The sequence below is a fragment of the Lathyrus oleraceus genome, chromosome 1, assembly GCF_024323335.1.
Source record: "Lathyrus oleraceus cultivar Zhongwan6 chromosome 1, CAAS_Psat_ZW6_1.0, whole genome shotgun sequence".
Classification (NCBI taxonomy): Eukaryota; Viridiplantae; Streptophyta; class Magnoliopsida; order Fabales; family Fabaceae; genus Lathyrus; species Lathyrus oleraceus.
In genome coordinates, this window is record NC_066579.1 from 166,712,095 (window position 1) to 166,784,183 (window position 72,089).

The following is a 72,089-nucleotide window of genomic DNA, read 5'->3' on the forward strand; positions in this document are numbered from 1 at the left end:
ATCATTTAATATTTAGAGAATCCAGTCGGAGGTACTGACAGGAAAACCAAGTACAACGCTTTAAGTTATGTGTGGTCAAGAAACAAATTGCTGAAGAAGACGCTAAAAGGGGTACTACTTAAATGCCTGGGAGATACCAAAGCACACTTAGCCATATATGAGGTGCACAATGGAGCCTTGACACCCACCAGGAAGGCCATACGATGAAGTGGTTATTATTTCGACAAGGGGTTTATTGGCTCAGTATGTTGAAAGATTGCATCGAGTTTGCCAAGGGATGCCAAGAATGTCAAAGACATGCAGGTATTCAACATATGTAGGCAAGTGAGTTGCATGTGATCATCAAACCATGACCCTTTAGGGGGTGGGAATTGGATGTCATTTGAGAGATTCGACCAACCTCATCGAAGCAACAGAAGTTTATCCTAGTAGGGATAAATTACTTCACCAAGTGGGTCGAAGTTGTCCCTCTGGTGAAGGTGGATCAAGACGCAGTGATTGAATTCATCCAAAAACATATTGTGTATAAGTTTGACATCCCAAAGACCATTACCACGGATCAAGGGTCAATGTTTGTGGGACAAAAGATGCAGGAGTTCACCGGCGAGACAAGCTTCAGGTTGGTTACCTCTACACCTTACTATGCATAAGCAAATGGCCAAGTAGAAGCGACCAACAAAGTAATAATAAGTTTGATTAGGAAACATGTTTCCACAAAAAACCAAAGAACTGGCACAAGACTTTGGACCAAATTCTATGGGCTTGTCGAACGTCCCCAAAAGAGGCGAAAAATTCGACGCCTTTTCGACTGACATTTGGTCACGATGCCATATTACCAGTAGAGATCTGCTTACAGTCCTTCAGAGTGCAATGTCAGAATGACTTTCAGTCGAAACAATACTGGAACATGATGTTCGACGAATTGGCTGATTTGGACGAAGAAAGATTGGTCGCGGCCAAAATTCTGATCCGACATAAGGAACACGTAGCCAAGGTGTACAATAGAAAGGTAAAGGAAAAAACCTTTGCTGATAATGATTACGTTTGGAAAGTAATCTTGTTTATGGATCGTCGAGATCGAACCTTATGCAAATGGTCGCCAAAGTGGGAAGGACCATTTCAAGTAACTCGAACATACACTAACGATGCACATGAGATCAAAGAACTTGGTGGGGATCAAAGGGTCTTGAGGGTAAATGGGAAATACTTAAAGAAATATAAACTTATGCTACAAGAGATTCAAATCCAAACATAAGATTCATTGATTCTTTAAAAATGTCCCAAAAGGGCATTACAGAATTTGGTCGACAAACCTACAAGAGAAATAAAAACAGAAAGAATTCAAATAGGAAATCTAGACTTAAAATCCTCAAACGAGGTTATCTTGTGACTAATCCTATTGTCTAGAGTGACCTTCTTCCCATGCAAGTATTTGATGTCAACCTCAATCTTAAGGGCTATTTCTCCATTAGATATTCCCCTTAAGACCTCATTGTCGATTGCCTCTTACGCCGGAATTCCTTCAACCGTCTCCAAAGAAGATTTATGCGCTTCTACCTCATTGATCTTTTTATTCATTTCAGCAATTTGGGCTTGGTAGTCGAAGATCTGTTGATCGAAGGCTTCTCGCTGACGAAGACGTTCTTTCTTATTTTGTTTGAATTCGTCGAGTTCCCGCTCACAAGCCTTTTTGGAGTCCCATTCGATCTTTACTCATTAAGTTTCATTTTTATTTGAAGGTCAGCATTTTATCGAAGGTTGAGGTCTTTGCCGAATTGAGTAAAGAAGGCCTCAAACTCGATGAAGTACTTAACCATTGAGGCAGGAAGATCGTGGAGAGCAAGAGAGTCTAGAAATTTAAAAATATCACGAGCAACCTCCCCTTCTCTCTCAAGGGCGCCTATAAATTCGCTATTGCAGAGTGACACTTTTAGTTGTTGAAGAATAAAAACAACCTCGACATGAAACTTTGAGGAAACATCCATGGAAGAGGATGGAGGTGGCGCGTCAGTCGAAAAGCGACGAATTTGTTGCAACTTTCTTAGGGCCTCAATAGGGTTCCTTTGCTTGATAATCCTTATGTCACTCGGGGTCAAAAAGCTGGTTGACGCGTTTTCGTCAGCCATATTCGACGGATCAAAAGTTGGTGGAGACGTAGGACTTGGAGGAACCACTAGGGAGTCACTTTGGAACTTAGTTTGTCACTGAGGGCTTAAGACAACATCATCTGGAGGATGTTCAGTCGTATCTCTAACCACGTCTTTAACCTCTATCGGGGAGCCCACTAGTCCCTGAAAGATAGAAGTGTTAAATCACATGGCGAGGAGAAACCCATAGATGATGGGGAAGAGTGTGGACACATACCTGAAGATCCACAGGAGGTGAAGCAGTGGGAGTCCTCTATGAATCTCGAAGAGTAGGAACCTCTTCGACATTTTCCTGGACTGTCGGGGAAACCCTGGGAGCCGCCTTCGTCGGAGTCTTTTGGGCTTGAGCCTTCTTACGCCGCATAGCGGTAAGAGAAGTTCTGGGAGGTGCTTTTGACGGAGAAAAAATGTGTGAGTGTACACTCTCATAAGAATCCTCATTATCCACCACAAACATTTCTTCGGGTACCTGAATGTTAAGACATGTGAAGAGGTGATAAAAATTCTTAGCAAAAAACTTATTCAAAAGATGAATAGGTAATACCTGCGGGGGTGGGGTCGAAGGCGCTCGTTGCTTCTTCGAAGGCTTCGCCTGAGTCAGTTCAGCAGAGGGGGCGACCCTCTTTCGACCCTAATAGCAAAAAACAAATTGCCAGTTTGGTATAACACCAAGACAAGAAGAAACTAAACCAGTTTACATGTACCTTTTTGGGGGCTTTGTCAACTTGAGGATTTTGGATTTTTGGGTCGGAATTATTAACGGATGGAGGCAGAGGAGGTATATTGCCGACGAGAGTGGAAAGTATGTCAACCATGTTCTGAAGAAACTGGTCACTTGCGAAAGCATGACTATAGTAGAAGTTCCACCACTCGTAAAAATCAATAGTTGTTAGGAAGTATTATTGAAACCTAAAGACTGGGAGTTCGTAACGGTTATTAGATATGCAAAAATGGAGGCAAGCCTTGTGATCGTCAATTGTTAACGATGGATCGGACCAGACAATGTCAGTGTCATGAGATACCAAAGATTTTAAGACCATTTGGCTTAGGCCGAATTGACGGGACACAAGGTTCGGTTGGTAGCTCATGAAACCAAACCCCTTCGACCCTTGTTCAATCATATATGGCAGCAAAGTGGAAGTCAAGAAGGCTCTCCATATCGTGTTCGAATGGGCTGCAGTTTATGGAGAGCCACCGGGAAAGGGATCTTTGAACCATTTGGGGCCGAAGTTTCTGTGAGCAAATGGCGCCATACCAGGAGAAAATTTGTCCGTTTCGATGAACATATTCAAATATTTCATGAAGATACTGGTGTTTGGAGTCTCTTGACAAGTCGTCAAAGCCAACCTGGCTCCTTCGATCGGTCGATCTTCGTTCAGGCGCATGAGACGCTCTAACATTGTGTGTCTCAGTTGATACTCAAAGTTAACATTTAACCAATGTTTCAAGAGCTACAAAAGACCCTACAGGTTCAGGTCCTTGGGAGTGTTGGCAAGAAGCTTCAGTTTCAGGGTTGCCATCCCCAGAGCCTGATACAAGAAGCCACTAGTAATTTGCCTAGAAATATCTGTCGACCCTCATGAATCTGGATCGTCAGAGCAATATAGCTCTTTGCTATCTGCAAAGAACCAGGATAGAAAATGTAGTATGAGAGCCACAAGGTAAGGAAGGCTATGTGCTATTTGTCAGACACTTCGACAAAGTCCTTGTTGTGGTGGTCTTCAATGTAGTTCAGGAGGCTGGCCCGACCAAATGTGAAAGTGTTCTCCGTCGAAAGGGTTGGATCGAAGGTTTCCCCCAGGGGCGAAAGGCCAGTGATCGCTGCCACGCCGAAAAGAGTGGGTGTCAACATCCCACAAGGCAGTTGTAACGTGTTATTCGAGCCTTCCCAGAAGTATAGGGACGCCAACAACATGCAAGGATTGACACAGTGGGCGTACCTTGATACTTGAATAAGGTCGAAGATCCTTGCACTTCGTCATTGGTCTTGACGCTTTCGTTGGACCTTGTTAAGCCACGCCATGTATTCCTCTTTTCCAGGAGTGGGCATGGATTGAAAAACCCTAGATTTCTCCTCCATAAATCTGACATCGAGTACGGCAGATCTGTCGAAAGCAAGATGAGTAGCAGGTTTGTACCCAGGGAAAAGGCTGAAACAGTCTTTGGAGAAGATTTTGGGTCAACAAGAGGTCCATGGAACGCCAATAACTTTTTGTCAACCGCGAAAGGTATCACCATCTGGCATTGCCAGTTCTTGATAACAACTTCATTAGATGATGTGGGTTGAGAAATATGATTCAGACCCTCTTAAGCAGTAAGTTTAAAGGCGATGGGATTATGGTCAGTACCATAGGAAACAACTTCTTTGCCATGAGAAGAGGAGGCCATTCTGAAATAAAGCAAATGTTTGGAGTTTTTTGAGATGCAGGGTGAGAAATTGCAATGCAGAAATGTGTCTGAAGTTTTGAGCAAGAAAATACATGAGTATGGAAGTAGAAGAGTGTGTGAATAGGGAGAATATACTATTTATAGGCCAGTGAAGCGAACAGTCGAGCACTAGGTGATTAACAAGTGGCTGGCTAGGAAGTAATAAGAAGTGTTAGTGGGTTTCGGTTGAGATCCCACGACCAAGGGATAACTGCTAATGATGATAGAGTGTCTTGGAAATCGTGCGGCCGAAAAAAGTCACCATCATATATGAAGTCATGAGTAATGATAAGATAGCTAGCCGAAGTATGTAATGTCAAAAGGCCAACTCCTCGATCGACGTGCTCATGTCAAAGCCAGTCGTTTTAGGGGACAATTTGTTAGCTGACCAATTTCGGCTATGAGAGAAAGCCAATGTCGACTAGGGGACCTGTCAGAGCACCCTCGATAGGATGGTAGACGCGTCCAAAGATTGACACCTGTAAGCCTCGGTCGAAGTCGAAGGGTTTGAGCGGTGAAGGAAATCATGGGCACTAAAAGAAATCGTGGATAGTTATTTGTCAATGTGGGGGAAGTGGACCGACGCGTGGCATCATGGGAGGGTTTTGTAACCTCCAGACTGTTATTTTCAACTAGTATTTAAGCCAATGTTATGTGAGATTTTAGAGGGGGCATTTTGAACATTTGCAGTAGGGGTAAAGCTTGAAGTATCAAAGCGTTTACGAGAAAATAGTCAATCTCCTCACAAAAATGTACTTTGCTTCCATTTTATATTTACAAGTAATTTAATATTACCAAATTTACCTTTTGTCTTTCTTACTTTATTGTTTATACGTTCCCTTTTCGCCTTACGTTTTTCACGTCCCTAACTCATCAAGAGTTACATTTACACCGTTTTAAACCTTTTCAAAAACATTGTTTACCAAAAGTCATACGCTCAAACACTAAGTCCAAGACTTTGTAGACGGTCCTGCAAGTAACCCTCTTATAGGAAGGCTAGAGATTGTTGAACGAACAACACTCGGACACTGCAGGGTCAGCAGAATCAGGTTGGCGATGAATTCCATTGATTGGGGAAGTTTCAAAGAAACAATATGCCAACCTTCAAAGGCATATATGATCCAGAGGATGCACATACATGGCTTAGAGAGATTGAAAAGATTTTTTGAGTGATAGATTGTGTTGAAGCTCGGAAGGTGCAATTCGATACTCATATGCTGTCAGAGAAAGTCGAAGACTGGTGGAATAATGCGTGTCAGAGACTGGAGAATGTGGGTGCTGAGATTACTTGGTCGTGCCTAGTGTTGAATTTTTAGATAAATATTTTCCAAAGGACATGCATAGTAAGAAAAATATTTAGTTCCTCGAGCTAAAACATGGAAATATGACAGTTGTTAAGTATGCTGCTAAGTTCGAAGAGTTGGTGAAGTTGTGTCCACACTATAGTAATGTGGTAGTTGAAGGGTCGAAGTGTATCAAGTTCAAAAATGGATTGCGTCCTGAGATCAAGCAAGACATTGGGTATCATGAGATTCGTCGGTTTCCTATGTTGGTGAATAAATACAGAATTTATGATGAGGATATCAGATTTTGGTCCACTCACTATAAGAGTCTCAGTGAGAAGAAAGGAAAGAATTAGAATCGTGGAAATCCGTATAATGCTTCAGCTAACAAATGGAAGTAGAAAGCTTTTAGAACATGCTAAGTGGGAAAGAGACTCCCTCTTCTATAAAGTGCATTAAGTATTAGGTCATTGGACATCATTCTAATGACTGCAAGACTTATGAGAAGAGGTGCTTCAAGTTTGAAAATACTCGACATCTTATCGTCGGTTGTAACACTAACTCACTGACTTGCTTCAAATCTGGGGAACCAGGTCACATTAGTACTCATTTCCAGAAACACAAGAAGGTTCGGTCTAGAGGAAAAGTTTTTGCTTTGACTGGGTCAGAGACTACTAGCAAATACATATTGATTCGAGGTATGTGTTTTATTAATGGTATTATGATGATTGCTATTATTGACACGTATGTAACTCATTCTTTTATTTCGCTTGAGTGTGCTAAGAGGTTGAACTTAGAATTGTCTTTTATGGTTATGAGTATGATTGTTGACTCTAGCTCTGGATCTAGTAACTACTTCGTGGGTGTGTTTGAATTTTTTGCTGACTATCTGTGGTAAGAAATTTAGGATGGATCTAGTTTGTCTACCGTCGGATAGACTCGATGTTATCCTTGGAATGAATTAGTCCGAGTTCAACCATATTCATATCAACTGTTTCGGTAAGTCAGTTTATTTTCAGACTTTGATGCAAGTTACAAGTTATTTGTGTTTGCTAAATAAGTGGGTGAATTCATCAAGAGTGATACTAATGTGTTTATGATATTGGCTTTTATGAAGGCTGAAGATAAATCTGCCATTGGTGAATTATCAGTGGTGTGCGATTTTCCATAAGTATTTCCAGATGATATCAGTGATTTGCCACTGGATCGCGAGGTTGAGTTCTCCATAAACTTACATCCTGATACTAGTCATGTGTCAATGGCATTGTATAGAATGTATGCTTAAGAGTTGAGTGAGCTGGAGAAATAGTTTGAAAGGTTGCTTGAGGAAAAGTTTGTTTGATTAAGTGTTTTGTCGTAGGGAGAATCGATGTTGTTAGTCAATAAAAAAGATGGTAACATGAGGTTGTGTGTTGACTATCGACAATTGAACAAAGTGACTATCAAGAATAAGTATCCTCTTCAGAGAATTGATGATTTGATGGATCAATTGGTTGGTGCTTGTGTATTCAGTAATATTGATTTGAGGTCGAGTTATCATCAGATACGAGTGAGACCAGAAGATATTCCAAAGACTGCGTTCATAATGAGATATGGTCATTTTGAGTATTCAATAATGTCGTTTGAAGTGTCTAATATGTCTGGTGTATTTATAGAAAATATGAATAGGAATTTATATCCTTATCCAGATCAGTTTGTGGTTGTGTTCATCGATGATATTTTGATATATTCTAAGTCAGATGATGAGCATGTGGAGCATCTAAGGGTGGTGTTGCAAACTTTACAAGAGTGGAAGATTTATGCCAAGTTGTTGAAGGTTGATCTTGTGTTACAGTGGGAGACCCTGAAATCTATCACTGAGATCAAAAGTTTTTTGGGTTTGGCTAGTTATATTATAGGAGGTTTATTGAAGGCTTTTCGAAGTAAGCATTGTCTTTGACTCAATTGACTCGAAATGGTCAAGCTTATGTATGGGATGTTCAATGTGAAAAAAAGATTTCAAGAACTAAAGAGGAAACTGATGGCAACACTAGTTTTGATTTTGCCGAATCTAAGTGAATACTTCGTTGTGTATTGTGATGCTTAGAAGATGGTTCTAGGTGGTGTGGTGTGTAACACCTTAATCCCTAACTCGAAATTTAATAAAATAATTCAAATGAAATTCCACAATTAGAGTGTCGTGCATGTTTCACCATAGCATAAAATATCAAACACAAAAATGTCATATGAAAATAAGCAGCGGAAATCATCAAGTTCGACATATAAGTCTCAACAAGAAACAAATTCCAACATAAGAAAATCATAACACAAGTAAAAAATGAACATCTCATCCCTAGTGCTACATATTCCTTAAATAATAATGCTAAAATTGAATTAGATCAAGATACCTTTCAAAAACTAAGAATTAGAAACTCAGGAGATAGAAAATAGACTATTTAACTGGTCAATGACAAAGATTAAACTTAAATAAATTTATAAAATTAGAACATTTGATTTTAATATTAAAAAAATTACTCATATTACCGAATGTGCCAAGTCTATATCTAATAAGTATGAAATGATAAATTTATTAGATAGAAAATTGCTAGAAACTCATTACAACGAAGGATATCGTTATATCCATCTAGGATTAATTCAAATCGGTGTTAATCCTAGATAAATATAGCGATATCCTTATTTGTAATGAGTTTCTAACAATTTTTTGTCTAATAAATTAATCGTTTTATGCTTATTAGAGATAGACTTAGCAAATTTGGTAGTATGACTATTTTTTTAATATTAAAATCAAACATGATAATTTTATAAATTTCTTTAAGTTTAATCTCACGCATTGACCAATTAACTAATCTATTTTTCATCTTCTGAATTTCTAATTCTTGGTTTTGAAAGGTATCTTGATCTAATTCAATTTTATCATTATTATTTAAGGGAGCAGGAACTAAAGTTGTGTTATTAATTTTACTATGTGAACTGCACCTTAACTCACTAAAAACCTTAATGATTTGAGACATGGTTACTAAACAATATCTTTACAATTAACTTTATTATATCGAACTAGTTATTTTTCACTTTTTTGGCTTACTCTCAATCTCTATCCCCCCCTTATTGTTTGGTTTCTTAACAACAACTACATTGTGTTAAATCAACAGTTTTATTGCCTAATCTCTCGGGACTTACGACTTGGACTACACACTACCAACAAATACCCTTAAAGAAATTCAAAATTTAAGATTATGATTGAAAATAAACAGTAAAATAAGAAAAACTTTTAAAATAACATTTTTTTATATAAAAAACCTCTTAAAATATAATATAGATAACTATCTCACCACCAACCTGACTCTGATACCAGAGCGGTATGAGGCGTGTGTATATATATATATATATATATATATAATTTATAGATAATTATAAATTTTTCTGGAAAGGGGACATGTTATATAATAAAAAGAGTATATAAGAGGTTCTTCTAGATTTTTTGCGGCGGTTAAATTTCTAAAGTTTACAAGAGATGAATTTAAAAGATGTCTTCTACTAGTATTTTGTAATCCGAATCTTGTAACCAATTTATGAATTTCTTGAAATCTATTGTTTTTATTTGTTAAAAGATAAATGTCACTACTTGTACAATATATTTTTTTTTGGATAAACTTGCCTCTCTTTGGTTCTTAATACACATCTCAATCTTAAATTATATAGTTGATAGAAAAAAGTTACATCAATATTGCGTTATATTAACTTTATTTGGGTCTACTTGAACTTGCGTACGTAACAATGCACTATCGAGCTTGAAGGTAGCTTTGTAATATTTTGGAGGTTATAAAATTTGACATCTTTATTAATTTTTCTAAGTTGTCACATATATTTTTATTATGATAGTTCGAGATTGTCTACTTCTTCTCAACGAACTCAAAATTTCATTCATCATATATAATTGATAACAACTAACAAATATGTATTTAAAGTCTCGTTTAATTCAAATGACATTTTAAATCTTTGCCCCAAATCATGTTTCCTTCGTAATTGTCTATGCCTTTGCAAATAAGTAGCAAATGCCTATCATCTTCTTCAAACATATCATAACAAAGGCAAGTGTGTGTGCATTCCATATGTTTTTTAAGAGGTTCTTCATAGTAGGGAGACAACCTCCTACAATTCTCCAAAGCAACACCTTGATTTTTGTATGGTATTTTTAATTCCCACAATTGCATCCAACTTCCTTCAACAAAGTCATTCGTGTTATCAATTAAGTTATCCATTGCGCTATAACATGCAAATCTCACAATTTTTTTCTTTATTATTGACAAAAACTAAAGACATCCTCTTATTCACCTATGTTTTGTTTTCATGAAAAAAACATATAAAGAAACATTCTTCCATTCCTCGATATCATGATTAATAATATGGCTCACACACAAATCTTCCATACCAATTATTAGACTATATATACAATTCTTTATGCGAGCCCCTTTAATATAAGGGTCCATCCATAATTTGAATTTACTACTATTTCACACCTTCCATCTGATTTATAAATTTACTAAACCCCCAAAAAGATGAATGTTATGCCAAGCAAAATTTAGGTTATGGTTCAAACGAGTCCCAATGAAATTTTTATTTGAAAAATATTTGATTTTGAAGACACAAGTTACCATAACATCGTGGATGGTAATAAGTTTCCAACTTCCATTTCTTAGCATGACTAAATTAAATTTACGTAAATGTTGGATCCCCACACATCCACATTCATTCCTCGTCACAATTTTTTTTCAATTAAACAAATTAATATTTCCCCTAACTCTTTTATTTAACCCTCGTCGCCTGAATAAATCATCTGTTCCAACACATCATCTAAAGAAGATGGTAACAAAAATATGTTTATGTAATACATTAAAAGATACCAAACAACTCACTTGACCAATACTTCTCAAGTCTTTAATAAATATATTTTTTCAATATAAAAACTATAACTTTTAGCTTCTCACAACAAAAGATCTCATAAACAAAAATCTCTTAAAAGTACACTAAACATATAATTAATAACACATCTATATAATATATTAGTGAGATATGTAAATTTTGAATTAGAGATGAAAAAAATATTTTTGAAAACTCATATTAGTATTTTGATTTTTCAAATGAAATTTAGCGTGTAACAAGATATTCTGGTGGTGTTACTATTTGACCTAGCAAAAATCTTTACCCTCTCTCTTTTTTGGTAAAAGATATTTTCTCATTTTCAACCTAAAGTAAAACAAGAATCAAAAAATATTTTCTCCCCCATTTGAAACACACAACACATTCATTTAGATTATCTTTTCTTCCTTCATTCCACTTCCGTAGCAGGATCACCAACACGACGTCGTCAAGAGAATCTCACACATTCTTCGTAAGTCCTCTTCTAGATCTAAACCCTACCTCACTTCCTCACTGGTTTTTCACTTTTTTTCGATTCCAAACTCAATTTCACTTCCATGTCAATTTTCTCACCGTTTTCTTGATTCTCAACCGTAGATTTTCCCCGAAGAGCTCATGAACTGTGTGAAAATGTTCGTTTTAATGTTCTTAATGTGAAATCTAAAATTTGAGGCTATAGAAACTCTATGGTCACATCAAGATGTGTAAAGATAATTTGATTTTGTAGTTATAGGTTAGTAAAAATCAATGTAAAAGCATATACACACACAATCACTATAATTATATATGTAATCATTTTATGTTTGGAATTAGTTAAAAAACCGCGCACGCTGTACCGCTATTATGCATTGGAATTTAGGGTATCTGATATGAAAGCCGATTACATTATGTCAACTCTTCTATTTGCAGTATATTGGCGCGTTTTTGATACAATATGTCAACTCTGCTATTTGCAGTATATTGGTGCGTTTTTGATACAATATGTCAACTCTGCTATTTACAATATATTGGCGCGTTTTTGAAACAATATGTCAAGTCTGCCATTTGCAGTATGTTGGCACGTTTTTGATGCAATATGTCAACTCTGCTATTTGCAGAGTATATTGGCGCGCTTTTCATACAATATGTCAACTCTGCTATTTGCAATAAATTGGCGTGTTTTTGATAACAATATGTCAACTCTGCTATTTGCAGTATATTGGCGCGTTTTTGATACAATATGTTGACTCTGCTAAATATTGGCGCGTTTTTGGTACTCTATGTCAACTCTGCTAAATATTGGCGCGTTTTTGATACTCTATGTCAACTCTGCTAAATATTGGCGCGTTTTTGATACTATATGTCAACTCTGCTAAATATTGGCACGCTTTTGATACAATATGTCAATTCTGCTTTTGCAGTATATTGGCGCGTTTTTGATACAATATGTCAACTCTGCTATTTGTATTAAAAAATTACTACAAAATATGAAATTGTGAGTCAGTTAGTTGTATTATATACAATACCTAGAGCAATAAAACTTCACTACTCGTAACTAGATAAAGACGCAACTCATCGCCTCAAAAAAAGAAGAAGAAGGTAACCGATATGTTCTTCACTTCGTTCCTTTATCCGTTTCTCGCAATGTATGCAACTATGCGTCATGCTTTATTAATTGTTTGAATTATCGAGATTTTGAATTTTATGTCAGTTTTTATGTCCGTTATTTTTAAATTTGTTGTCTGTGTAAACTTTTATTTGTGTGCAACATGCTTTATTTTATATTTTAACCGCGTCACGGCTTCTGCTATTTACCTGCTACCCATTTGCTATTTCTCATATCAAATTTCTGATAATATGCCATTTTCCGCGATTTGCTATTAATAACACTAATTTTCCGCGATCTGCTATTAATAACACTAGTAATTCGGAATTCTGCTGGGAGGTCTGGTCAAAAGAATGTTTTGGTCCGAGTTTGAACTCGAGTTCTTATGATTTTGATGCTCAAGTCTGCGGTACTTACTCCCTCACGCGAAAGACTCTTTTAATTTGACGTTTTTTTTTTGCTGTCGAATCTGACTCTTCTAAAGAGCGCAACTAAGTGTGAAGTGCATAATGTCAACAATTGGTGCTTGAATAAACGATTGACACTACTCGTACATGAATAGCAAACATATTATGAGTGTATTGAATTACCAAACTTTGATTTTCTCATTAACACGGTTGTTAAAATTTTGATTTGAACCGTAAAATTCCATGATTTTGCTATCATGCTTGCCCTTAGCTATTAAGAATATATGCATAATCCTATTATGGTGAAATCAGGTGGAATATACCACGTTAATCGTTGAATTGTATAATCTTACGATCTTTGAAATGTTTATGCGATTATGCTTTTGAATAAATTTAAATTTATAAACGTATTTGAAGTGTGATTTGATGTTATAATTATCTTATTTGTGAGCTATGCTAATGAGTTTAAATTTACACAAGTATTTCAAGTGGTTTAAGGTTTTTTTTTGTCTTACTAATGCTATTTTATATGAATATTTATGAATTTATATCCATATGTATGAGTTTTAGATTTTTGTTTAATGTTATGGTAAGCATTATGATTCCATGATTTACGATTTTACTTTGCCTTCCCGATTTTGCGTAGAATCTTGATTTTGACTACCTTGCTCATTAATAATTAAGATTATGTTATTTACTCTACTCATTTATTATGTATTTTATAATTTATAGTATTTATTTTAAAAGCTATGATTACTTAATTTTTGACGTCTCTTTTTTGGTACATATTTATCAAGATACCCTAGCAACTCCCTTTTTAAGATGATTACATACATATATGATTGGTATTAAAATGAATACACTGATTTTGTGGTTTGCACTGCTTCTGATTTTTATTCTTTTGTCGTCGAATACTAAAATGTAATCTACGAAGCATTCACAAGTCACAACATAACCCGTGAAAAGAGAGAGATAGAGTGCTTGGTGCTATGACAGTTCTCAATTCTAATTGCATCTTTTATTTCATAAGAAGAATGAGATGACATTTGATCTTGTGACACTAAATTTGTCTGCTCTCCATCGATATCAGTTGTTGGTAGATGTCCTCCTGGACACTGTTTGATTTCCTATTGTTTTCATTGAATAACGGCATGATAGCATACATTATACACTAGGAGCAGCTCATGGTGACCTTAACTAGTATCCTCAGAGTTGCATAATTATTATTTTTCCACATCTTCTAATTAAGGAACAGTTTAATTGTTTGTTAGTGATTTCTTATTTTATTCTTAATATCTCATGCCTGTCTCAAGTGTGGTTTCTTTTCATATATGCATAATGGTTTGGTGTATTTTGCTGTTTCTGTATGGGAGATATATCATCTTCCATGAAGCGTTTGTTTATAATCCTTTTATATTAATCACATCTATCTAACTCATTATTAACGGGATAATAGATAGTAGAAGCTGATATTCTTTTTCTAACAATGGATTTCCATGATATTGATTATGCCTTTTTATTTAGTTATATGCATCAAATCTCTCATTCAGTTGATATTCATTTCATGTGAATTATAGGAGAATCTCGGATGTGTAAAACTTGTCATAAATCAGTATGGGAAACAATGCGTTTGATGGGAAACTATTGACAGAGAAGTTGCGTAAACTCAACAATTCGCAACAAAGCATTGAATGTATCCAACACCATCTCTTCTTATTTTGTCTGGGTTGTTTTAATGATGATGTTTATTTTGTTATCTCTGCTTTATCAAGCTCCAGTACATATATTATGGCAATGAAACCTTCCATGGAGCTATTGACTATGTTCGTTCTTATATGTGGGATTCAAGTCATGTTAGTTCTATTTTAGGATTTAGGTACTTTATTAATTTCATTAATCACTTTCAAGGTGTACCTTGATTTTTCTAATGAAAGAATGTTTAGTGTTCCTTAATATCTTTCAAAGTTTTTATAATAAATTTTGAACTTAGTTTGGGCATCCTATCTATTTGAATTTTCACTATAATAACGCAAACAATTTTTTTTTCACTGTCAATTCACTTGCTCATGCCCACATATTTCTCACTAAAATGTTATTGCAGAAAGCAAATACCATCATTTGTGATGACTTTGTGCTTACTGTTGGTTTTGATAAATGGAATGCAAGCTTCTCGTTTCCCGAGGATCAACTTTTTATTATTCCTCCAAGGCTCTAAGTGTCGTTGATTCTCCATGTTTAGTACACAATTTTATACCAAGTCTTGATAAGTTTTTGGCTTGTGAAGTGCATTTTTCGTAACTATTCTCGAGTGTAGGTAGGATACATATGTTATTGCCCTTCAATTCATTACTTCTACGTATATGCTAATATCACATGTTTTGAGGATACCTCTCTGTATTTTTTTGGTGAGATTAGAGGTTGTTTCCTAGGCATTACTAGTTCCTTATTCAGTTCCATTGGTCAGAGTGATTTGTCAGTCTTTATTTGTTCCTGCCACTCCACGTCCTATTATTATGTATCAACGTCTTCTCATTATGCACCAATGAAGGAAGTTGCCAGTGGAGAGAAAATTGTTTTGTCTTTTGCCTTAACCTACTCCAAATCGATCTGAATTGCCTGTTGACCCGTTTATACTCTTCGCAAAGGCACACAGGTTATCTGTAATCCTCGTCTCATTTATCATATATAGTTTCTTGACCTGTCAGTATTATCTTTTGTCTGCTGCTTCAGCAACCTCTCTAAAAGCTCTTTGAAAAGCAGTCGGGCCCCAATTTTTGTCCATTTTTGCAATTTGGTCTTGACTTATATCTAAAATGCAGTTTGGCCCACATTTTATCTTTTCAGGTATTTTTCGAACAGTAATATTAGTTTTGATTTTGATATGTGATTCAGTTTAGATCATATATATTTTTCGCATGATTTGCTCCTTCCATTTTGCTTTGCATTTGACTATTGTATTGGCAAAATGTATTTCTTAAACATCCAATCAGCGGTATCCAAATTGTGTGTTTCTCACCGGAATAGAGCAAAATATATAGTTGAAACTTGGAATAAATTGTTCAGTTCTTCCCAGAAAGATCAGCGTGTCCCTTTTCTGAACTTGGCTAATCATATCTTGCAAACTAGTAAGCGCAAAGGCACCGAGTTCGTTAATGAATTCTGGAAAGTTCTTCCATCAGCTCTCGAGCGTGTTTATGCAAGTGATGAGTCAGGAAAGAATTCAGTAATCAGGCTTGTAAGTTCCATTCTCACTTGCCATAAGTCCTTTTAATCAATTGTATAAAAATGCTCAGTACAGTAAATCTGTTTATCTTTCGCTCAATTTTGTATTAATACTAGATTTGTAGGTTGGGCCTGGGTATCTTTTATTGTTTGTTTTTTCGGGTTTTATTAGAATAAACATTGAACTAAACTGCTATGGTTGAAAGAATGATGGACTCTCAGATTGAAGAACCTTCTTAATATATGCTGAATGACGTACATTACTGCTGAGGCTTCTGCTATTTGCCCGAGATGCCATCCAATATTTCTCATATCGGTTTTTTGGTGATCTGCTATTTTCCGTGATTTGCTATTAACAACACTGATTTTGACAATGCTGCTGTCGTTGTTCAGTTACCTTTGGTCAGAGCTGTTAGAATGTTGAATATTAGCCACGATTCTCTTGAAATCTGTAAATTTGTAATTGATTTGATTACACTAAATTAGATCTATTTAAAAAAGACTTCTTGATGACCCGCTATAGCAGGTAATGCCTAGGACTGACTGACAAGTGTCAGTCAGTTTGTTACAGTATGTTGTGGCTGTTACAGCTGCTTCCTTATGAAACAGTTAGTTACTGACAGTTACAGGGCTAGGAAATTATACAGTGCACCTTCAATAAGTTCTCATGAGCTTACTTACTAGTAAAAATTGATTCTTTGATAGTCCCTTTGAAGCTGCACTGAGTTTGAGTTGAGTAGAGTCACACACAGTGAGCTTGACTCTAAGGTCTTCAAATCTAGAGAGATAGCACTCTGGTTAGGATATCAGCAACATTGGGAGTGCCCAAGTACAAGAGTGACCTTGAGATTCTTGCCAAGAATCTTTTCCCTGACAAAAAATAGATCAAGTTCCATGTGCACGTGCATTGTGCGAGCATGGACAACAGGGTTGTGAGCAAGGACAACAGTAATCATATTGTCTTATAGGGCACTAGCAGTTGTGTAGAGAACACCCAATTCAATGAGCAGAGATCAAACCCATAGCATTCTGAAGTTGCAAGAGCAAGACTTCTGTATTCAACTTCAGTGCTAGATTTAAATTATTATTTGTTTCTTAGCAAATCAAGAGACAAGATTGGGGCCTATGAAGATGTAAGTACCTGAGGTCGACCTTCTGTCACGTAGATCAAATCTCCAGTCTGCATCACAGCAGGCCAATAATGGGAAAGGAAAAGTGTGAATAGGTTTGAAATGAAGTCCTAGGTGATGGCGCCTTTGAGGTGCCTAAGAATACGCTTGACTGCAGTCCAATGATATTCAAGGGATTGGAAATAGGCATGGCAAAATAATCCGAATCCGACCGTCTCCGCCCCGATTCTAAACGGGAAAACTGGGTGCGGGGGGAGGGGGTGGGGAAAACCCAGTTTTTAGTTACGAGGGTGGGGGCGGGGGATGCTTATACTCACCCTTCACCCACCCCTGCCTCGTCCCGGCCTATTAAGTTTATTTTATTATCCTTATTTTTAATAACTTTATTACTCATTTACCCTTCTTAATCTTAAGATATTAAGTTTATTAGAATTAATATATATATATATATATATATATATATATATATATATATATATATATATATATATATATATATATATATATATATATATATAATATATATATATATATATATATATATATATATATATATATATATTTGAAAATATATATATATATATTTGAAAATATAGATTAAATGAAAATGACCCAGTATTATGATTATTATTAAAATGATAAAATATTTAGTTTAATTATTGGTTTTTGTTGCTATGGAAAAACACATGCATTTCATTAAAAAAATTATATTTTTTGCGGGTGGGTGAAGGGCAGGGCGTAGAAACCCGTCCCCCAACGGGGGCGGTAATGCTTAAACCCGCCCCACCTTGTCCCATTGCCATGTCCAACAAAGCATATGTCAGTCTTTGTAATTGCCATGCCCATTGCGATTCCACAATGGATCTATATAGGGTAGCATTGGAGAATTTCTCATAACCTTCTTTAGATAACTTTTTGAACCAGCTATAATGGGGAAGGGAGAGGCTTGTCTTCCTGCAGATTGACCTCTGCAAGAAAATCTCTAATACTCTACCCGTCTCATAAAAATTGTCTCATTTGTATTTTTTTTTCTATCAAAATAATCGTCTTTATAATTTCAATGCAACATTTAATATTTTTCCCACTAATTCTATCATTAAAATGGAAGCCTTTTGCCACTTAGCGAACTTTATGTTTGTTGATTGAAACATCATGGTTTTCTTTGATCGTGAACACCCACTTGCATCCAATAGGGAGTCCACCAGATGGAAAGGGGTACAAGTGTTATTCCTTAGGAGAACATCATATTCATTTTGCTTAGCAGCAACAAGCCAAGTTGGACTTTAGAGTGCTTGTTTAGTGGTTTTTGGTTCAGCATGTGCAAGAAGAAGGGGGGAATTTAATTTAGGACATATGATTCTTGACCTGGTTCTAGTTTGCATTGGATCTATATTAGGTGGAATAAGGCTTAGGCTATTTAGGATTTGGAATAGTAGGAGTTAATCGAGCAATTGGAGATGGTGAAGGCAAAGTGTTCAAAGAGGGAGATGATAGCGTGTTAAGGGGGTGTTATGGTGAAATTTGAGTGTTAACATGTGAGATCAAAGGTGGAGAGATAGGTGAAACATTGGGTGATGTTGAGGGCAGTGTTGCAGGTGTTAGAGTGGATTGAATTGGGAGTGATGAGACAATGTGAATAGATCCTGATATAGGATTGGAAGAAGGGCTCGAAACAATAGGAGATGGAAAGAGTTTGAGATAAGGATAGTTGTTTTCATTTAAGATTACATCCTTGGAAATATATAACCTGCCAGGAGAAGGTAAACGACTTATGAGATACAATGCAGTTAAGACAACCTCGCCTTAATAATTCTTAGGAACCTTATTTTTGGAATATAATAGAACATGTTTGGTTTAGCAAGTGTTGATTCTTTCTCTCAGCAATTTCATTTTGTTAAGGAGTTTTAATACAGGAAGACTAACAAATAATACATTCTTTCTGACATAAAAATTAAGACCGTAGTTAAAGTGATCATTGACATTATCGAATCTAATTCTCTTAATACTCACACCAAACTGATTTTTAACCATATAGAAGAAGTGAAGAAACCCAAAACAAACTTCAAATTTTAGTTTTAGCAAGTAGACCCAAGTAACCTGAGTGCAATCATCAATAAATATTACAAACCAACGAGCACCTGATATATTTGGAGCATTTGACGGATCCCACACGTCAGTATGAATGAAATAAAATGGGAAACTACTCATTTTATTACTGACTGGGAAAGAGACACGCTTGTTTAGCAAATTGACACACCTCACAACAAAGACTCTCCACATCTAAATATTTTAAAAAATGAAGAAAATAATTTTTTTATGACTTTAAATGAAAGATCCAATATGACATTGGTATAAAAGGACCTTCTCTCTATTGATTTTAATTGATTATTGTTGAAAGAAAGAAGGAATATGAATAATCAATCAGATACACTACAATGTGTAGTGATTCTCATATTTATATTAATAAGTCTCAGAATTTGGGTTGAGCCTAACTCATCCCTATAAAACTGGCTTGTAAGGTGAGGATTGCCTCCACTTATAAACGCAACACAAGCCATATCTCTAAGCAACGTGAGACTAAATCCACCCCTTCAAAGCCAACACAATGAAGGTGTTGGAATCCCCACGTGGTTCTCATCAGAAGGTGTTAGGGGCTGTAATGAGGCAAGCCAAATTGCCGCAATTAGGGCGATTAGGGGCAAACCGCAATTAAGGTGGAAAGTCCAACACCCCCCTCACGCTTGGACCTCAATGAACCCAAAACGTGGACGATGCGGGAGGCCCAACAATGGATCTATGATAGGCTCTGATACCATCTCAGAATTCGGGTTGAGCCTAGCTCATCCCTACAAAACTAGCTTGTAAGGTGAGAATTGTCCCCACTTATAAACACAACACGTGCCATATCTTTAAGCAACGTGAAATTAAATTCATCCCTTCAAAGCCAACACAATGTAGGTGTTAGGGGCTGCAATGAGACAAGACAAAGTGCCGCAATTAAGTCGACTAGGGGCGTACTGCAATTAAGGCGGAAAGCCCAACACACCTTCTTATGCTTGGGCCTCAATGAGCCCAAAGCGTGGACGATACGGGAAGCCTGACAATAGGTCTAGGATAAACTCTGATACCATCTCAAAATTTGTGTTAGGTCTAACTCATCCCTACAAAATTGACTTGTAAGGTGAGGATTTCCCCCACTTATAAACACAACACACATATCTCTAAGCAATGTGAGACTAAATCCACCCCTTCAAAGCTAACACAATCAAGGTGTTAGGGGCTGCAATGAGGCAAGTCAAAGTGTCGCAAATAAGTCGGAAAGTCCAACAATAAGTTAAAAGAGTAATACATAAGAAAGGCAAATGGGGATATACTTAATACTAAATCCTAGTAATATATTAATATAATATAACTCTTAATACTCCCCCTCAAGCTGGAGCATATATATTAATCATGCCCGACTTCTTACAAATGAAATCACTACGCAACCATTCAATACCCTTGTAAACAAATTTGCTAGTTGATCTTCTGTCATAACATAGGAAGTGGATATAAGATTTTTTTGAACCTTCTATCTGATTAAGAGACAATCTACCTCAATGTGTTTTGTTCTTTCATGAAAGACCGAATTTGATGTAATATGTATGGCAGCCTGATTATAACACCACAATTTTATAGGACAATTATTCTCAAATCCCATCTCATCCAAGAGTTGTCTTACCTATATCAAGTTCACAAGTAGTTTGAACCATAGCCCTGTATTCTGCTTCTGCACTTGATCTTGCTATGAAGTTTTGTTTCTTATCTTTTTAAGATATCAAATTACCTCCGAAGAAAACATAGTATCATATAATAGATTTCCGATCCATTGGACTTCCTGCCCAATCTGAATTAGAAAAAGCCTCAACCTGCATATGCATATGATCTTGGTACACAATTCCCTTTCCCGGAGCTTTCTTCAAATATTTAACAATGCAGATTAGTGCTTTCCAATGAGTATCAGTGGGGGAAGACATGAATTGACTTACAACACTTACAGGAAAAGCAAATATCAGGTCCCGTAACAGTTAAGTAATTCAATTTTCCACCAATTTTCTATACTTCTGTGGATCCGAGAAAAAAGTTCCATCCACTGTCAACTTAACTCCAAGCTCCATAGGAGTCTAACATGGTTTGGATCCCATCATAACAGTTTCACTCAATATATCTAGAATATATTTTTCTTGTGAAAGGAAAATCCCCTTTGAATACATAATTTCAATGTTCAAGAAGTACTTCGAGACTCCCAAATTTTTGGTCTGAAATTTGGTTTGAGGGAAAGTCTTCAATTTGTCAATTCCTTTGCCATCACTTCCAATAAGTATACACCACAAGTAAGATATTTCCACAATTTCTTTTATTAAAAAATACTGTATGATCACTCTGACGTTGTTTCATTCCAAATGCCAAAACAACTTCACTGAATCTCCAAAACCAAGACCTAGGTGATTGTTTCAAGCCACTTCACTGAATCTCCAAAACCAAGACCTAGGTGATTGTTTCAAGCCATACAATGATTTTTTTACAAGACGCACCTGTCCATGCTCCCCTTGAGCAATAAAATCGAGTGGTTGCTCCATATACACCTTCTCTTGTAAAGCACCATGCAAGAAGACATTCTTCACATTTAATTTAATCAAGGGTCAATAGTGCTTGGCAGCAAGAGATAAATAATACGAATAAATGAATTTAGCCATAAGGAAAAAGTATCAGTATAGTCAACTCCATATGTTTAGGCATATCCTTTAGCAACTAGTCGTACTTTTAAGCGGGCCACAGAGAGCCATCTAGATTCATCTTGATAGTATATACTCATTTGCATCCAATAGCTTGCTTGCCTGCCTGCAGGAAGAGAAACTAAATTGCATGTGTCATTATGCTCAAGAGCATTCATTTTCTCCTCCATAACTTGTCTCCAACCATTATGAATAGTAGTATCTAAAAGAGATTTAGGAACGGAAATAAAATCTATGCCAACAACAAAAGATTTAAAAGTAGATGACAAAAAATTAGAAGACACATAAGAGGAAATAGGATACGTACAAGTACGCTTACCTTTTCATAAGACAATTGGAAGGTCATTTGCAGAATTTGCAGACACTGGAAGGGGTAGAGGTTGAGTATCTTCTGGGATATCCTTTCTTGAAACCTGGGGACAACGAAAATATGTCTTCTCAGAGAACTTGAAACCTGTTGCAATAGGAGTTGGAGGAACACAGTGAATAATGGTATAAGTTAAGAAAGAATCATTTGACTCACCCACTGGCAAGGACAATTGAGACTCAGCAAAAAAAGCAAAAAAAGGACGATCTTCAAAGAATGGGATATCAGCTGAAATCAGATAATGACCAAGATATGGGGAAAAGCAACGACAACCCTTTTGGGTATGAGAGTAACCCAAAAATACACACTTCAATGACTTTGGATCCAACTTAGTTAACTGTGAACGAATATCAAACACAAAACATGTACAACCAAATATTTTCCGGTGTAAAGAAAACAGAGAATGAGAATGAAAAATGATGAAATAATGGATAACACCATTTAAAATAGATGATGACATGCTATTAATTAAGTGGGCAGGAATGAGTACCGTAAAAATAAATTATCTACAACACTTCCGGTTGATGGAGCTTGTGTAGGGCAGAAGTCCAGGAGGGATTCTAGCAGTTACCTTGAGAACTAGGAGTCAAGGCTGTGGGAGGCATATAATCTCTTTTGAAATGCTGCAAACAAATGGATGCACCATGGTCAAACTTTGCAGCTGCTTCTAACTGTATGAAACAGTTAGTCACAGTTAGTTATAGGGCTAAGCTATTATACAGTGCACCTACAGTAAGCTCACGAGTTTACTTACTAGATAACTATAAACTTGTTAGAAATAGGCCTTGTTCTCTAATAGCCTTTATTATTAGGTTTATTGTTTACTGTTACAATTCAGTTAAAGTTGTTAGAATCAGTTACAGTTAGCTTTCATATAGTTAGAGTTAGTTACAAGCTGCTGTAACAGCTTGCACTAAGTCTAAGAGTGAGAGTTGAGAAGCTCACTCTAAATAATCTATCATGTATAATCAAATCAATCAAGAGATTCAAATAATTTCATCACAACAGATTCTAACAAACTGATCCTTTGATAGGAGCCCATAAAAGTGTTCCAAATATCCTAGAAACCTCCACTGCTGTAGGGAAAACTTCATTGCAAGGTTCTTTCATGCTTTTTAATATCTTAATTGTAACTGTTGATACTGGTGGTAAATCTATATTATTTCTTTTAAGGGCGTGATTCTTACCAGCATTTACCAGTGCATTATATTTTATTAGGCGCGTGAACTCTTACTTTGAGTAAGTGCAATTTGATTTAACATCTTACCATTTCATTTTCTCTCTTATGTTTAGATTGACATTTGGGAGGAGAGAAAGGTTTTTGGTTCGCGGTCTCTGGGTCTCAAGGGTGAAATAATGAGCAAGAGTCCCCTTCCATCATCGGTAAGCAATGGAAAGAATTCAAATTCAAATTCAAATTCAAATTCAAATCCAAATCCTATCAAGATAGCTAAGAGGGACACCCACTCATTGAGATTAGTAAGCAAGTTACTGCAGCACTGTCTGATATATGATTTATTCACATATTATTATGTTTTGTCTTGATATATTTGATCTTGAGGTATTTCGTATCTTGGTCATCTTCATTGCAGAAACTAGCTATCGGTTGTTTGCCAGAAAAGATAATAACAGCACTGCATTCTGTAAACGAAGAACATCCTAACGAGGAGGCTGCCCTGAACAAGTGTAATGCTGCTGTATGTAAAGTGGGTAAGCTTGTAGAAGATGTTGAAAATACACTGTCTCAAGGTAAGAGGAGTTAATCGAACTTAAGTTTCTTGCTTTGACATGAATTATGTGATGACAGATTTTTTTTTCTTCAAGTGTTCTCCTTTTGAGCCTTTTTTTTATGGACATTCACGATAAATACATGGTTATCATAATTGAAATATTGTTTAAAATATAAATGTTTAATTGCAATGTTGAGATCACTATTATTCCACCCACATTAGTTCACATGTCAGATTTCTAGATGTAAGACCTAAGTAGTGTTTATAAATCTTGGACAATCCTCCCCTTACAAACTATTGAAATATCAGAATGTATTATTATAATTTCATTGTAACTGTATGCAATAGATTCAACTCTACTCTATTTATAGAGTTGTAGTTAGGCTAAACTAACTCTCTTAAATCAAGGGAACAATTCCCGAATTCAAAGAGCTGCCACAACACAAACTAAGAGTATAATTATTGGAGTCTTTCGTTCGTTCTTTCACGCAACCCAACAACACTGTTAGATCTATATGGATAATTCACCATAAAATTTTTCAACGTTCCTCTGCAAGGAAACGTTTCTTATTTGACATTTGGTTAATTGGTTAATCTTTAGTGTTATTGAAGTACACAAAGACCCAATTTATAGAGTATAATGTAGGGATTAGAGGGGGCCATTTTAAAGTTTTTGATAAGTTGTACGTATATTCAAAAAAATATAGATGAGTTTTTTTTTTGGGTAACAAATGAGGGCCAAAGCCCAACAGAAAAAGGAAAACTAGGAAAACACCACCCCAGAGGTGGTTACACCTCTAGCACCATCTTCAAGTAATCTAGCAATGACACTCAGCGCCGAATCAAACACGATTAACTCCGAATCAAGAACGCGACCAATGTTAGCTAACACATCTGCGCACTTATTGGATTCTCGATTCGCATGCTCAATCTCACAATATCATGCATACCAATTAAACTTCGAATCCTTTTTAATTAAGGCCACACCTTCCCCATTCTTCGTGCTCCCCTTCTCAATTGCATGCACTGCTTCCATCGAATCTGCAATGATCACCACCCTGCGCATCCCAAACTCTGTGGTGAGCTTCAAACCTTCGAGAACTCCCCAAAGTTCTGCCATAAACACGCTGCAGTACCCCAACGATTTTGCGAACTCGCTGATCTAGATTCCATTGTTATCCTGAATCACCCCTCCATAACCAACAACCTTTCGATCCTTACACGCATCATCTATGTTCAGCTTCACCATATTGCTATCTGGAGGAGTCCATCCTATCATCCTGGTTGTTTTGTTCCATATCTTGACCGAATTATTCAAGCTCTTACCATCTTCATACTCCTTTTTCCTCTGCAAAATACATAACCCCGGATCGTAAGGCCTCATGTACTCTTCCTCACGCTCTTCCTTATTCTGCCATGTCCACAACACATGATAACCCGTCGCCCAAATGCTGTTCCAATTCCTGTCGTTGATATTAAATATGACCATTCCTGCAGATCATACATGAAAAAACCACCATGAAGTCGAGTAGGAACTAATTCCCCCACATCTTCCTTGCACTGGCGCAGTCTCTCAATGCATGCATAGTTGTTTTGCAAGAACTACCACAAAGATTACACATTGCAGACCCCATGCCTTTTCTACTTTTACTAAGATTAGTTAGTAATCTATCATGTTTAAGCAGCCACATAAAGGTCCTCACTCTCTCCGGAACATTAAGCATCCAAACCATCATCCACCCTCCATTAACACTATCCTCCTTTTCATTAGAAAGATGCAAATACATATCTTTATCCGACAAGGATCCATCCTATTAGAAAAAATTGATAAAAGCTGTTATATTTTATTCATCAGCCTTAGCTGGTTTATATAGTGAAGATACAATAATTACAATTTATTTTATCCTTAATTGAGAATAAAGAAAAATAAAGGTAGTATTAAAGACAATAATAAAATCGGAAATAATATATTTTCCAACACCCCCCTCAAGTTGGTGCATAGATATCTATCATGCCCAACTTATCTATCAAATACTCAAAAGTAGGCCTTGCCAAGCTTTTGGGCAGGATATCCGCAGTTTGTTGACTTGAAGTCACGAAGGGTAGACATATGATTCCCGCATCTAACTTCTCCTTTATGAAGTGTCGATCAATCTCGATATGCTTGGTTCTGTCATGTTGAACTGGATTATGAGCTATGCTAATAGCAGCTTTACTGTCAGAGTACAATTTCAGTGGAAGCTCAATTTTCATCTTAAGTTCTTCTAAGACTCTAAGGATCCATAATCCTTCACAAATACCTTGAGACATAGCTCTAAACTCGGCCTCTGCACTACTCCTTGCTACAACTCCTTGTTTCTTGCTCCTCCATGTCACAAGATTACCCCAAACATAGGTACAATATCCAGATGTTGATCTTCTATCTGTGACTGAACCTGCCCAATCGGCATCGGTGAAGATAGACACATTTTTTTCACTAGTCTTCTTAAAAAATAATCCTTTTCCAGGATTTCCCTTCAAATATCTCAGTATCCTATATACTGCCTCAAGATGTTCCTCGAAAGGAGAATGCATAAACTGACTCACTACACTAACTGAGAAAGCAATATCAGGTCGGATGTGTGACAAATAAATCAGTTTCCCAACCAATCTCTGATATCTCCCAGTATCAACAGAAACATTACCTTCTCCCCAAAGTTTAGCATTAGGATCCATAGGGGTATCTGCAGGACGACATCCACTCATTCCTGTTTCTTTCAACAAGTCTATAATGCCATTTTTTGACCGAGCAACCTCCATACCTAGAAAATATCTCATGAATCCCAGATCCTTGATTTCAAAGTCTACTGCCAATTTCTCTTTTACTCTTGCCATTTCCACTGTATCGTCTCCAGTAAGGACAATATCATCAACATAAACAATCAGGACAGCAACTTTCCCATTGTGGGAGAATTTTGTGAACAAGGTGTGGTCAGCCTGTCCTTGGATGTACCCTTGTTTCTTCATGGACTGAGTGAATTTTTCAAACCAAGCTCTAGGGGACTGCTTTAATCCATACAAAGACTTATTTAGTTTGCACACATTTGATCCAAATTTGTTTTCAAAGCCAGGGGGAATGTCCATATATATTTCTTCTTCTAGATCGCCATTAAGAAAGACATTCTTAACATCTAACTGGTGCAAAGGCCAATCCATGTTAGCAGCAAGAGACAAAAGAATTCTGACAGTGTTCAATTTTATATCATATTCGAATTTGTCTTCATCTATGTCTGCCTTCACTTCAAAATTGTCTAGTGTAGAAATTCCAAAAAGTGTACAGGTTGCTCTAGAAATTCCAAAGTGGAGGGAAGCTGTACTTGAGGAGATGAAAACTCTAGAAAAGAACAAAACTTGGAGTGTTACGCCACTACCAGATGGCAAGAAGACAGTTGGATGCAAATGGGTGTTTACTGTGAAGTATAATTCAGATGGGTCAATTGAAAGGTACAAGGCTCGCTTGGTGGCTAAAGGCTTTACTCAGACCTATGGTATAGATTACTCAGAGACATTTGCTACTGTTAAGAAATCAATTTTTCCTTTGCTATCCAATACCAATCGAACGGTTTGAGCCCATTCATTGTAGTTATTCCCATTCATTTTAGGGATATTGACCTTGAGGGAGTATGAGGAACCCTCTCGATCATTACCGCCTATGTTGGAATAACCGTCACCAAAAACAATGTTGTTCCTGTTTCCATGGTTGCCGTCATTACTGCCACTGTTTATGACCACCGGCGGTTCCTCATGTACACCGTTTCCGCGGCCACCGCCGTTTCCATGGCTGAAGCCCGAATCAGATTGTTGTTGGTCGCTATTACTGCTATTGTTTATGACCACCAACGGTTCCTCATGTATACCGTTTCCGCGGCCACCGCCGTTTCCACGGCCACCGCGCGAATCAGATTGTGGTTGGTCGCCATGGTTGGATCCAGTGTAGGCTTGTGATAGTGGATGCCACATGTTGTTGTCATTCGCCATAGGAGGTTAACAGAATATGTGAATTGGGTCAAACAAAAATATGTTAAGGGAAATTTTACGGTAACCCCTAACCCAGTGCTCTGATACCATACTAGAAAAAATTGGTAAAAGCTGTTATATTTTATTCATCAGCCTTAGCTGGTTTATATAGTGAAGATTCAATAATTACAATTTATTTTATCCTTAATTGAGAATAAAGAAAAATAAAGGTAGTATTAAAGACAATAATAAAATCGAAAATAATATATTTTCCAACACATCCCATTTAGTTGCTATTACAAATTCATCCATTTCATATCCTACTGTAGGAGGAAGGATAGACTGCATTCTGTGCAGAAGCTCATAAGGCATCCACTCCTGCATTAAGCTCCAATTCTACACACCATTTTCATTTATCAAATCGCTGACTCTTGCACCTACCAGTTCATCAGGAATTTGAACTTGATAATCCATAATGTTTCTCCCTGCCTCCAACCAATTATCACTCCAAACCTTAATACTTCTTCCATTTCCAATATTCCACACCTATGCAGTCATAACATGAGGAATAGGTTTTGCAATATCTTTCCATAAACCTGAGTCTGAGCCTTTGTACATTGAATTTTCATGCATTTCTCCAGACTTGTATCGACCTTGCATAACCTTACACCACAGGTCATCTGCGTTATTGATTATCATCCAACTTAATTTCATGATATAAGCTCTATTCATAACATCAAGCCTCTTCAAACCTAATCCACCCAGCAACTTTGATTTGGTTAGTGTAGCCCAGCCTACCGCATGTATTCTCTTCTTATCATCCATTCCGCCCCAGATAAAGTTCTTTTAGAGACTATGAATTTCATATATACTCTTTTTTTAGAAGCATATCAGACATCATTGGATATATCGGAATGGCTTGTAAGACACTTTTCGCCAGCGTTATTCTACCTGTAAAAGATAAATGGTTAGTTTTCCAACTCGCCAACTTATTGAATATCTGCTCCACCATATAATAGTCAGCCTTTTTGAGCTTTTTCCCGCTAAGAGGCACCCCCAAATACTTGCCAAAATGATCCGTCTCCTTAAATCCTGAGATTTGCAAAAGTTTCAGCTTCAAACCTCGGGCAACATTCTTAGAGAATAAAACACGTCTTCTCATTGCCGACTTCTTGGCCAGACATGCTGCATAAGCTCTGAAGTGTATTTATGACACACTTCATTTGATTTTCAGTTGTTTAGATAATTGGGAAGTGTGAAATAATATAAAAAATTTAATGGAGTCCATTTAAAGAACCAAAATGAGTTCTTTGGATGTGGATGCTCTAACTGCGCACTGTTACAACATAAACTAACAGCATGCTGTTATAACAGAAACTGACAGCATATCAGCTGGCACATGTACCAGCTGTCATGCCTTAACTGACAGTATCTCTAACACAAACTAGTTTTAGTTTCATTTATGTAACATCATTTTAGATTCATTTCATGTAAACATAGGATGTTGGAATTGACACTTTTAAGTAACTAGTTTCATGCAGCATTGAACCCTGACCTCCCAATTGCCAAAGGAATAAAAAAACGTTCCAGATAAGCACCGTATCTTCTATGTAATTATTTATCTCAACTTCCGTTGCAAACAAACCTAAACACTTAATTAAGCCATATATCCAAACACTTAAATAACAACCAAGCCTTATCCCACTGAGTGGTGTCGACATATATCCAAACACTTATTGTAGAAAATAAATTTAAAAAGAGAAACAATAGAGAGAAAGTAAAGAAAGAGAAGGTACTGTCATGGGATGCACTAGATATGCAGACATTAGTTATGTAATTTGCAATATTATTTTTTGTTGTTCATCACTGTCCGAATAATTAGTAACAGAAACTTGTAATACTACCTAAAATCCTTGCTGTAGTTAGTTATGACCAGATTTTTAGTGCAAGAGCTTCACTAATTAATCAATTTTACTTGTAATTTCAGGAAATCAGCTGGAATCCACTTTGGTTCTTGACTTGCAACAGCAGGAAAAGGAGCTTAAACAATATACGGTGCAACTTGAAAATGCGGAGGCTGCTAGGGCTACTTTGCTTTCCCAGCTAAAAGAAGCACTGCAGGAACAGGTGCAATTAGTTTTAAAATATGCTTATATTTAAAGACACATGGCTGCTTTGCTAACCTCAAAATTTTCAGGAATCAAGTCAAGAACTTGTTCGCTCTCAATTGCTAGTAAGAACCTGTCTTCTATCTGTCTCTGTTCTTTTTCCATGTGTGAAATGTTGTCTTTCCCCTGGAATATGCTGTATTTCTAAATGTTTGTTGTATCTTGATGTGCTACAATACTAATATATTAAGATGATAAAGAATCTGGCCAACTTTTTGTTAACTTTGACCTTATGATACACTGTATGGCTTGAGGATTTAGAATTTAATTTCATTAACTTTTAAAATAATAGAAAATATTTGTTCTAGTTGTATCTGTATCAACTTTAAATAAATAGTTCATCAAAAGAATAAAAATCACCAAGGATTGGGTGGCTTTTCATCAAAAGAACTGTTTCTCTTTTTGTTTTTCTCAAGCTATTATCATATTTACATCTTCTCATGCTTCAAGATTCGTTTGTAATAGTTAAACCCTCTAAATTGACAACCTGGCAAAGTTGGCCATGCCATGTATCTAACATACATCATCATGTTACATAGCTGTCTTTCCTCTCACGTTGATATAAATATTAAGTTTACGAAATTGACATTGTTCGCAACATTTCTCTTATGTTCCCACTCTTTTGCACCTCGCGGTCTTCATCTGTATCTTAATTGGAACAAAAAGCTTAGGAAATTACTCGGAGTGGTTATTGTCCTTCCCTCTGTATCCTTGTTTTCTTGGTAGCAGCAGTAGGCAGAGAATAAAATTTTCCCCAATGGGCATGTTTTTCCTTTCAATACTGTTCTGAAGCATGTTTAGAAGAGAGTTAAGTAGTGGGTGGTAAGGGACGTAAACGGGAGAAATGTGGTGTGCTACCTTTTGTTAGTATTTGGGTTGAGCCTAAGTCAACCTCACTAACCCTGCTCTGCTTCCCACTTACAAAGACTTTTATTTTTATGTCATATGAAAGAATAATAGAAATCTGTTAGAGAATTCTGTTATGCCCAGTTCAGAATTTCATATTGTGTATACATTAATTGAAAGAGTACAAGAGATCTCTTTATATAGTGACATGAGTAACTAACTAACTTACAGCTCAGCAAGTTAGTTACAGTTTTAGAATTAGAGAAAAGTACAAAGCTAGTAGTATACTACTTATCTCTAACATTCTCCCCTAGAAGTTAAAAATGTGTTAATCAAACTTTGTTTGTTAAACACCCTAAGCTTGTCACGAAGAGGAGACAATGGTTTAGTTAGGGCATCAGCCCCATGATCTTGAGCCACAACCAAACTCTTTGTTGAGCACCTTTTCTCTCACAAAGATGTCTAATTCCATGTGTTTGGTTATGTTATGTAGAATGAGCCTATCAGCCAATGTAACTGTATTGACATTGTCACACATTAGCTCATAGTCATCTGAGAAGATTTCTGAAAATTGATAAAGAGATAAAAGATTTCTACAGTTAGATCAACCATGCTTCTATACTCTGCCTCTGAAATTGATAAAGATTTCTGCAGCCAGATAAAAGATTTCGTCAACATAATGTAACTTGCAGTGAAGTTCATTGAGAAGAGACTGAACCTAAAACATTTCTGCAGCCAGATTAACCATACTTCTATACTCTGCCTCTGCATTAGATTTGGTCATCAATGACTGCTTCTTTGACCACCAAGAAATAATATTAGGACCTAGAAACATACAAGCATCTGAGGTTGACCTTCTGTCATCATGGTTTGATGCCCAATCAACATTGTAGAATCCTAGAAGTGACAAAGGTTGATGGATTGGAGCAGGTTGAATGAGGAGCCCATAGTGTAGAGTGCCACTTAGGTACCTGAGAATTCTTTTCACTACTTTCCAATGTTTCTCCAATGCATTAGATAAAATCTGGCACACCGTATTAATAGAGAAAGAGATTAGAAACGACTCTAGTTCATCAAGCAAACAAAGATCCTCTTTACTGTTAACAGTAGCAACAATAGAATCATATTCCTCAAGAAGCGCATAAAGAACGATTTTGTTGAGATATTGTTTTATTATTATTCTGTTTCTATTGTCATTATTAGTAGTATCAATTAAGATATTATTTAGGATATTATGGTATTAAATCTTTCCTTAATTAGGAGGGTTGATTAGGAGGCTTAGACCTAGATATATATATGTGTATTTTTCTCTACATAATAATACAAGAAATTCAGATTCAAGATGGTATCTAGAGCTTGATTTAAAATCCTATTTTTTTCTTGGTTCACAATCCTATTTTTTTTTGGGTGTTGTTATTGCGATCTGGAGTTCTTTAGTTGGTGGTGTTGAAATCATGATTGAAATTCCAAGCCCAAAGAATGGTGTTGTTGAGAAGAATCCTCCCAAAAAGAGTCTTATTTCGTTTGCGTTTCAAGGAACATATGTTGTTACCACGGTTAAATTAAATGGTAATAAGAACTATTTGAATTGGTATGATTCGGTTGAGTTATGGTTTTTAGGACAATTCTGTCAGACCATCTTACTAAAAAGGTTTCTGAAATTGATAAGGAGATAAAAGATGATTGGGAAGTTGCTGATTATCAACTCGTATCATTGTTGTGGAATTCCATTGAAACAAATCTAATGGCACACTTTCGTGCGTATAGATCATGTTATGAGGTTTGCCAGAAGGCTAAAAACCTTTATGGTAACCATATTCAAAGAATGTATGCATAGGTCCGCAATTTGGCTACTCTTTAGATGAATGATCAAGACTTATCAGAATATCTCACCCGTGCTCAATTTACTATTGATGACCTCAAACTTATGCTGATTAGTGATGATATTACGAAAATATTGGACAAGCTTGACAATATGTTCATGGTGTTTGTCCTTCATGGCCTCTCTAAAGAATATAGTTCGGTTAAAGATCAGGGGTTATCAAATACTACCATCCCTACGGTAGAAGAACAATTGACCGTCTCGTCCGGGTATCTCTACCAAGTGATGATACTCATACTACTCCTGAATCCTCCGCTTTTGTTTCTAACTTTAGTAATGGAGGACATCGTGGCCGTGGCCCTGGTCGAGGACGTGGTAGAGGAGGTAAACGTAACTTCTATTACACTCATTGTAGGAGATATGGGCACACTCAAGATCGGTGTTTTGACATACATGGCTACTCGAACAAAACTGCTAATGTTGCTCAAACCACTACAAATCATGAATCAAAGGGTGAACTCGAAACTACTTTCTCTGCCGATGAGTATCAGGAGTATTTACGATTGAAGGCAGCACAACAAGCCATCTCCTCGACTTCTATTGCTCGTACTGGTAATTCTATGGTTTGTCTTTCTCATGCTACTTCTATTGGATGGGTTATGGATTCTGGTGCTTCAGACCATGTGACCGGTAATGCTTCACTTTTCTCTGAATTATCACCACCTAAATATCAACATTATATTACTGTTGCAGATGGATCTAAAGTTGAGACAACTGGTGTTGGACAAGTATCACCTATTCCCTCACTCTCTTTGAGTTCTGTTTTATTGATTCCTAATTGTCCTTTCAATTTGGTTTCTATAAGCTAATTAACCAGCTCTTTAAATTTTGTCATAACATTTACTTCTGATTCCTTTTTGATACAAGACTGGAGTACGGACAAACGATTGGAGTCAGAATTGAATCTAGTGGTCTTTATTATTTTCAATCATCCACTTCTGCTATATGCTACTACTGAATCTCCTGATCTTCTGCATCGTCGCTTAGGTCATCCGAGTTTATCAAAATTGAAGAAAATGATGTCTAGTCCTCCTCATTTAGAGTCTTTACAATGTGAGTCGTGTCAGTTAGGAAACAATGTTAGAGTTTCTTTTGACGTCGTTCATTCCGATGTGTGGGGTCCTAGTTGGATTCCTTCTATCCTAGGGTATAGGTATTATGTTACTTTTATTGATGATTTCTCAAGATGTACTTGGATGTTTTTAATGAAAGATCGTTATGAGTTGTTTAATATTTTTAAGAATTTCTGTTCTGAAATCTCGACACAGTTTGACAAAAGAATTCGCATTTTACGGAGTGACAATGCAAAAGAATATCTTTCTGATCGTTTCAACTCTTTCATGCACTCCAAAGGCGCCGTACATCAATCGAGTTGTCTCCATACGCCTTAACAAAATGGTGTTGCTGAAAGAAAACATAGACACATTGTTGACACTGCTCGTACCCTTTTGTTAAATGCCAATTTACCTCTAAAGTTTTGGGGTGATGCCGTTCTTATTGCTGAGTATTTAATTAATCGGATGCCATCCTCTGTGTTGAATGACTAGGTTCCTCATTCTCTGGTGCATCCTACATATCCCTTATATGCTATTTCCCCTCGTCTCTTTGGATGTACTTGTTTTGTTCATGATTTTTCCTCAGGTCATGATAAAATGTCTGCTCGTGCCATTAAATGTGTTTTTCTGGGCTACTCCCGCGTCCAAAAGGGATATCGGTGTTACTCTCCTTCTACACTTCGTTTCTACACGTCTGCAGATGTTACATTTTTTGAGGACGTACCATACTTTCCCAATTTAGGTGTCCCTGAAACTAATTTAGATCAAGTTTTTCCTATTCCTTATTCTGAGTCGGTTGAGTCCAGTCCTTTATCGTCTAGTCCACCTGTTGTGATAGATGAATCTCCATCTTTGTTGAACCGGTATGGCATTACCTATGAGAGAAGGTTGAGACCACATGATTCAGCTCCTATTCCAAGCGCCTCCACCCCTGCTCCGACCCCATCTCCTGACTTGCCCATTGTCATCTGTAACCTAATCGTTCAATTCGTAATCCTTATCCTATTTATAATTGTGTATCTTATCACCAGTTATCTCCTACCTATTATGAGTTTGTTACTGCACTTGCATCTCTTTCTATTTCTAAAATTATTTAGGAAGCTTTATCCCATCCAGGGTGGAGACAAACAATATTTGGTGAAATGTCAGCTTTAGAATCTAATCATACTTGGGAGCTTGTTCCTCTCCCACCTGGAAAATCTATTGTTGGTTATAGGTGAATATTTAATGTTAAGGTTGGTCCTGATGGACAGGTAGATCGATTGAAAGCTCGCTTAGTGGCAAAAGGATACAAGTTGTTAACCACTTGGACCATCAAAACCTCCTTTGTTAATTCCAAGGATCAACTTGTTAACCTCTTTACAAAATCTCTTCAAAGACCTCGGATTACATACATATGTGATAAGATAGACGCTTATGATGTATACGTATCACGCTTATGATGTATACATATCACTTTGGGGGGAGTGTTGAGATATTATTTTATTATTATTCTGTATCTATTGTTTTTATTAGTAGTATCGATTAAGATATTATTTGGGATACTATTGTATTAAATATTTCCTTAATTTGTAGGGTTGATTGGGAGGCTTAAACCTATATATGTGTATTCTTCTCCACATAATAATACAAGAAATTCAGATTCAAGCGATTTCAATTAGGTTTCGAAGAGGAACTGGATCTCCAATTGAAATCAGAGACTCACTCATTTCATGAACAGAAACAACAAATTCCTCTATCGTACGCGATCCTTTTGTAAGACTTCGCAATTCAGATCGAAGTTGTCTCGCCTTGGTCACAAGCAAGGTATTGAAGTACCGATGAACCTCAGACCACACCTGCCATGAATACTTACAATCAACATGCTTCGAAAGAAGCGAATAAAAAATGGTAGAAAGAAGCCAGGTACATATGAGAGCATCTTGTTTCTCCCAATTAAGATACGCTGGATTTGCACTACTAGCCACAGGATCGGCACCGGGAAGAAAGCGCTGAGGAACCGAAGGTGCGGTGACGAATCCCTAAAGCTTGTGACCACAAATAACTCCATCAATTTATTGTTTCCACTGCTTGAAGTTCTTGTCATCAAGTTTCACAGAGATGAGATGCGAAAGTTTGACATGAGAAGAGGGAAACGAGCCCCTAGTGATGAACGGAGAAGAATTCTCCATGGATGCAAGTTATTGGATCGAGAAAGAAGCTCTGATACCATGATAAAATAGTAGAAATCTGTTAGAGAATTCTCTATGCTCAACAATACCTCATCCAAATTGAGATTCTCAACTAATTTAGGACTATGGCTAGACAAGTAGAGCGTGATACGATAATAAGTGGCCCAACAAATTTAGGATAGACTAATACTATCTTAGAAATCGGTGTGAGCCTAATTCAACCATTGCAAGGTTAGATATGCCTCCCACTTATAAATAAGTAGAGATGTAGAGAAAGAAATGCTGTCATTGACAAAATTAGGGCGCCTTTAGGTATTTGAGGTGTAGGCCTCAAAGTTCTACAGTGATCTATCCCTCTAATTGGAATTTATCTCTGTTTTCTTTGTAATAAATTACCAGTTCCATTAATTACTATCAAGGCTCTGATCTTGGAGTTATGAGGTGTTATTGAAAATGATTCGAACATTTGATTGCAAGGAGGCTCGTTAGCAACTGATACAGACGAATAGTATTTTAAGACCATTGGAGTGCTGGAGGAGATGAATCTTTTGTGGGTTGCTGGACTGGAACTGAGAGAGGACACTCTTAATTGGTGGTTTGGTTCAGTGTTGTCGATGGCGGTCCATGGTGGAGAGCCAAAATCCCGCCATACTGGCCGCTTTGCGGCGCCCTTATAGCGGATTATGGCGAAAACCCCCGCAATAGCGATCGATATTTACCATTGCGACGAGCCCAAAAACCGTCATGTATATCTGCAATATTAGTCAAGGCGTCGCTAGTTGATAACACTTTTGGTTTTAATGGAAAGAGGACAACCACAATGTGATTTGGCAACGAAGTAAAGTTGCAGTGAACATTAGGTTGCAGAGTTCACGAACCATGTGATATAGAAGACACCAGTGGCAGAAATAGGTAAACCAATAAGTAACATTTAGAAGACCTCAACTTTGTGGAGCATGAACAAGAACCGCTTCCATGGGGAATATATCTTGTTAAGAGTCCCACATCGGATAATATATGACATGAACATGTGTTTATAAGTGGGGATAATCTTCACTCTACCAACCGGTTTTGTAGGGTTGAGTTAGGTCCAACCATATTTCTTAATGGTATCAAAAGCCTAGTTTAAGATCCGATGGACCACCTATTATGGTTTCCGCTATGGGTCACTCACCATTTATTTCCACGCTCCAGTTGTCTAGTCTTGAGCGTGAGGGGGAGTGTTAAAAGTCCCATATTGGATAATATATGGCTTGAGCATGTGTTTATAAGTGGGGACAATCCTCACTCTACCAACCGGTTTTGTAGGGTTGAGTTAGACCCAACCACATTTCTTAACATGGTATCAAGAGTCTCGTTTAAGATCGGTGAGCCACCTATTATGGTTTACGCTATCGGACCACCCACTATTTATTTCCATGCTTCAGTTGTTTAGTCCTGAGCATGAGGGTGTGTGTTAAGAGTCCCACATCGGATAAGTGGGGGCAGTCCTCACTCTACCGACCGGTTTTGTAGGGTTGAGTTAGGCCCAATCACATTTCTTAACATGGTATCAGAGTCATATATTATCCAATGTGGGACTCTTAACACATCTCAATGTGATTCTGGAATTGAGTCCAAAGAGAACATTAACCCAACAAAGATGGAATTTGCAAAAAGGGAGACACTAAGAAATGATAGAGTCAAGTAGATTAATAATGTATAGAGGGGTACAGGGAAAAAAATTCCTACGACGGCCATGATAACTCCAACCCTGATGTGGTAGTTGACTGATGCGTCAAACAGAGGTAAGGCTCGAATTGCAGTTCATGACTTGAACTCAATCTGTAAAGAAACGTCGTTGTCTATGATATTCAGTAATGTGTTGGTGTTGGTATTTTCATCTAAGGCCCCATTAGTGATGGAGTGTGTATAGTTGACTAGCTAGTGTTCAAGTACACCCGGGTTTATTGTCCAAAAGTTAGAACATATTGGACTCCACCTCACCTTTTCACTTTGTCTGACAGGGATTTTATTTTATTTTTTTACACGTGGAATGCAATTTTAGCAAAAGAAAAAAGAGATGCATTTCTAATTTAAAGGTTAAAATCGGAGATCATATTTTATCACAAGTTTCTAACTTAAAGGTTAAAATTGTAGGGTTGAGTTAGGTCCAACCATATTTCTTAATGGTATCAAAAGTCTGGTTTAAGATCCGATGGACCACCTATTATGGTTTCCGCTATGGGTCACTCACCATTTATTTTCACGCTCCAGTTGTCTAGTCTTGAGCGTGAGGGGGAGTGTTTAAAGTCCCATATTGGATAATATATGACTTGAGCATGTGTTTATAAGTGATAAGTGGGGACAGTCCTCACTCTACCAACCGGTTTTGTAGGGTTGAGTTAGGCCCAACCACATTTCTTAACATGGTATCAAGAGTCTCGTTTAAGATCCAGTGAGCCACCTATTATGGTTTACGCTATCGGACCACCCACTATTTATTTCCACGCTTCGGTTGTCTAGTCCTGAGTGTGAGGGTGTGTGTTAAGAGTCCCATATCGGATAAGTGGGGGCAGTCCTCACTCTACCAACCGGTTTTGTAGGGTTGAGTTAGGCCCAATCACATTTCTTAACATGGTATCAGAGCCATATATTATCCAACGTGGGACTCTTAACACATCTCAATGTGATTCTGGAATTGAGTCCAAAGAGAACATTAGCCCAACAAAGATGGAATTTGCAAAAAGGGAGGCACTAAGAAATGATAGAGTCAAGTAGGTTAATAATGTATAGAGGGGTACGGGGAAAAAAATTCCTACGACGGCCATGATAACTCCAACCCTGATGTGGTAGTTGACTGATGCGTCAAACATAGGTAAGGCTCGAATTGCAGTTCATGACTTGAACTCAATCTGTAAAGAAACGTCGTTGTCTATAATATTCAGTAATGTGTTGGTGTTGGTGTTGGCATTGGTGATGGAGTGTGTATAGTTGACTAGCTAGTGTTCAAGTACACCCGGGTTTATTGTCCAAAAGTTAGAACATATTGGACTCCACCTCACTTTTTCACTTTGTCTGACAGGGATTTTATTTTATTTTTTTACACGTGGAATGCAATTTTAGCAAAAGAAAAAAGAGATGCATTTCTAATTTAAAGATTAAAATCGGAGATCATATTTTATCACAAGTTTCTAACTTAAAGGTTAAAATTGGAGATCATATTTTACCACAAGTTACGTGGTTTAAATATCTTGTGTCCATAGTACAAAACGTTGGAGAAATAGAGAGAGATGTAAACTATCGAATCCAAGCCGAGTGGTTGGAATGGAGGAGTGCCTCAAGTATTCTATGAGACACGAAAGTACCGCTCAATCTGAAAGGAAACTTTTATCGAACAACTGTAAGATCGACGAAGTTATACAAGACAAAATGTTGGGCTGTAAAGAATCAACATGAAAATAAACTAAGTGTAACAAAGATGAAGATGTCGTTGGATGTGTGGTAAGGCGAAATAAGATTAGAAATAACAATATTAAAGAGTGTTCGAGATCCACCTATAACAAAAAAATGATGGAAAGTATGCTTTTAGATGGTTTGGGCATGTAGAGAGAAGACCTGTAGATTTTTGTTGTAAGAAGAGCTAGAAAGACTATTACGATAAACTATTAAGAAAGATCTTGAGGTTAATGAGTTGAATAGAAACGTAATCTTCGATAAAACATTGTGACGTAATTTAATCCACATAGTCAATCCCACTTAGTGAACTAAAACTTGATTGTTGTTCTATGGAACTCGGCATTACAAAAGATAAGGCTCAAATATAATTTATATTATAAAGGACATTATTTACTTTACAAGCTGGTTTTGTGAGAATGAGTTAGACCTAATTCAAAAATGGTATACCAACGGTCTAATTTTATCCCAATTCTTGTGATATGCTAAATGAAAGTTCTATCCGACCAAATACATTTTAGTCTGGATTACTTTTCGGCTGTTTTCAAGGTTTATATGAACAAATCGTGTAGAAATTATGATTAGCTGCTTCTTAGCACCCAATAAACAATTTTGAACATTCCCTTTGCCATTATACATAATAGATTTTGTGGCTCCCAAGTTCTGTATATTTGCTAACAAAGATTCTTGCATGACTTTTGTTAGAATATAAGAAAATGTGACAGGAACAACCTTTAGCCAGACTTAACTTATCTCCCGGTTGAACTCCAAATTACCAGATTCTCCTTCCTCTGGGAACCAGAGGGTTGAGACAAAAAAAGAGTATCTTAGTTTACTTCCTAGTATCTGTTTGTAATCTTCGAGTATGTTAGATTATCTTTTAGAATTAGTTTTTATTTTACTTGGATATTATTTTGATTTGTTTCTTGATTTCCCTATTTAGGAAACAGAGTCTTGTATCCCTATATATAGGAGTTAGTGTTGTCTTTTGTATCAAGTCAATATCAAGTGATGACTAATAATATTCAAAGTTCTTATTAATTTCTCTCCTTCTATTTAATATCTCACAACTTCAATTTTTTTTTAATGTTTGCAGGCTGCACAAGAGCAGATTGAGCGGGTAGCTAGTATCCGGAAGAGGTTTGTCCAAGCACCAGAAACCACATGGGCGCTGGAACAGAATATTCCACCCGTTCAACCAAACAGCATCCCTCTTCAGCCTTCTTTGACCCAACCTACTATGTCATTTGCTCCTCTCCAAACTACAGAGGAAGATACCAAGGCTGCAGCAGCTGCTGTTGCTGCTAGGCTTGCTGCCTCTACATCCTCAGCTCTCATGCTTACATCTGTTCTTTCTTCCCTTGTCGCTGAAGAAGCTGCCTCCATGAATGGTAGCTTAAACTCTGCTGGGTATCCTTCACCACCACCTGGTTTCTATCCCGAGAAAAGACCCAAACTTGAACAGCAAATGCCTGTTTCTGATGTCAACAGTTCTGATACCAGAAACTCTTCTTTTTTCACCACGACAAACGCGCCGTCGACTCCACCAACTATGCAGTCCATATCACAAACCAGTCAATTACAATCCGCATTTGCACCCACACTCCCTCCACCTCCTCATTCGCAGATGAATCAACTAACAACTCAGTATGTTCAATCTACCGGAATGATGGTTGGGGGAATGCCTTATGGATATGGATCAAACAACCTGCAACCTCCACCTCCACCTCCTTTGCCACCACATGTGGCAATGGGTTTAACTAGGCCCAATAATCAGCCATCACAGTCACCTCAATCACAGGCTCAGCAAGCGCAGCAGCAACAACAACAGTCTTCAACTGGAGGATTTTACAGGTCACCTGGTGTTGGGTTTTACGGGCAAAGCCATCCACCACCGCCACCAGCATCCAGGCAGTGAGTATTGCATAAAGACAACACCTGAACTCGCTGCAACCTATGTTGTAAGTTCCTTTAGATAATTGTTGTACGCAGGATTTTCTTGGAGGCTGTGTAATATAATGTATATTACTAGAGAATTAGAGAATTAGACGCCGCATGAATTCTGTAACACTGTCCTCTTCTACCGCACTCTTGAATGAGTCGTAGGTTTTGACGCCATTAGTCGATACTTTGACCAGTTCTTTAAAGGAGGAACCTGCATGACCTGTTGGGGTCCTCACTAGCTTTTGGTTTTTTAAAAGATGAGGAACTTTCCTTCTCTCAAAAAATCAAGAAGATAATGGTGGAAGAAAGAAGAGTTCAAATCTCAAATCACAAGTCTGATTGAGTTGAACTCACATCACAATGAGACATACAGTAAGATTGATCATACATAGAAAAACACTTTGAAAAGATCTATGAATATGATGGTTTGTTACCATAATCATTCCTCATAAAAGAATTATTTTAATTCTATAACCAAATTCATAAGGTTAGAGAATAAACAACTTATTGAATACAAACTAAAGATTCTCTTTAGAGAAAAATGCCTATATCTTAGGCTTTATTGGTCTGGCTAACAACATATCAAATTCAATACTCATCAAATAGATGGTTGATTTGAATACTAGAACACTATTCTTCATTAGCTAAGAGACTTGTTCCACTGCCATTTGATTCTTGAGTTCTGATGGTAGCCCATTTATTAATGTTCCTTTGGGCTATCTCTACCTGCGAAATTTCAAATACTTTTTTTGTATTAATATCCAACTAAACAAGAAAAAATACTTTTAACTGACAAAAACAAAGAAAAATTAAGAAAATACAGAGAAAATCAAATTCAAATAGATGAAATAGAGAATGCAAACATTATAAAAGGAAATACAACAATAGGCTAGTCAAGATTACCTGTTTCTTCCAATCAGTTTTATAAGTGATGACAATAAGAACTATAGTTTGAACAAAAGTTCCAATCAACATCCCAATCCAAATACCCTGGACAAAAGAGAGATTACAAGCTTAATATTCATGCAATTTAAGTGATTAGAATGGTAATAATTACCGCAACTCACAACTATGAGATTATAGATTCGAATTATGAAAAGATCTGGACAAGTTAAATTAAGAGATTAGTTACCTTGACTTCATAATTGAAAATAACTCCAATCACCACTCCAATAGGAATACCAATTACGTAGTAACAACCAATGTTTACATATGCCACAATGCTTTGCCATCCAGCTCCAACAGAAACCCCTATTATAAGATTGTAATATATATTGTACGTTTTCTTGAACAAAATGATATGATAAATGAAGATAAATGAGTTTTAATGTTTTTTCAATACTTTTTATTTAGAGAATTGTTGTGTCCAAAAGATTTGTGAGTTGTGATTAATTTAGAACAAGAAATGAAAGTGAAAATTACCCGAGAGTACAGGTTGAATACTATTCAACAAGATTGAAAGTGCAAGCAAAAATGACAAATCTCCAACAGCATCAGCCACATCAGGATTTGGAGTGAAAACGTAAGCAAGTTTTCCCTTCAAGAATAGGAATACCAAGAACAAAATGAACCCAATGGCAAATGATGTGAGAACAGTAATCACAATTGAAAATTTTGCAGCTCTTGAACTCCCTCTTCCAAGTTCATTTGCCACTCGAACCCTACAAATTAATCAAAATAAGTTAATATAGACACTAAATCGTTCGTCATGTTAGAATAACACTTAGTAACAGAATGGAAAAGAGATGATGAATCGCAAGAAAACAAATATGATCTTTGTTTATGCACTTCGATAAGGGTGATTATGTATGTGATATATGAAGTATGGACACAGACATATCGACATTATTAATGTAAAAATATGTAAAATACTGATACATATATCTTAGAGTTCTTGTTGGGTTTAATTCATTTTTACAAAACCATTTTAAAAAAAGTAAAGATTCTCCAAATAAACATATGTTGATACCATATCTTTTTCAACGCGAGACTATCTAACACACCCATCACACAATTTTATCGGGCTTAGTGCGAGAATATAAGTGATAGGTAGCCTGATAGCGATATCTGATAGCAGATGACCATATGAATTTTGAATAGACATTATACTATCTTAGAATTATGGTTGAATATAACTTATCTCTGCAAAATCGACTTCTAAAATGAGGATTATCCCACCTATAATCATATATTGAGACCATATCCTTTCCAATGTAAGAACACCTAACAACATATGCTAATATTTGATATTCATTTATCCTACTACTATTATTGAAAAAGTTAAAAATGTTCTAATCAAATATTGTATTTTTAATCTTTCGTTGATCATCATTGTTTCAACACATCTTTAACCCTTTTAGACATGTTTGCAATTTGTCCTGTATCAAAGTATAGGACAATATTTTTTACGACACTTGTTTGAATTGTTCGACACCTATTATATGAGTTTGTAAAAATGTTAGATACCGATTCAAAATATTTCAAAGTAAAACATTTTTTTTTCTAAAATATTTATATGAATTTTCCAACACGGATTATACGAGTGTTCTACAAACGTCAGACTATCCTATATCAGACATCCACGATCCACTTAATCGTAAATTCAAAGATACATTATAAATGTAGTAATGTATTTTATCAGACATCACAACTCACTTAATCATAGATTCATAGATACAACATAAATCAACTATATTTTATATTATTACTAAAATAAATTAGAGTTTACATTGTTACAAATCATATACAGTACTACGGTCTAGATTACAACAATATTTGAGAGAGTCGATTCACTCTCTAAAGAAAAAGAGATTATGATGAAAAACATGCTTACCCAGCTACAGCAAAAAAGCCAAGGGCAATCATCATTTCCCATCCATTGATGTTTAGGCTGTAAAAATATAACAATTGAAGCACCAATGAAGATTTAAGCAAATAGTATATCTCATGATATGAAATTCTAAAACAAAATATTATGATAAATATGAAAATAAGATAGAGAATTACCATATGGATAGAGCATTGATGGCAATCTTAGCATCTTTAAAGTTGCCAGTTAAGAGAATCAAAATTGTGTTGTACCATATTTCAAGGCTGCAAATGCATGAAACCATATGTTTAGATTAATCATAGAGTTGTTTAATAATCACATAAAATGCTTGAGTGTTTTTCATTTACAAAATATAAAAATGATGGAACTAATTAGTATGAGGCCAACAATAAATAATAAAATTATTGTTTTACTTAAAATCATCTATAACCTTTGATAATTTGGAGTTCAATAGAGAAAAATAAAATCTGACCAATAACTGACGAAATTTAAACATTCTTTAAAATAATTTTATTAATTAGATTTTATTTTAATCAACTTGATTATTAATTCATTAAACTTAATCTAAATTTCAACATGTTATCGAATCATATCAGTTTAAGTCATCTATTGTATATACCTATCCATAACGCCTAATAGTATTTTGCGAGATAAAGACAAACTAAAATTTATAAAAAATGACACTATTTATTTTATAATTTAAATTTTTAATATTAAGTTAAATTCAATTTAAATTATAATATATTAACAGAGTGTAAAAACAAAGATAAAACTGAATCAAACTCAACTCAAATTCTAATATATTATCAGAAATTATCATTTTAGACTTCTCGTCATTTATATGCATATTAAATCAAACAGAACAATGCGTGAGATGGTCCAATTTTTTAAGAATGATCCAATCTAAATTCTAACAATTACACAAAATATTTGAAATTAAAAAAAAGTATAATCTTTGATAATAAAAGAATGCTTAAGTTCTTACCACATCATGATTCCAGCTGAGAGAGAAAGCTTGGCAGTAGGCCAAAGATCTTTGAAAGCCAAAAGTGAGAAACCTTTCCAAGTATCATGACATTTAGTCATAATAAAAATGAGTTGACCAATGTTTGGTAACCATGATGACAATAATAATGATATCATTGCACCAGTGATTCCAAACCCTAACTTAATAGTCAAAAGCCAAGACAATAAAAGATGAACAACAACAGAGAATGCAGCTAAATAAGCAATAATCACATTCTTGCTTTGTGCTTGCAAAAATGTTTGACATGTGAAGGAAACAATCATAGCAAAAGTTAAACCTATTGACCAAAGTGAAAACTTTCCTGCCATTTCCGCTATGCTTTTGTCTTGACCTAATGCCTCCAAAATTGGTGCGGTAAAAATAAAGAGAGGAAGAAGTAAGATTGTTGTCAAAAACAGTACTATCCAAGATCTTTGGAGATAAACTCCAAGCATGTGGTATTGTTTTGCTCCATATGCTTGTCCACAAAGTGTCTCCAATGCGCTTGCCATCCCTATCTGCATTTTTATATTTTTTTTAACGATTAAAAAATGTAATATGAAGAAGTAATTGTTAATGCGTGAGATATTTTTATTGAGGAGATAAAGAGATAGAGAATATGAAAATAAAGATTGATATTATTGAATGTTTGTGTTACAAAACTGAATTACAAAGTATCTACTTATATACACCTAAGTGACTTGACTAATAAGTAATACATATAACAAACTAAATAACAAACCATAAACCCTAATTAACTTTGAGCTTGGGGCATATAACTTGAATATATTATATCTCAACATAGCCCCCTATAATCAAAGTTGTCGAACATACGCTAATCATAGTCGACCTGAACTATTCCTAATTTCTTTCTCAAATTTAGGAATCTATCGATCTTTAATCCTTTAGTGAAAATGTTGGTAAAATGTGCTTCACTTAAACAATTCCTTACTTTAAGTTCACATTGATTTTCCTTCTCCCTTAAAAAAGTGAAATCTAGCTTCAATGTGCTTACTCCTTCCATGCAAAACCGAATTCTTCGCAAGATTTATGACTGATTTGTTGCCGATTTGCAGTACCCGAGGTTTCTTCACTTCAACCTCCATTTCTTCAAGCACAAATATGATCCAAATTGCTTGACAGACAACATATGATCTTGCTATATATTCAGCCTCACACAATGACAATGTCACCACATGTTGCTTTCTCGAGCACCATGAGATTGAGACACCAAATCCTTGAAAGAAATAACTAGTTGTGCTTCTTCGATCTTCCTTATCTCCACACCAATCAACATCTGAATAGAAAGTAACCATAACTTCTTTGCTTTCAGAGTCTCGCCGAAATAGAATTCCATTGTTTATTAATCCTTTTAAGTATCTCATGATTCTTCTTGCTACCTTCATGTATGACACCATTGGTTCACACATGTATCTTCCCACTAATTCGATTGAGAAACTTATATCAGGTCGACTGTTGCCCACATATCTTAAAGATCTGACAATTTGTTTGAATAGAGTTGTATCGACTTTGTCTTCTTCTCCATGCTTCTCCAATTTCAAATTTGGTTCGACAGACGAAGATGCAGAAGTCGAATCATCCATCATGAATCTCTTGAGTATCTCTTTGACATACTTTCTTTGATGTAGCACCATACATTGCTTCGAAATTTGAAATTCCATGTCTAGGAAGTACGACAACTTTCCCAGACCCGATATTTCAAATTCCTTCTTCATCATCTCTTTGAACTTCGACAAGTTTTCCAAGCTATTTCCAGTTACTAACAAGTCATCGATATATAAACAAATGATTGTTATATCTTATGCCACAACCTTAACATAGATACCATACTTAGATTTGTATTTGATAAATTCCAATTCAACCAAGTATGAGTTGATCCTCTTGTTCCATGCCCTAGGTGTATGCTTGAGACCATAGAGTGCTTTGTGCAACTTATATAATTTCCTTGCTTCCTCTTGAATCAAAAACCCATGAGGTTGTGTGACATATACCTCTTCATCTAGAGGACCATTAAAAAATGCTGATTTCACATCTAAGTGAAATGTCTACCAGCCTTGATTGCAAGCCAAGGCGACTATTAGTCGAATAGTTTCCAATCTTGCTACCATTGCATATACTTTAGAGTAGTCGACTCTTGCTCTTTGAAGAGAACCTCTAACGACCAATATCGCCTTATGTATTACTATCGATCCATTAACAATGTGCTTCAACTTGAACACCCACTTCACTTTGTTAGCTTTTGTATGTGCTGGAAATTATACTAACTCCCATGTGTTGTTTCTTTCGGTTGCTTGTAACTCTTCGACCATAACTGACCTCCACTATTTATCATTTAAGGATGCACTATAGTTGATTGGTTCAACACCTACAAGTAAGGAAAAATGAACTAATTCTCCATTTGGTGTGACTTCATCATAACCAGTCACTTCATAGTCTTACAGTCTTGTTGAAAGAGCTCTAGTTCTTTGAGGTCTTTGACTAGTATTGGCTACACCATCTTTGACTTCGAATGTGTCAGGCATGTTAACAACTGCTTCGACTTCGATTGAAATGTCGACAATATCTTTGACTTCAACATCATTTACTTCGTCGAAATCATAGCTCATCAAAGGCTTGTTGATTGCATCACTAGAATTTCAATCCTAAGCAGAATTTTCATCAATCACAATATCTCGACTCATCACTATATTCTTATTATTTGGATTGAAAAACATGTATGTACCATTTTTGTGATATCCTACTAGAATCATAGGTTCACTTTTGTCATCAAGCTTCCTTCTTCTAGCATCAAGAACATGCTTGTAACACATATAGCCAAACACCTTCAGATGACTCACTGATGGTCGTTTTCCACTCCAAACTTCTTCAGGAACCTTGTTCTTCAGCTTCTTGGTAGGGCACATGTTCATAATAGAAACAATAATGGAAACAACTTCACCTCATAAGGATTTTGGCACATTCTTCTGCTTCAGCATGCATCTCGCCATGTCCAGTATGGTACTATTTCTTCTTTATTCTATTCCATTATGTTGAGGCGTGTAAGGGGAAGTTACCTCATGATCGACACCATGTTCTGCATAAAACTCTTAAAACATTTTGGAAGTGTATTCGCCACTTCCATCTGTTCGCAAAACTTTGATCTTCTTCTCACTCTAGTTTTCGACTAGCATCTTGAATCTCTTAAAGCTTTTAAATACTTCATACTTTCGCTTGATCACATAGATCCACAACTTTGGACTAAACTCATCGACAAATGAAACAAAATACTTTCTCCCACGAATGGTATGCTCCTCAAAAGGGCCACATACATCTGAATGTACAACTTTGAGTATGCAGGAGGGTGTCATTGGCATAGTCGAAACGAAAGACTTTCTGGATTGCTTTATGACTAGACAACCTTCACAGAGTTTGTCGGGCATATAAAGACTTGTTATACCAATTACCATATCTTGAGTAATTAGTTTATTGAGTGATCGAAAGTTCAAAGGTCCAAATCTCAAATGCCACAATGAACTATTCTTGTGGTCGACAATAATTTTAAGACATTGTACTTTAGTTGAACTGATCATGGTCTTAAATGTCCTATTCTTCTACAAAGGAGATTTTAAGACCAAATTATTTTGAGTGTCGAACAGTTCCAAGGCTCAATCTTTCATAATCACTGAGAAACCTTTTTCGACCAATTGTCTAACACTTAACATATTACACTTTACTCCAGGTACATAAAGTACATCTTTGATCATAGCTTTTCCTCCATTGCTCCTTTGAATAACTATGTCGCCAACACCTTCTGCTTGTAACAAGCTATTATAAGTTTGACCTTACTCTTCTTCGACGAGTCGAAATATGCTAACCACACTTTTCGACCAGTCATGTGATTCGAGTAGTTCGATTCGAGGAACCAGATCATGGAGTTGACATGGTCATCTACAACTGCAGCCATAACCACCATATCTTTAGAATCATATGAATCCCGACGTTCAAGATTTGATCCTTCCTCCTTGCCTTTTGTTGATCCCTTGTCTTTATTGTACCAACAATGCTTGGCCAAGTGACCCACTTTTCACAATTATAGCACTGCAAACCTTTTTTCTCTGTCTTTGTATAGGAGTTTCCTTATCCTCTTTTTTAAGGATTCAGAAGCTCTATCATCGACCTTATGATTTTGAGGGTTCGACCAAGACTTCTTGCTCCGAGTCTTGTCTCTTTTGCCTTTGAATTTGTTTGAACCACCATGCCTCTTCCAAGCTTGAGCCTGCAGTGCTTGTATCGAATCTTGAACCCCTTTCCTTTCGACAATCCTAATCTCATGCGCCTCCAACGAACCAACTAAATCTTCCAGTTTTAGGGTTTCAAGATTGTTGGATTCTTGAATAGCTACGATAATATGATCAAAGTGAGAGGTCAACATATGCATTATCTCCTCAACTATCATTTTATCAATTAAAGTTTCACCATAACCCTTCATGAGATGGACGAGATTATGTGCCTTCGACACATAGCCTGCAATCTTTTCATCTTCTTCCATCTGCAACAATTCATACTATCGTTGCAAAGTCTGCAATTTGACGACTTTGGATTTCTCACCTCCTTTATAATACTTGACAAGGATATCCCATGCCTCATTTTCCGATCAAAGATGAAAGATCTTGTCGAATTCGCCAAATCTACCGTCGATTGAATGCAATACGCGGTCTTGCAATCTTTCTTCTTTGCCTCCTTGTTCGCGACTCTCTGAGCATCAGTTGAATTCTCAACAAGCTCAGAGACATTATTAGTAACAACTTCTTGGGTTTTATGAAAGCCAAATAGAGATTGCATCTGTTTTCTCCATCAAATCCAATTCTTGCAGTCAAGAATTGGAAGAGAGTTTAGAATGTTATTAGTACCATTCATCTTTGCAGCGATTGATTAACAACCCATAATTCCGGAAACACGATCACCGACGTGTGATTCTTGAAAGCACGATCAAGAACCTAACCGGAGCTCTAGATACCAATTTGTTAGTGCGCGGTGGACTTTTAGTGAGGAGAGAAAGACAGAGAATATGAAAATAAGGATTGATATCATGGAATGGTTGTGTTACAAAACCTAAACCCTAAGTGACTTGACAAAATTGAATTACAAAGTATCTATTTATATACCCCTAAGTGACTTGACTACTAAGTAACAAATATTACAAACTAAGTAACAAACCTTAAACCCTAATTAACTTTGAACTTAGACCACACAACTTGGATTATATTATATCTCAACAGTAATAACTATCATAAATTTGCATTCAAATAAGAGATCTAGAATTCAATCCAAAAATATACTAATTTGTCTCAAAATAATGTAACATGAAGTAACATAACTATCACAAATTCACATACAAATGTGACATCCAGAGAATTCAATCCAAAAACATATCGATTTATCATGACTAAATAATGTAACATGAAATAGTAATAACTATAAAAATTCACATATAAATACGAGGTCCTAAGTTCGATTCCAAAATATCTAGTTTAACAAAATCAATATTTTTCAAATTGAACTAAGACTTATAAGTAAATAATATAACGTTTTTAATAATTTTAGTCTCTATAATATGATTTACAAATAATTAAAAGTAAGAAATATTTTTAATCTTTATAATATTATCTTGAATTATTATTTAATCTCATTATACACTTTTTAGTCTTTACAAAGTATACTACGAAATCACATGAATTATAACGTAAAAAAGAATGTTTTAGAAAAAAAAAACCTTATCCCAGTTAGATTGACACTTCAAATCTTAAGCAACACAAGTCAAATAAATATTGTTATTAAAAAATAAATTAGAAGACATAATTGTGACCCAAGAAAGAGAAATGGTTTTGTTTAAAGTAAAATAATAAAATAGGTAATACACCCAATTGCAAATAAAAAACACAATGGAGTATAAATATAATTTTTCAAAAGCTTAGCATTTAGACAAAATCCTAAAGTAGAGATTTAAAACATATATTTTTGTAATTTTAGAATAATTCGGTTGGATCTGGTGACTCATAAGGAGGAACATTCATATTGAATCAAAAATAACACACACACGAGAGATATTACATATTCAGTCAAAATATTAAAATATTAAATATATAAATCTTCTCACTTAAGGTGCTCAATCTTCACTTTCTAAGCAATGCAAGCTTTTTAACTCATATCTGTATCCCAACAATCTCCTTTGCAAGTGTGATTCCATCCATTATGCTTCCCCTCAAACGGGTGTTCTTTCATCCTCATACTCTAGTACTGCCGTTGACACCCTTACCACGTCACTAACACTTCAACAAGACATTTTCTCTCAAATGACAACTCTTTAATCTATGTACATGTGTACCATCGTTGACACCTTTACCACATCACAGACACTTCAATGTGACACAATTACTCAGTCATCAAATTCTTTTATTCACATACATTTGTACCGCCGTTGGCACATTTACCACGTCGCTGACACTTCAACGCGATACTCCTCCTCCCGTGGAAACTCTTTTATCCACATATATCCTTACCACGTCATAGGAACTTTAATGGAAGACCCTTAATCGAATTATCAGCTCTAACACCACTAACGGACCAGTAGAAGGAACAATCACATTGGATCAAGAGCAACACATAAGTGAGCGAGACACCACTTCACTCCAAATTTTAAGATAATGAATATATATGCCATATATCTTACAAAATGTTCAACCTCTACTTTTTCAGACTTTCAACTTACACATATATCTCAACACGATTAAGAGCCAATAATTTTTTCAACCGCCGATTGACTAATACCTAAATTAATTACGAGTGTCTAAAATTAAATCGACCTAACTTAAACCCTAATTGATTTAATTCTTTCCGTCTTTATTTTTTTCTTAAAAAGATAATTTTTATCATTTTTTAAATTCTTATATTTTATTTATTTATTTATAACATTCAATCACAATTCAATGAGTTGAACCAATATCCGAAGATCTGACATCTTCGATCACCGACTCAGTTCTAAAACATTTAGAGACGACTAATTGTAGAAATTGTATAAAGATTAAACAACATATTTAATCCAAAAAATAAATTAGAAATTAATAAATTATAACACTAAATGTATGGAAAAGAAAAGAGTTACCAGTATTCCAATAATAAATCTCAGGAGAACAGTTGTGACAAGTGCATAACCAGCCAGTTCAGTGGAACCAATGTGTCCAACAAAAGCTTGAGTTGCAATAGTTATGCCAGATGATGAAAATCTTGTGAATATTGCAGGCCCTGCTATCACCCAAATTTTCTTGCTTTCTTCCCATACTCTTCTACCAAGTGATTCTTCATTTTCAATTATCTCATAATCACTTTTCTTCTGCAAAAAACTCTCTCTTAGCTCACTTTTTACTGCCATTGTGCTGCTATGTTTTTTTTTTGGTTACAAAAAGATAATACATAGATTGCAATAGCACAAGATATATATAATAAGGAAAATAAAATTGTTTATATATTAAAAAGTCTATAATTAATAATATTTTATACTGATGGTCAATATATATTACTGTGGATTTATTATTCTACAATATTATTTGAATTTGAAAGCTAAGTATATCTAGAAATGTCAATTAGTGGTGATAAATTTATAATTTTATATTATTTTTAAAATAAATGCACATATATTTATATATTTATATGGAAAATGTAATTTGATATTTGTGTCAACTATTTCTTTTAGAAATTAATTGTTATGCACTGTCAGTGTAAAAAATTTTAAACGTGAATTCATCATAATTATCCGTTTGTATTACTTTTTAAATGTTTAAAATAAAAGTCAAATCTTTGAAATAAATCAGTGGTTGTGATTAACTGATAGGGTAAAAAATCCTTACACTGTCAATGTATATCAATTAAATTCTTTCTTTTATGGATAATGCTAACGTGTGCCCTATGGACACAAATTAAGAATCAAATGAAGAAATATTATCTTGGAAATTGTGTATTGATTTTAATAAAATTATAAAATTAATTTTTTACTTATTTTTTCCAATACAAACTTTCTGTAAGTGGTTTTCTTAACTTGTGCCTTATGGGCACAAGTTAGCATTACCCTTCTTTTATTAAAAAAAAATCTAGATGAAAAAATATTATTAATATTTTTAATGGTCTTTTTTAATTGTTCTATAAAATTTAAATTTTTTCCCCTAAATGAAATATATATATATATATATATATATATATATATATATATATATATATATATATATATATATATAATATGAAAATTTGATTGTCTATATATTTTAGTTAATGGATAATTGATATGATGATCGCAGATTCAAATTAAAAGAATTACATTAAATATTAAAAACACTTATATCATATTTATAAAATAATGTTTATTTTAAAAAAATAATATTTTAAAAAGAATAACAAAAGGGTTAATCTATTTCATTTCGGCATGCTCCATCACTAAATTTTTTAAAAGGGGGAGCGAGCTAACTAAAGATGTTGGATTTAGAATTTTTCGATAATGTTTTTAAAAAAATTAAAGTATTCACAAAAGATAATATAAAAAGTATAAAAGTAAATATATACGACATTTTAAAAACATCAAAATATGTGATTGATGAGTTTACTAAAGATATAAAAAATTATCATTCATATATTCATAGGATCAGTTTGTTTTAGCTTTAAAAAATGATTTTTTTTTATTTTTTAAAATGGATTTTACAAAATTGTTTTTCAAAATATTATAATTTTTTTTAAATTTATTTTTTATAAATTAAAAGATTGAATTGTTCATTGTATAACATAAATATACATTATTGAAGATCAAAATATAGTCAAAATCACAATTTTTTAAAAAAATTGTATCTCAAAAATGATTTTTAGAAAAAACAATTTGAAATAGCTTCAAAATTAAGTGATTTTTTGAAAATTAAGTGATTTTTTGAAATTTTGATATTCAAAAAAAGTTTTGATAAAAAGATAAAATACATAAAATAACATTTTAAGAATAACTATTAAAACAAAATTTTCATTTAAAACTTTTATGAAATATTTCTTTGTAAATTTTTTTTACACTAAAATATATAACACTATAAAGATCATTTTTTGAAAAAATCAAAACAAACTGACCTATTTTCAATCAAATAAAAATCTATAATAAGTCAACAATTCAAAATAATAAGTTCACAAATTAAAAAATATAAGATATTTGAGGTCAAATTTATTAAATTTAAGTAATTATTTTAATTGGATTTTCTCTCAATTCTATTGATTTTTTTTAAAATTATGATTTATAAGTTAAAAAAATGTAATTTTTTTTCAAATTTAATTTAAAGATAATTGATTAACTCATTCGCCTTGTCATAATTCTGTTTAATTAGCACGTTTGATAGAACATACCAATGGGTTGAAAATCTCAATCCCATTTTTGTCATTTCTAATTTTTATAAGGTTATCTTAGTGGTTAATTCTTGTTTTGGATAGATGGATTTTGTCAGGCACAGGAATGGAACCCTTGGAATAATTTTTAATACGCTTTTATCTCTTATCACCAACCTATATTTTCTAGAGACAAAACATAATATAATTTGATTAAATTTATTGAAAAAAGTAATTTTTCTTTTCAAATACCAACATAAAACTGAGTATTAATGTAATGTTGAAGATGAAGATGATAAAGATAGGAAGAGAAGAGAGAGAAAATAGATCTAACTAACTTTTAAGAGAAACTTTCTTGATTGCGTTATAAAATTTAGTTACACGTTTGATTTATATATACAAACAAAAATGTCACGTATGCAAAATGCCAACCTACACTAACTAAACTAGACTAGAAACTCAGAAGCTAAAACACACTTCTGGAACAACAATCTCAGAAGTAGGCATGACAACGGGGCGGGTTGGGGACGATTTTTATCTCCCCCAAACCCAAACCCGAATCCCCAAACAATTCCCGTTACCCGTCCCAAACCCAAACGATGATGGAGAATCAAAACTCAAACCCGTCTCAAACGGATTCGGGTTGCCGACTGAGTTAGGGTAGCCCCGCCCCACCACCATTCATTTAGTGAAATCAATTTTTTTAATAGAAATATTTATTTTCCCAAAATAAAATTACATTACAAATAATAAAATAAAACAATCTAAAAAATTTTCATATATATATATTTTAAATATTTAAATAATAAATTCAAATTAAAATATCAAAACATTGACCATATATTTAATATTTTAAATTATCAAAAATAAATAATAATATACATAATGAAATAAACGGGGCGGATTCGGGGACGGGTTCGGGGTGGGTACTAGTGTCCCCATTACCCGCCCCGTCCCCATATTTTAAAATAGGGGAAAACCCAAACCCGAACCCAAACCCAAACCCAGTCAAAACGGGTTTTCCCCGTCAACTTCGGGGCAGGTTCAGGTTGGTACCCGCGGGTACGGGTTATGTTGCCATGCCTACTCAGAAGCTTTTGCCTCTAAGTTAGAACCCTGCTTCGGAATATGAATTACTTCTAACAACATCCCTTAATTCATATTCTGCTAATTAAACTCTACAACCCCAATTTCACTCCTCAGATGAAAAAAGTGTTAAGTCTTCACAACTTTAGTTAGAACATCTGCAAGTTGCTTCTAAGTACTACAATGCACAAATTCTAGCACTCCATTATGAATCTGATTCCCCCAAAAATTAAACTTCGTGTCAATATTCTTGCTTCTTCCAGGCAACAATGAATTTTTGGCAAGGCTTATGGTTGATTTGTTGTTAATAATCAGCTTCACATGCTTGTTCACTTTGATCTTCAGATCCTTCAACAAATTCATAAGCCAAATAGCTTGACACGCAAACAAAGCACCTGCAATGTACTCAGCTTCACAGATTGACAATGCAACCACTGGTTGCTTCTTGGAGCACCAAGAGATATGACATCCCAAATACTTGAAAAAAAAAACCAGAAATACTTCTTCTGTCAACTCTGTCTCCACACCAATCAGAGTTTGAATATCATATCAGCTTTGAATCATAATTGACACCAAAAGGGAACAATACTGGATACCTCAGAGTCTCTTTAATGTACCTCAGTATCCTGACAACAAATTGGTAATGTGACCACTTTGGTTTATTCATAAACCTACCCATCATTCCAACTGCATAATAGATGTCAGGTTTGGTATTACAGAGATCTCTCAATGAACCAACCAACTGTTTAAAAGTTGTAGTATCCACATCATCACCCTCAGCATCAAAATCCATCTTGTGGTTCGTTTCAGCATGTGTGATTTCAGTCTTATAATTTGTCAGCTCGAATCTCTTCAGAAGTTTAAGTTCATACTTCAGCTGATGTAAAATGATACCCTTCTTAGAGTATAGAATCTCAATCCCTAGAAAATATATATCATATTTCCCATATCAGTCATTTCAAACTCATTCATCAGCACCTTCTTGAACTTCATTATCTCATATGAACAGTTTTCTGTCAGCAATATGTCATCAACATAGAGACACACCAGAATCATATTACCTTCAGAAGTATGCTAAACATAAACACCATACTCCATCTCACACTTTCTGAATCCTTGGAGCTTGTAAAATGAATCAATTTCATATTCTAAGACCTAGGAGTTTGTTTCAATCCATACAATGCTTTGTGTAACCGTTACTATCACCCAAATTTTCTTGCTTTCTTCCCATACTCTTCTACCAAGTGATTCTTCATTTTCAATTATCTCAGAATCACTTTTCTTCTGCAAAAAACTCTCTCTTAGCTCACTTTTTACTGCCATTGAGTTGCTATGTGTTTTTTTTTAGCACAAAATATATATAATAAGGAAAATAAAATTGTTTATATATTAAAAAGTCTATAATTAATAATATTTTATACTGATGGTCAATATATATTACTGTGGATTTATTATTGTACAATATTATTTGAATTTGATAGCTAAGTATATCTAAAAATGTCAATTAGTGGTGATAAATTTATAATTTTATATTATTTTTAAAATAATGCACATATATTTATATATTTATATGGGAAATGTAATTTGATATTTGTGTCAACTATTTCTTTTATGGGTAATGCTAACTTGTGTCGTATGAACACAAATTAAGATTCAAATGAAAAAATATTATCTTGGAAATTGTGTATTAATTTTAATAAAATTATAAAATTAATTTTTTAATTATTTTTTCCAATACAAACTTTCTATAAGTGGTTTTCTTAACTTGTGTCCTAGGGGCAAAAGTTAGCATTACCCTTCCTTTATTAAAAAAATCTAGATGAAAAATATTATTAATAATTTTAATGGTCTTTTTTAATTGTTCTATGAAATTTAAATTTTATCCCTTAAAATTACATTGGCAACTTTTTCCACCAAATGAAACTTATATATATATATATATATATATATATATATATATATATATATATATATATATATATATATATATATATATATATATATATATAAACTAAAATATATAGACTATCAAATTTTCAATATATATATAGGGCCGTCTCAATCAATTTGGAGACCCTGTTCTATTTCAAAATTAAATATTTAATAGATGAAAACACAATAAATTAAAAAAAATTGTTTAATTGTAAATAAAATTAAATATATAGAGACAAAGATAATAAAAAATATTATGTAAAAATTTGATTTATCGAAGTTTAGTTATTTGCGGTTTTCTTCTCTTACCATCTTCGATTTATAAAAAAAATTCATACCATTTAATAAAAGAAAAAAATTCTTTGAACAATTTCCACAATATTAATAATGAAGTGTTTTATTTAATAAACAATCAACAATGTAAAATTATAAATTTTAAAGTCTCACAGCTAGTATTTTAAATTTATTAATGTAGCGATTCACAATGATGCAAAAATATAAATATTTCCAAATTTATATCTCAAAAAATTTCATAGATCTATAAAATATATTAATAAAAGAAAAAAATTGATTAGGTTAATTGCGATATTAAATTTTAAATAAATTTAAATGTAATTTATTTAGATTATATGCTGATGGGTAGGATATGCTTCAATATATTAATAAGAGAAAATATTTCTTAAATTAGTTGCAACATTAAATTAAAAAACGATGTGGTGGCGTTTTTAATAAAAGTAAAAATATACATAAAATGTAAGAACAAGGAATCGAACCCAGATTGTTTTAATACCAAAATGAAATAGCCACCGTTCGGATACACTACAATAACAAAATTAAGATGGAATTAGTTATATATAATCGTTAGTGTTATATTTATATTGATCCTATCTATCAAATTCGAGGCCAGAAAAAGTCGGAGACCCTGTGCGGTAGCATTCCTCGCACCCCCACAGGACCGGCCTTATATATATATATATATATATATATATATATATATATATATATATATATATATATATATATATATATATATATATATATAATATGAAAATTTGATAGTCTATATATTTTAGTTAATGGATAATTGATAAGATGATCGCAGATTCAAATTAAAAGAATTACATTAAATATTAAAAACACTTATATCATATTTATAAAATAATGTTTATTTTAAAAAATGAATATTTTAATAAGAATAACAAAAGGGTTAGTCTATTTCATTTCGGCATGCTCCATCACTAAATTTTTTAAAAGGGAGAGCGAGCTAACTAAAGATGTTGATTTAGAATTTTCCGATAATATTTTTAAAAAAATTAAAGTATTCACAAAAGATAATATAAGAGTTTAATTGAAATACACTGACAGTGTAAAAGGATTTTATACCATCAGTTAATCATAGACGTCGGATATTAAAAGAAGTTTGACTTTTATTTTAAAAATTTATAAAATAATACAAACGGATGATGGTGATGAATCGACGGTTAAAACTTTTTACACTGATATAGTATAATAATTAATCTCATAATATAAAAAGTATAAAAGTAAATATATACGACATTTTAAAAACATCAAAATATGTGATTGATGAGTTTACTAAAGATATAAAAAATTATCATTCATATATTCATATTCAATCAAATAAAAATCTATAATAAGTCAACAATTCAAAATAATAAGTTCACAAATTAAAAAATATAAGATATCTGAGGTCAAATTTATGAAATTAAAGTAATTATTTTAATTGGAATTTCTCTCAATTCTATTGATTTTTTTTTAAATTATGATTTATAAGTTTAAAAAATGTATTTTTTTTCAAATTTAATTTAAAGATAATTGATTAACTCATTCGCCTTGTCATAATTCTGTTTAATTAGCACGTTTGATAGAACATACCAATGGGTTGAAAATCTCAACCCCATTTTTGTCATTTCTAATTTTAATAAGGTTATCTTAGTGGTTAATTTTTGTTTTGGATAAGGTTATTTGAGTGGTTAATTCTTGTTTTGGATAGATGGATTTTGTTAGGCACAGGAATGGAACCCTTGGAATAATTTTTAATACGCTTTTATCTCTTATCACCAACCTACATTTTCTAGAGACAAAACATAATATAATTTGATTAAATTTATTGAAAAAAGTAATTTTTCTTTTCAAATACCAACATAAAACTGAGTATTAATGTAATGTTGAAGATGAAGATGATAAAGATAGGAAGAGAAGAGAGAGAAAATAGATCTAACTAACTTTTAAGAGAAACTTTCTTGATTGCGTTATAAAATTTAGTTACACGTTTGATTTATATACACAAACAAAAATTTCACGTAGGTAAAATACCAACCTACACTAGCTAGACTAGACTAGAAATCCAGAAGCTAAAACACACTTCTGGAACAACAACCTCATAAACTTTTGCCTCTAAGTTAGAACACTGCTTCTGAATGTGAATTACTTCTAACAACATCCCTTAATTCATATTCAGCTAATTAAACTCTACAACCCCAATTTCACTCCTCAGGTGGATAAAGTGTTAAGTCTTCACAACTTTAGTTAGAACATCTGCAAGTTACTTCTAAGTACTACAATGCACAAATTCTAGCACTCCATTATGAATTTGATTCCTAAGAAAATGAAACTTCGTGTCAATATGCTTGCTTCTTCCATGCAACAATGAATTTTTGGCAAGACTTATGGTTGACTTGTTGTTAATAATCAGCTTCACATGCTTATTTACTTTGATCTTCAGATCATGCAACAAATTCATAAGCCAAATAACTTGACACACAAACAATGCACCTACAATGTACTCAGCTTCACAGGTTGACAATGCAACCACTGATTGCTTCTTGGAGCACCAAGAGATATGACATCCCAAATACTTGAAAAAAATACCCAAAAATACTTCTTTTGTCAACTCAGTCTCCACACCAATCAGAGTCTGAATATCATATCAGCTCTGAATCATAATTGACACCAGAAGGGAACAATACTCCATACCTCAGAGTCTCTTTAATGTACCTCAGTATCATGATAATAAATTGGTAATGTGACCACTTTGGTTTGTTCATAAACCTACCCATCATTTCAACTGCATAATAGATGTCAAGTTTGGTATTACAGAGACATCTCAATGAACCAACCAACTGTTTAAAAGTTGTAGTATCCACATCATCACCCTCAACATCAAAATCCATCTTGTGGTTCGTTTCAGCAGGTGTGATTGCAGTCTTACAATTTATCAGCTCGAATGTCTTCAGAAGTTTAAGTTCATACTTCAGCTGATGCAAAATGACACCCTTCTTAGAGTATAGAATCTCAATCCCTAGAAAATATACCATATTACCTAGATCAGTCATTTCAAACTCATCCATCAACACCTTCTTGAACTTCATTATCTCATATGAATAGTTTCCTGTCAGCAATATGTCATCAACATAGAGACACACCAGAATCATATTGCCTTCAGAAGTATGCTAAACATAAACACCATACTCCATCTCACACTTTATGAATCCTTGGAGCTTGAAAAATGAATCAATTTTCATATTCTAAGACCTAGGAGTTTGTTTCAATCCATACAATGCTTTGTGTAACCGTTACACCATCCCTTCCTGATTCTTTTTCATAAATTCAGGAGGTTGTGACACGTTACCTCTTATTGCAATGGACCATTCAGAAAGACAAATTTCACATCCCGATGTATCAGAGACCAATTCCTATTTGTAGCTATAGCAATCACCAATCTGATTGTTTCATGTCTAGCTACAGACGCAAACACTTCAAAGTAATCTAATCCAGGTTTCTGTAGATATCCTCTTCCTACTAACCTTGATTTGTGTTTTCCAATTGATCCATCTGGCTTCAATTTCACCTTGAAAATCCATCTTATGCTGATGACTTTCTTGTTCTTTGGAAGCTCAGTCAAAACCCAAGTCTTGTTTCTTTCTATTGCCCTAAGTTCTTCTTTCATGGTCTTCAGCCACACTTTCTTTTTGAGAGCTTCTTCAGTCTTAACTGGTTTAGAGTCTACTAACATGACACAATGAATGACTTCTCCATTAGAGTCTACTTTAGTATCTTGTAACATGTCAAACTCTATAAATCTCCTAGATATTTATCTGTTTCTTTGTGGCCTCTGAACTTGTTTATAATTTGTTTTAGATGCTGGAACAATATCAAATGCTTGACCACCTCCAGAAGTTGGACCACCTTCATAAGCTCCACCTTCAGAAGTTTGACCTCCTATAGAGTTTTGACCACTAGAGTGTGGATCATCATCAAAATCTGGATCAAAATCGGATTCACCTTCAAAATCATCTTTTGATTCTGACGCATCTTCAAAACCTTTGGATTCTAAAGTTGACACTACACCAGAGTTGGATTGAGACTTACTTCAATCCCACGCTTCTGATTCCTTCACAATGACGTCTCTACTGACTTCAACCTTATTAGTGATTGGACAATAAAGCTTATATGCACATGTACTGTAGTACCCAATCAATAACGTCACCTTGCTTCTATCATCCAACTTCTTTCTAGTAGCACATGGAACATGTTTGTAACAAACCAAATACCCTGAAATGACTCACAATTTACTTATCACCAATCCACTTCTCAAAAGGAACAGTTTCCTTCAACTTCTTTATTGGATACTTGTTTCACACATATGTTGTAGTGGCAATAACTTCTCCCCACAATGTGTGGGGTATCTTCTTCTCCTTCAGTATGCTCCCTGTCATATCAAGTAAAGTTTGGTTTCTTCTTTCAACAAGACCATTATGTTGAGGAGTGTATGGAGCAATCAACTCATGCTCAATTCCATTTCCTCATAGAACTTTCTGAACTATGTAGAGTTATACTCACCTCCACCATCAGTTATGAGAACTTTCAACTTCTGACCATTTTATTTTTAGCCGTCACCTTGAACTTTTGAAACTCAGCAAATACCTAATGCTTAAACTTGATGAGTGCTACCCATGTCATTCTTGTGAACTCATCCACAAATGACACAAAATATTTTTTTCCTCCAAGTGAAGGTACTTCAAATGGTCCACAAACATCCGAATGTACTACTCCCAAAGCATGTTTTGCTCTTGGGCCTACTTTTGATGCAAATGGAAATCTAGGTTGCTTGCCTTTCATGCATATCTCACATGACTTCTCAGGATTCACAATCTTGGGAATGACATATACTAGCTTCTTAGAATTCAGATGCCATAAGCTTCTTAAATTAATATGCCTCAATCTCTTGTGCCACATCTCACTCTCAATGTCAGTGCCTTTTGCACTAAGGCATTTAGTTTCAGGTGTCTCCGTATTCACCTTGAATGTTCTGTTGCTTCCCATCTTAAATTGCATAATCAGCTTTTGATTAAAATCATACAACTTCAAGAGATTATTCTTCATAGTAATTGATAAACCTTTCTCAATGAGCTAACTTACACTAATCATTTGTTCTTCATGCTAGGAACATACCAAACATCCTTGATCATAACAATTTTACCATTCTTCACTTTGACTTTGACATTTACCATACCTTCAACATTGATGTCTTTATCATTGACACATCTGATCTTAGTCCTCTTTCTATAGTCAAAGTCAACCAACCATTGTTTATTTCCAGTTAGGTGATTTGGGCAGTCAGTGTCCATATACCACCAGTATACCAAATACGAACCATCATATTCAGAAGCCATCAATAGCACAAGTTCATCATCAAAATATCATCTAGACATGTTTGCTTCTTCTGATTTCCTTTCCTTGTTTGACCAATAGTCACCAACAAAGTGGCCAAACTTCTTACAACATTAACATTGAACCTTTTTCTTGTCAAACTTCTCATTTCCCTTATGATGTTTCTTCTTATTAGAATTAGAGGATTCTGACTTCTGAAAACCACCACCATGTCTCTTCTTGGCTTCTGATCGAGACTGCTTCTAACTCTTCTTCCCATAAGACGCCTTCATAGCCAGCTCTACCTCTCTTTCAAAGGTTCTCTCAGTCAGACACAACTCTTCTGCCTCTAGACTGCTCTGCAACTCTTCAATCCTCATGGTGCTTAGCTATTTAGAATGTTTAATTGCTACAACAATGTAATCAAATTAAGGAGTAAGAGATCTCAGTACCTTCTCAATGATTACTTATTCAGACAAAGTTTCTCCATAATATTTTATCTCATTGGTGATCATAATCACTCTAGATATGTAATCATGTATCTTCTCATTGTCCTTCATGTTGATATTCTCATACTGTTTACGTAGAGACTAAAACTTTACCTTATCCACCGATGCATCACTTCCATAGCATCGTGTCCCACGCAACCTTCACCGTCTTCGAATTAACGATTTTCTAAACCACGTTTGCATCCACACACTGATGGATGTAGACCAATGCCTTTTGATCTTTGTTCCTTGTTTCTCTTTATGTGTTTCTCTGTGCTTCTGTCACATCCGCCGCAACCGGAACATAATTGCCGTTGACGAGATCAAGAACGTCTTGAGTGCCAAACAACACACGCATATGAATCAACCACCGATTCCAAATTTTGCCATCAAACACTAGAAGCAATGTATTCAAGCTACTGTTTCCTCCGTTCATCTTCAATTTTATTCATTGAAGCTCATACAAATCTCACCAAACACTTGTGTTTCCCAATCCCGCAAAATCTATAAATGTGATTCTATTATGATTCCGATCATGAATTCAACGCGAATTCAAGAAACTAAATCAATCACACATGCCTCACCGTACACTCGTGTTTCCCTATGAATCCTCCATGTGAATCGAACAAGATATCTAAATACCAATTGTTGATGCCCAAGGTTGAAGATGAAGATGATAAAGATGGAGAGAGAAAATAGATCTAACTAACTTTTATGAGAAACTTTGTCGATTGCGTTATGAAATTCTACGTTTGGTTTATATACACAAACAAAAATGTCACATAGACAAAATGCTAACCTACACTAGCTAGGTTAAACTTAACAAAACTAGACTAGAAACCCATAAGGTAAAACACACTTCTGGAATAGCAACCTCAGAAGCTTCTGCTTCTGGGTCAGAACATTGCTTCTGAATATGAATAACTTCTAACAGTGAGGTACTAGACACTGATTTATTGATTGAACTATTGAGTCACTCAACGAATCGTATGACTAAACTGATTAAATTAGATAACTCGTTGAATAAACTAATCTCTATAACAAAACTATATAGTTATTAAACTGATCAAACTGGATCATTCGATATCTAAAAATCTCAGACACCTACAAAATTTCAAAATATCATACACAACAAAATACAAATTCAACTAAATTTTGAACAAAATCTAATTACGACATAAACTGAATAACAAAATAATTGACAATATCTGATAAATATAATTCCTAAAAAAATTTGTTTCAAATAAGTTAAACTCTACTTATATTTTAATTTTAGTTTAAAAAATAATATAAAAAATGAGGTCATTTTGTTTGAAGAAAAAAACAAGCCTTTAATCCGTCAGCTTTTCAAAATCGATGATTTGTCGATTTTTATTGATTTCGGCCGATTCTGACTGGTTTTTATTGATTCAATAGTTTATTTGATCCAACAATCAGACTAAATCGACGACCCTCCCAATTCTAAATTCAATTGGACTGACCGGCCAATTCGATCCAATTTTTAAAACACTCCATGAAATAGAAAAAAAATTAAAATAAAATTGTTATTAAATGAACAAAAATAATTAATTTTGAAAACATAAACTCTTTAATTGTTTATTTTGACTCAAAACTTCCTAATTGTTGTTGACCAATATACATGCATATTATAATTACATTATAAAAAGATTTATTCTTAATAAAAACTTAGTTACAGTTTTAATTTTTCTATTTTATCTTATTTATATAATAAAATTTTATAATTTAAATTCAAATAAATTTTATCCCTTTTATATTTACACACTTAAATTTAGTTATACATCAATTTTTAAAAGATGTGTTATTTGTTTAATATTTATAAAATTTTATAGATAAAAGATATAAATTACACATAAATATAGTTACGTCATCAATTTTAAATACAAAAATATTATTTTTTTATTTTTTTAAAACCTTAAAAATTTAAAATATAAATTAAATGTCATTAAAAATAGATGCAATACAAAAATATAAGAAAGAAAATTAAACTATTTTAATTTAAATAGAGATATCAAATCCATGAGTGAGATAAAATAGAAGGAACCTAATTGTAATTAAATTTAAAAATATTAAATCTTTTACACATACATTTAAATATTTCTTGTCACTTAAATACTTATAAAGTCTTTTAGAAATTAGCCTAACACAATGGTACCATCACGTTAATTAATTTTATGTCTATGTAAAATATAGTTATGTCATCAGCAAAATATATTAATTTTTTTAATTAAAAAATTTAAAATTTAATTGCGGTTTAAATTACATCCAGAGCCGTAGTTGAAAACTTCATACAAATATTTACACCGAGTCTAATTATTGTTGCAAATTTGTAATTTAAGATATAAATTTTGATTTTTTTATCAATAAAAATCAAACTTAGTATTATGAAGTTTAGGGTTTACAACATTTTCGCACTCCGGTGGCACAATTCTTTTAATCGATTAGGAAAGTAAATATAAATAAATAGAGGGTATTTGAAAGTAAATTTTTTCTTAAATGAGTATACTGCTTCATATTTAAGAAAAAATTGAGGAAAAATGTTCAATAGCCAAATATCAATGAATTAATGTCAAATATTTTTAGAAAAGTTTTGATGCTTACCATCAGAATATATATAGACAGAGATAAAATATTACCCTTTAACAATCAAGATTATGGAGGTAATCGATTTGGTTTGGATTGATTTATGGTAAAAAAATTTGTCCGAACCAATAATATCTCAATTGTTTTGGTTTAGTTTGATTTTTTATATTTTTTTTAAAATACAATCAAACTAAACTAATCGATTTGATTAAGTTTAGTTTCATCGATTTATAATTTATTTTAAAATATTATATTCATTTTTGTATTCTCTACTATTATTTTTTTTGGAGTATTTTATACTATTATTTTTTCAAACAATACATTTCATATAATTTATTTAGTACTTTATTTTTAAAATAATTTATAAATTGCTCTTAATTTATACGAAACATTGATATGATCTTTATTGCATAATGAAATAAATTCATTATCAAATATAAAAGTTGACACTTGACATGAGAAAACCGAGAAGGAATTTGAAAACTTAACAAATAAAACACAACAATAATAACAAAAAATTTCAATACACACTAATTAACATGTTTCACACCTCAAAAACACATCAAAACTATTTTTTAACAGCAACAAGCACAATTGCACCCCAATTCATGACACATAAAAGCAACATTGCATCATTGTTTAACATATTATCATCAATCCATAACGAAAAGAAACACCTATCAGAGGTTAAGGTAAATTTCTATACCCTTTCATGATCAAAACACCTTTAGATGAAGAATCTCATAATTATCTTATAAATCCAACAAAAAGAAGCTCTCAAGCAATCTCTATAGTCTTCTCTTCCAAGCCCTAACTCTCCTACTCTTTTCTCTCTCTATATTCTCATCTTTTTCACGTAATGTCACAAAGGTTTTAAAAATCATATTTCTCTAATTTTCTAAATATATAATATTCTAATTAGCTTTTCATAATTCAATTATTTTCCCAACTAAAACTCAACTTCTCTCCACTCACCACTTACTTCCCTTAATTCACCAAATCTGTCCAACTCTACACATTCTATAAATCTCTAATTATTTAATTAATTAAATCTCACTAAAACTAGATAATTAAGCACAACTCTATGATATTACTTCTCACCAGTCAAATCATCCAAAATCACACAAAATAATTATTTAAATAATTTAATCAATTAAATCAAATTAGTAATTAAATAAAAAGGCTAATTAAGTCGGGGTGTTACAACTCTCCCCCATTTAAAAAAAATCCGCACTCGAAAATTACTCGACGGGAAAAACTCTAGATAAGACTCTCTTATCTGACTCTCGAGCTCCCACATCACACTATCACCAGCAGGACCTCCCCAAACAACCTTAATTGAAGCTAACTTCTTGCCTCACAAGTGCTTCACCTTACGATCCTTAATGTTCAACGACAAAGTCTCAACTGTCAAGTTCTTTTTAACTTGCACATCACCCAACTGGATCACATGAGACGAATCATGATTGTACTTCCTCAGCTGAGATACTTAACAAACATCATGAATATTCGAAAGATATGCCGGTAACACAACTCGATAGGCCACCTCTCCTACCCGCTACAAAATCTAAAACGAACCAATCAAATGCGACGTAAGTTTCTTAGACATCAACACACGACCAACACCAGTTCCCAGAGTAACTCTCAAGAACACATGATCCGCCTCTTGGAACTCAAGTGTTTTCCTCCTCTTATCATGATAGCTGTTCTGACAACTCTACAAAGTTTCCATCTTCTCTTCGATCATCTTGATCTTATCAATCGTTTGCTGAACTATCTCGGGTCCAAACACAACACTCTCACTAGAATCATACCAACATAAAAGTATCATACACCTTCTACCATACAACGCCTTGAATGATGTCATTCCAATGCTTGAATAGAAACTGTTGTTGTAGGTGAACTCAACCAACGTTAAGTAACTCTCCTAGTTACCTCCCTGCTCTAAAACACATGCTCTAAGCAAATCCTCCAAAGGCTAAATAGTCCTCTCTGCCTGACCGTCTGTCTGCGGATGATAAGTAGAAATCAACTCCAGCTTAGTACCCATCGCTTCCTGCAAACAATGCAAAAACCTCGAATCCATATCCAACGCAATATTCAATGGAATACCATGCAAGCTAACAATTTTCTCAATATATAACTAGACCAACTTCTGCAAAGGATAATTGATCTTAATCGGTATAAAATGAGCCGATTTAGTCAGTCTATCAATAATAAATCAGATGAAGTCACATCCTTTCGTCCTCTTCGACAAACTTGTCACAAAATCCATGGAAATGTTGTTCCACTTCCATTCAAGAATACTCAACAGTTGCATCAGCCCACACGACTTCTGATGTTCAATCTTTGACTTCTAGCAAGTCAAACATGTATAAACAAACTCAGATACTTCCTTCTTCATTCTTGTCCACCAATTTTTTTTCTTCAAATCTTGATACATTTTGCTAGAGTCAGGATGAATACTCAGACCACTCATATGACCTTGCTCAAGAATACTCTTCTTAAGTTTTGACACATCAGGTACACAAACTCAGTCTCTGAATCTCACCACACCATTCTCATTGATCCTGAAATCACCTCATTTTCCTTGATTAATTAACACCAACCGGTCAACCAATCCCTAATCGACTTTCTGACCCTCTCTAATTTCTTCAAGGATACCACTCTTCAGCTTCAACATGCTTAACTTCACACTGTTAGGATTTTCTTCACACACCAAATTCATGTCTCTGAACTGTTCAATCAACTCTAATTCTCGAACTATAAGCATCGACATATGAAATGAATTCCTGCTCAAAGTATCAACTACAACATTGGCTTTACCAAGATGGTAACTCAAACCAAAATTATAATCCTTTAGGAATTCGAGCCATCTCCTCTTTCTCATATTCAACTCTTTCTTATCGAAGAGATACTTCAAACTCTTGTGGTCATTAAACATCTCAAATCTGGAACCAAATAGATAATGCCTCCAAATTTTTAACACGAACACCACGACTGCCAACTCTAGATCATGCATAGGATAATTCCTCTCATGAACCTTCAAATGCCTATAAGAATAAGCCACAATTTGGCCATTATGCATTAATACACCACCTAGACCCATCTTCAAAGCATCACAATACACAACAAAGGATTCACTTGGACTTGGCAAAATCAAACTAGAGGAGACATCAACTTCTTATCGAGTTCTTGAAAACTCTCTTCATACTGAGCACTCCACACATAAGCTTGACCTTTTCGAGTCAATTGAGTCAAAGGCAATGCCAACTTCGAAAAGCCTTCGATAAACCTTCTGTAGTAACCAGCCAAACTAAGAAAACTTCTGATCTCAGTAACAGACTTCATAGTCTCCCATAGCAACACATTATCGATCTTCGATGAACCAACAACAATACCACCACTAGAAATAACATGACCAAGGAAACTCACTTCTTTTAACCAGAACTCACACTTATAAAACTTTGGATACAACTTCTTCTCTTTCAAGGTATACAACACCACTCTCGGATGCTCCACAAGCTCTTCATCAAATTTGGAATATATCAGGATATCATTGATGAACATAACAACAAACTGATCTAAGTACGAATGAAATATTCTATTCATGTACTCCATGAACACTCCAGGCGCATTAGACATACCAAACGACATCACTGAATACCCATAGTGATCGTATCTCGTCCTGAACACAATCTTCGGAATATCGTCTGACTTCACACGAATTTGATGATAACCCGAATGCAAATCAATCTTGCTAAACATGCATACACCAACCAACTAATCCATCAAATCATCAATCCTCATATGTGGATACTTATTCTTGATAGTAATCTTGTTTAGTTGTTGATAGTCAACATACAACCTCATGCTACCATCTTTCTTCTTAACTAACAACACCAACACTTCCCATTGCGAAACACTCGGTCGGACAAACTTCTTCTCAAGCATATCTTCTAAATATTTCTTCAGCTCACTTAACTCTGAAGCAGACATCCTATAGAGAGCCATCAACACATGACTAATACCAAGTATTAAGCCTATATCAAACTTCACCTTGCGCTCTGGCGGAAAATGACTAATGTTATTTGGGAACACATCGGGGAACTCACATATCACAGGTAGATTCATAATCACTCTCTCGCATTCCCTTCTCAAGGACGTGAACACTATAAACACTTGAGCACTCTCTCTAGGACATCTCTACCTGCCTCACAGTCATGAAACTCTACTCCGTACTCTCATTAGAATCAAGACACTTCACCAATTTATCAAAACAATTAATAAACACATGGTGGATCTCCAACCAATTTATATAAAAAATAACATCAAGTTTACTTCGAGTCAAACAAACCAAGTCAATCCCAAAATCTCTATCATAAATTGTCAAAGGATAATTCACACACACACACACACACACATACACACACACACACACACACACACACACACACACACACACACACACACGCACACACACACACACACACACCAATTAAGTAGTCACTGAACCACACTCACTTCGGGTTCAGGAAACATCACCGACTTATCCAAAAACCTACATTCCTACAATCGGCGAAACACTGAACCAACATTCCACACCTGAAACATCTATGAGAAGCATAAGCTTCTCTCCCACTTGTTTCAATCCCGCTCATACAGACAAACAATTAGAAAAATAAAGAGCACCAACAATGTTTCACACACATATCACATACCAGAGAATATACAAAATTACACAACCTGGCTAAATGGACCGACCTGCTTTGATACCACTATGTAACACCTTACTTCCCGACTCGAAAAATAATTAAATAAAACACGTATAACACATAAATCTTTTAAGTAAAATGCTACTCATCTTTAATAAAACATTAATGAACCATATAATTATAATTAAATAATTTGATAAAGAGTGAAAAATTATAAAATAGTTGGTATTAAAAATCCTCAACAACTTTAAGTTTGAAAAAGTTGGTTGATATCTAATTAAAGGAAAGATATGCATCAAAAGAAATCAAATAAAAGAACAGTGTGATCGAATGATGAAAAGATTCAAGATTGAATTAAAGGAGACGAAGGAACGGAAAGCAAAACGTGCCATTTGACCATATCTTTATTGTTACCTTTTTCATGTTTTGAAATTACTTTAGTATACCTCTTTGTAATTGTAATATCAAATTCATGAATAAAATGCTTGATTTATGTGAATTCGGTGTTCCTACTTTATCTGCCAATTTATAATGTTTTACTATCGCATTATGAATCATATAAGGTTTCCCCGAGAATAAAAAACAAACATGCATCATGCATTAATCATATATTCATGCATTTCATAATACACCCAGTTGGTCTCACCATTATTTTGGCTTTCTATTCAGTCACTCTCGTTGTCAAGCTGACTTCCCACGTCTACAACACCCGAGCTAAGCAGAAGATAACTATGGAAAGAATCAGACATAACCAGGCCGCCATGCACGACGAGATGACTCAAGTGAAAGCCCAACTGAAGCAACTCATGGACATCATGAAGAATGTTGTCCATAGACAAGAGGAGAATCGCCAGGCTAGCCCAGGGATCGTT

The 72,089-nt window shown here is 34.6% G+C and overlaps 3 protein-coding genes across 4 annotated transcripts in view; 2 read left to right on the plus strand and 1 right to left on the minus strand.

Annotated features, from left to right (window-relative positions):
• Positions 1-11,081: 11,081 nt before the first annotated feature.
• On the plus strand, positions 11,082-41,661 carry LOC127125116 (uncharacterized). 2 transcript variants are annotated; one of them, XM_051054193.1, is made up of 8 exons: positions 11,082-11,246; positions 14,344-14,459; positions 15,757-16,001; positions 23,554-23,739; positions 23,853-24,009; positions 29,974-30,113; positions 30,184-30,219; positions 40,640-41,661. In XM_051054193.1, exons 2-8 carry the CDS (start codon positions 14,381-14,383, stop codon positions 41,459-41,461), a joined length of 1,665 nt encoding a protein of 554 aa, XP_050910150.1. In that variant the 5' UTR covers positions 11,082-11,246; positions 14,344-14,380; the 3' UTR covers positions 41,462-41,661. The 2 variants fall into 2 exon arrangements, with proteins under 2 accessions (XP_050910150.1, XP_050910151.1); XM_051054194.1 differs by having other exon boundaries at positions 23,554-23,643.
• Positions 41,662-41,901: 240 nt separating this feature from the next.
• Positions 41,902-52,833, minus strand: LOC127125142 (protein DETOXIFICATION 21). The gene is made up of 8 exons (XM_051054195.1): positions 52,486-52,833; positions 45,303-45,841; positions 44,494-44,580; positions 44,321-44,377; positions 42,910-43,148; positions 42,620-42,738; positions 42,391-42,477; positions 41,902-42,213 (listed from the first exon to the last, which is right to left on the minus strand). The coding sequence occupies exons 1-8, from the start codon at positions 52,750-52,752 to the stop codon at positions 42,118-42,120; spliced, it is 1,491 nt and encodes a 496-aa protein (XP_050910152.1). The 5' UTR covers positions 52,753-52,833; the 3' UTR covers positions 41,902-42,117.
• A 19,115-nt stretch (positions 52,834-71,948) lies between these two features.
• LOC127097532 (uncharacterized) overlaps positions 71,949-72,089 on the plus strand; it is a 789-nt gene continuing 648 nt past the window's right edge. Inside the window, exon 1 of the mRNA XM_051036036.1 lies at positions 71,949-72,089. This exon is cut by the window's right edge and continues 648 nt beyond it. Coding sequence (XP_050891993.1) covers positions 71,949-72,089 — 141 coding nt within the window.

Excerpts from the sequence above, each read along its gene's own strand:
- LOC127125116 (XM_051054193.1), top strand. The coding sequence starts at position 14,381 with ATGGGAAACAATGCGTTTGATGGGAAACTATTGACAGAGAAGTTGCGT. Across the intron at positions 16,002-23,553 it reads AGAATTCAGTAATCAGGCTT|ATTGACATTTGGGAGGAGAG; the intron begins GTAAGTTCCATT and ends TCTTATGTTTAG. Across the intron at positions 23,740-23,852 it reads ACACCCACTCATTGAGATTA|AAACTAGCTATCGGTTGTTT; the intron begins GTAAGCAAGTTA and ends TCTTCATTGCAG.
- LOC127125142 (XM_051054195.1), bottom strand. The coding sequence starts at position 52,752 with ATGGCAGTAAAAAGTGAGCTAAGAGAGAGTTTTTTGCAGAAGAAAAGT. Across the intron at positions 44,581-45,302 it reads TCAGCTGGAATCATGATGTG|CCTTGAAATATGGTACAACA; the intron begins GTAAGAACTTAA and ends ATGCATTTGCAG. Across the intron at positions 44,378-44,493 it reads ATCAATGCTCTATCCATATG|CCTAAACATCAATGGATGGG; the intron begins GTAATTCTCTAT and ends ATATTTTTACAG.